The following is a 72,089-nucleotide window of genomic DNA, read 5'->3' as shown; positions in this document are numbered from 1 at the left end:
GGGAAAATACTACCTCTGATACCTATAGAAACATAACTCCATTGGTATGGCACCAGTCTTGGGCTAGTTATACCTGCCATTCATGGTTAATTAACTAAGGCACAGCATAATGCTGCTGTTAACTTCCAATTACAGACACTGTTCATGTCAAAAGACCACAGGTTGGGTGTCTCTATTGTATTGTATGGTAAAGTGCAGATGTGCTCCAATATAGTAGCAGAAACCCACAGTAATACAAGATGCAAGAAACAGTTGCTCTGTAAATATCTATTTAGAGTATATACTATATATGAAGAGTATCTTTCACAACCCCAAGAAACACTCATATAAAAGAAAACTAATTCTCTATTAAACTCCAAATTATCATAAATAATTTCTTTACAAACTGAATGAAAATTAATAAGACTTTTTCTACTCCTTAAACACATTGGAACTGAGGAAAAAAACGTGTAAAAACCAAAATGATTTTCAGAAGCTAAAATGTGTTAATGACAATTTTTAGAAACAACTACTTTCTTTTTATTGAAATAACTTGCTCCACTAAGAGATTTCAATTGAAAACAAACTTTTTTTTTAATGTTTAACTAAATTTAGTGTTTTGTTTTTCAGTCTGTTCCCTTTAATTAAACTACACACTGCAGAAGAAAATATAGACTACTTTCTGAATATTAATTATAGTTCCCTTGAAGTCTCCTAGGTCATTAAAATATGATTAGCTAAAGACTTTTCTTAGGTGGAATGAGTAATACATATCAAATATACAGACCCATTTCAAAAGTTTACGATGATTGCCTTATTGGGATTCAGATATTGAGAAAAATCCATCTGTGTTGGTTCAGTGACATAGGTGAACAGTTCAATTCCCGAAGATGCGCAGCATGACAAACACAATTCACAACACCTGGACTATCAAGTTAGCCACCTCATGCTGAAGGGTCTGCAAACTACTAAGTAGCACACAGATATTCCTGCTGAGTATATTACCTAAAGTCTCCTCTTCCTTAATTATTTTTATCAGATTACTGTAAATTACCCCTGTGCTGTGGCTTATTAAAAAATGAATCTTGTTTCCATGGCAATAAATTTGTTTTACCAACTTGTAATAAATGGATATACTAAAACATTTGCAAAAATGGATTTCCATTTCAGTTTAGATGTAAGCAAGCATCAGATAAATCTGTCCGTGAAGAAATGGGTTATGCAACATTACATCACTTACTTAGTATTGCCAAATTCTTCTTTTGGGGGTTAGCCATAGTTCCAATTAGAAAAAAAATCTGTAATCATCATTATCAATCTGTATGTCATTTTAAGGGACATATTTTTATAGTTATACTCAATTAACACCATCAGAAAATGGGGAAATGTTATATTACCCACTATCTGGGGAAATCTTCCATCCAGAAATGGTCTGAAACCATCTTGCCTTCATGGAAATCAGACCACAGCAACACCTCCAACAGCTCAACTTACATGATGGCATATTCTGAACTATTTTGTAAAATCCTCATTCTTGACTTTGTATCAAATGGTAAGAGGAGAAAAAAAATAAACATTGCAGCCCCTCCTAATCCATCTCTTTTGGTCCAGCAAGTTGCGATGAAAAATGTTTTCCAGGTCACGTATGTGTTCCAAGAGCTGTAAAGTTAATCACAGCAGCCGTGGGATGAGATGGCACATCCCTGACTGTCAAGCCTAAAATTCAGGTATCAACACCAACCACAACTGTAGTGTCAGCACTGTGCTGACCACAAGACACTAGACAAGTAACTATCACAGTTGGGTCTTGTATTTACTCTTCCTATAAACCACTTATGGACTGATTAACTGGATCTAGACTGTGCCTCAAAGCCAGTATACTACTTACGAGTACAGTACTAACGCACCTACACACACACACACCTTGGCGCGTCCTGAAGCTCTTCATGTAGTGGAAGGAGAATGATCCTGATCTGCTCTGTAAAGCCCAGAGGATGGGTACCACCTAAGGAACTAGGCAAAATGTAACAAAACCCTCCAAATTTACTTCAGACTGGCAGCTCAATGAATTATACTACGCATTATAATAGCACAAGTGGCTAAATATCCAGAAAGTTCTTAAAATCAAACCCTTTGAACTCCCTTCTTTCCAGATTAACACTACATGCGTGATAAGAGTCTGCCCAAGAGTCCAGATAGATAAAGCATGGATAATCCTCTAGGCTGCCATAGGTATTCCTGATGAGAGTAGTCTGGGTAGATGGGAGAAGTGCAGCTCTATTTTATTCAAAGACAGCATTAAAGTGGACTGTATAATCAGAGCAGATACAGGCAGTGAGCTCCACACAATTGACAAAAAAAAAAAAAAAAAAAAAAAGAAAGAAAAAGAGGAGTTGAAAATACCTATCTGCACATACTTATCTCTCAAGTAAATGCGGGATGAATAAGGAGCTCCTGTCCAAGATCAAACATCAAAAGGAAGTCTACAAGAGATGGAAGCAGGGTAGTGTAACCCAGGAGAAATATAGAGATGCTGTCTGAGCATGCAGGGATCGGGTTAGGAAAGCCAAAGCCCACATGGAGCTGAATCGGACTACAGACATGAAGGGCATCTATGGATACATCATCAGAGAAAACACAGGCCCACTGCTGAATGAAGCAGGGCACCTGGTGACAAAGGACATGGAAAAGGCTGAGGTACTCAATGCCTTCTTCGCATCAGCCTGTACCAGTGAGATAGACCTTCACGAATTACAGGCTCCTGGGACCTGTGGGAAAGTCTGGAGCAAGGAATATTTACCCTCAGGGAAACAGTATCCGGCTAGTGTATATTTAAACAAACGGTACATGGGCAGGGCTGTGGGACCTGATGGGATGAGTTGGCTGATGTCATTGTGAGGCCACTCTCAGTTATGTTGTAAAGGTCATGACGAGGACTGGGAGAAAGCAAATGTCACTGCTAACTCCAAGAAAGCCAAAAACAGAATCCAGGGAACCACCAGCCAGCCAGCCTCACCTCCATCCCTGTAAAGGTGATGCAGCAAGTAGCATGTCTGGAAACAGCTTCCAGTATTAAGTACAGGAAAGTGATTGTGAGTAGTCAGCATGGATTTACAAAGGGGAAATCATGTTTAACCAATCTGATAACCTTCTTTGATGATGGAACTGGATCAGTGGAATAGGGGAGAGCAGTAGATATTGTTTATCTTGATTTTAGCAAAACTTTCAGCACAAATTCCCATAACATCCTCACAGACAAACTGATAGAGTACAAACCAGATAAATGGACAGTGAGTGAGAAGGACTGAAAGCCCGCTGAACTGCTGGGCTCAAAGGGCCAGATCAATGGCATGCGGTCCAGCTGGAAGCCAGTCACTAGTGGTGTACACTAGGCATCAAGATGGCATCCACTACTGTTTAACCTCTTTATAATGACCTGGACGATTGGGCAGAGGGCACCCCAGCAAGTTTGCAGATGATACAAAACTGGGAAGAGTAGTTGATGCACCAGATGGGTGTGCTGCCATTCAGAGGGACCTCAACAGGTTGGAGAAATGGGCTGACAGGAACCTCACATAGTTCAACAAAGAGAAGTGCAAAGTCCTGGGGACTGGATAACCAGCACCTGAGGAGGAATAACTCTATGCACTCCTACAGGCTGGTGCTGACTGGCTGGAAAGCAACCTTTCCAGAAAGAAAAGGAGAAAAGAAAGGACCTGGGGGTCCTGGTGGACACTGAGCTGAACATGAGCCAGCAATATGCCCTTCCAGAAAAGACAGTCAACAGCATCCATCCTTTGCTGCATTAACAGGAGTATTGCCAGCAGGTTGAGGAAGGTGATCCTTCCTCTCTGATCAGCCCTTGGGAGACACATCTTAAGTGCTGCATCCAGGTCTGGGTTCCCCAGTACAAAAGAGACATGGACTTACTGGAGTAAGTGTCGCAAAGGGCCAACACAGATGATTAAGGCACTCATGCATCTTTCATGTGAGGAAAGGCTGAGAGAGCTGGGACTCTTCAGCCTGGAGAAGCAAAGTCTCAAGCGATTCTTATCAATGTGTATAAATACCTGATGGAAAGAATAAAGATGACAGAGCCAGACTCTTCTCAGTGGTGCCTAGCAGAAGCAGCAGCAATGGGTACAAATTGAAATACAAAAAATTCCAGTTAAAAATTAAAAAAAAAAAACCCACAACCCTAAAATAACTGTATTTGTTTTTAAACTGTGAGGTGGTCAAGCACAAGAAGGCAGATGTGCAGTCTTTTTCCTTTTAAGATATTCAAAACCTGACAAGAAACAGTCTTAAGTAACTGTAGTAACTAGATGATCTCTAGATGTTCCTTCCAATCTCAGTGACTGTTTGATGGAATTCATCTAACCATTTCATAAACACAGAGAGACAACTCTCTCACTGCAAGCCATCAGATGCTTAATTCTTTTTTTTTCCACCCAAAAGTGGCACAATTCTGACACAGTGTTTGGATTTGTCATAATGTCATAAATAAGATGTTACAATGGGCACATATTTGAATATCTATTTTTAAGCAGTTCTATCATGACCATTTTCTGTGGAAAATTAAACAATTCATTCTGTTAGAGAAAATTTAAGAAAATCAACATTTTTTATGGATGCAGCTGAATAACAGATGATCATATATAAAGCAGATATTAGCAGTCAATAGAGTAAATTGTAATTCATCTCACACTTCTGCCATAGCTATTTTGAACAGCTATTGAGCTAGATAGAGATCATACCTAGTTGCTAATCATTATGTCACTCTAGGTCGAATCCCCCCGCACGAGCGTGTGCACACACACACAGGCAAACATTGCAATGTGATTTAAGTTTCAAGTAATTACAGCCTGAAACAGTTTGAGAAACAGCAACTACATACAGGTAATTAAGTCTTCAACAGAGTATCATTATCAGTTATTAGATGCCTGCAAAATGCAGGTGGTTAGTGCAGGTGTCCTGGGCTGCAGAAAGCAGAATGCAAACGCAGCAGGCAGATCAACAGATAGGCAGGCACAGACATATAGCACACACACTTATACATGCAAGAAGTATATATATAATCTCTCTCCCTTCAGGTTGAAAACACGAGGAATGAGGAATGAGAAATCCACCTATACACAAAATAACTCTCAGAACTACTGGTTACAATTCATGAAAGTATACCTTCTTTTTACCTTTTTTTAATATCTTCTTATACCTTTAATCATTCTATTAACTGCAAAGAACATCTAATTAAGTCCATTGATATAACTTACCCTTTTCAATGCTGAAGAGAAGGAATAGTAAGTGATAGCAATAATAAAGAAGCACTAAAGTTCTGGTGTTATTATGCTGCATAGAAGGGCTGATAGCAAAATCAAATTTTTAATTTATTTTTAATTTTTAGAGTACATGAGGAAGTTAAAAGAAAATAATATAAAAAAAAATACTTGGCCAAAATCATAAAAGAAACTTAGAGAAACTTATCTCCAAAGTGATACATCATGACATATATCAGTAAACAAAACAAAAAAATACTACAGGATTGAAAAATTGTACTTTTTTTCAAAACTGCAAATGAAAGGTTTGGTTTTCTTCATTGTTAACAGTAATTATGGGCCAGACTCTGACAACTCTTGTCTCCATTCTTGCTTATGTTGAGTAGCATTTTATTCCAAAAATGGTCTCATTGAAAAAGTAACTTCTCTATTAAAAAAAAAAAAAAAAAAATCTTATCAAACTAAGGATGTCAATTAGCAATCAAGAATATCTTGATCTTTTTCTAAAGAAGCTCAATGTCCTATTTTCATCTTACTATGAAAATATCTACTCAAAAACCTCTGTCCATAAAAAGAAGAAACTCTGCTTCCCCAAGACCACTTAACAACGTGGCACATTTCTCCAGAGCTTGCAAAGCACACAAAAAAGGCTGCAATACTTTTTATTGATAAAATGTGATAAAGTGGGGTTTTCTCAAGCTATGCTCATATACTAGCTTTATTTTTCTCAGTAGCTGTCTAAAATACCAAGCATAAGAATGGAAAAGATATATACTTACAATTGAGTCTTGACATTATAGCAAGACAAAAACAATTAGCCGGTGAACTTTGCTAGCTGGGCTCTGCAGGTATTTGTGTTGATGTTGCCCAGTGTCATTCAAGCCTTGGTTAACATAAAAATGTCATCTGTGTTGGCTTCTTTTTCTGGCAAGGACTGTAATTTGTCTTGACTTCAGTTGTACAATAAAATCTGATCCAACTTCTATGCAAGTTTTTATTGAATCAGATAGCAAACGGCAGACAATAAATGTTCCACTCTAAAGTCCTGACATAAGGATGTTGTGTGTCAAATCAAGGGATGGAAGGATACAGGACTGGTAGGAAGAAATTCTGTGCTAGTGAAGTTGATGTACTTTGCCACTGATTTCCCCGGGGTCAGGATTTCATTCGCAGACAAGGAACAGAACAGAATGGCACAGTGATTTACACAGACAACGCTAGGAGGAGTGGTAAATGAAGAAGAGGTATGAGAAGAGTACTCAGGATTAACAGAGAAATCTAAATTACAAACAATGGTGGCTAACATGAACAAATGTGAAAAGGAAGGAAGCTAGTGCTTATGATTTTAGACGTGCAATCAAAGCCCTATTTTAAAAGGATTAAGGCAGTAGGAGGAAGCAAATACAGAAGACGTTATCAGTGTTGAAGCATAACACTGAACTTCAGTTTCTTTACTGTAAATGCTGTAGTTGAGTTTAAGCCATTTAAGCAAGAACAAGGAAAATGCTATCTTTATCTTACTGACAACTTCATAAAATGGGTTTCTTTAAAGAAATGTCTGACACTAACAGTAACCTTTAACAATGTCCATGGGAACTGCAGTTGGACAACTGTAAGTCTATGTAAAAATATATGTGTGTGTGTGCAAGCTTATGTTTTTATAAAACACATATATACCATTTCTGTTCTTTATATAACCTATTGTTTAAACACCTACAAAATACACATTTAAAATAGGGAATACATTATAGAAACTTGTCAAAAGAAGTATAAGGCTGTTATTTCAACACTGGGCTACTTAACATGGAAGGGCTCTTGCAACAGAAATAGAGGCAGATAAAGAGCCATCTGATAGACAGATGTCCTCAAGTGAGAATTAGCGATGTCCATATAAACAGAAGTACATTTAAGTGATAACATAGGCAACCCCCCGCCCCAAAAAACACTAATGACAGTGCCAACAGATTCTTGATAGACCGAGGAAGCTAAAAACTACACAGAAAGTGTTACATACGCTATTACTAAACACAGCTCAAAATCACTGACAAAACTGAAGAGGCTGAGCTATATACTAGAAACAGTGAGTTACTGGTAATGACAGTGCTGCTCACAGCAGACAATCAACATAAAAATCTGACTGCCAGTGCACCTGCAAGTGTGAAGTATGACTTTCTCAGAGACTGCTAAAATGTCTTCCTTAAATAATCTTTACAAGTCTGCACAGCATGTCCTCCTCAGTTTACAGTCTTTGCTGCATCCTAACTTTCTGTAAATGCTTCCTGTATGTGCTTCCGTCTGCTTAAATCTGACTTTTTATGAAAGCAGATGTAAAAAATTTTATGAATTTTTCTATCAACAAATCTAAACAGAAAGGTATTTTTTCAGCTTGCTCACATGGTAACAAACCCAACTACCCCATGAGCTGGTTGGAAGCCAATGATCCCAGAACCAGGGATTTGGTACAGTTGGCCATTTAGAAGATAGCAATCAAAGCTTTAAAAGCAAGGAGTCAGTTATGGTCTGGCTCCCTCATCCTTATTAACTGGACTAAAAGGAAGCGGGGAGCTGGAAGTTCCTGTGTTCTGGATGCCTGACTGAAGGGAAGGTGAAGGGACAGGCGGTGCTTCCCAAATTCCCCAAACTAGCTAGTTAGTGGGTTGAAAAATTCTTTGTTGGTTGAGTCACATTAAACTCGCCAATAAATGTTAATTCTTTTAACAGATTAAACTTGTCAACAAATCTGGATAGTCTGACATTGCTCGTACACAACATGCAGTCTGATAGGAGCAAAAATTGTGCTTACTTCAGAGAGCAGCTGTACGACTTCCTTGTTTACAGTGCTACTGCAGCATGCCAGATTAATCCAAACCTCCATTTCTGTATCTATAATTTTGCAAGAAGACTTCTGGGTAGACAGGTATTTATGTGCCTGATTTGCAGGCTCCTGCAATGCACATATAAGCTCTTCTGTCTACAGGGGTTTCAGCAAGATTTATGTAGGTAGTAACCACACAGATTTAGGAGTCTGCCTGCACACCTTGCAGAGTATAATCAATGCCTAGCATATATTTAGACACCATATTGGTCATACAGATAAGTGGGGAAAAGTCTATTATTTCAGAAAGTTTGATCCTGAATGTCAACATTTAAAGCAGCAATATCACAGAATATTCACACAGCTGCAGAACTTTCATTATTATTAAAATACATCTCCATGAATATTATTATTATTAAACATTCATACAAACCATTAACTTTGTGTGATCCTTGCAAGGGATCGTAAAAGGACAAGGTCTTTTCCTGGAAGATTTTAAAATCCAAATTAGGCAAAGATGAGTTAGAGTATGCATAAAACAGACAAAAAAGAGGGATTTAGAAAAGAAGATTAATACGAACTGTGCATATTTTAGGGACAAAAATTTATTAATATAATTCACTGCACAGAGCATCTTAAGGTAAGACATGCGAGATGACACGGGAGGGGAAAATCATGAATGTAACTAAGCAGGAAGAAGTGGATTGGTAACCAAAAAAGGAGTCTCAGAGAAAACTATTTTAAAAGGGAGTAACATAAATACCAAGAGTAAATATATACTCTGAAGAAACAAATACAGTCAGAGCAACAGAAAAAGCAAGACAGCCTAAAAAGTTCAAACAAAATTTACAAGCAGTTAAAGCTCTCAGAATTTCCAGTGCCTCTTCTCCTCTACAACAAGCTGTAGTTCGAAGGCTGTTTTGTTGGGTTTTTTTTTCCCCCCATAGATATTATCCTAAATTTACTCTTCCCAAAAGGAGCAAACAGCACCATGTTTATCATATGATATTACAGAGACACTTGTTTCATTCAAAAACCACCTCCTCAGACAGTGCCTGTACCACATTGCTTTTTGCTGACTTCAGTTTCAGTGGAAATATCATTGCATGCTTGCTTTAGGCTTGACAATTTCACCCAGGCATCTGACTTGAGCCAGAGGTCTGGGAAAAGATACAGGACTGGAAGAACCTTCACCTGTACTGTACAAAGTTTTTCTTGTGTCAAGTTTGGGGAGGAAAAATAAAAGCAGCCATCCAGTATGATCACTAAAAGGGAATATTTTGAACAAGAATATTTGTTGTGCTTCCTTCACTCTTCAGAAAAATATAGGAGATATTAGATATACTTCTCTAGCCTGCTTCAGTGAAGCAAAGGGTACTCAAAAATCATGTGTCACAAAAGGATAGAGGATGTCAGGATTTGAGTGAGCATCTAGTGTAGAGGGTAAAGGCCTTGTAAATCTCTTCATCTTGGAAATCTCTTCAATTTTGGCCAATGTAAACTGTTGGATCTCTGTCTGGTTTACCACAGTACATAATTATAAATTAACTACCAAGGCTGCTCACAATGAGAATGTGGTCTAGTAGAATAGTCATTGGAATAGTCCTGGAAGAGCAGAGATGATGACACAAATGCACACAAGTTCAAGTTTGTTGTAATGAATTGCATTTCTACTTCAGTTCACGAATGTGCCCTTACAGATTAACTCCTAAAGAGGAGGGGAAATAGCTGAATGACTCTCAGGTTAGCATCAATATTTTCTAAATAATATGAAAGGCATTTTGGTTCCTTTTTCATCACAATTAATGATCATTTTTGCAAGTTTCCAATCAATATAAGAGACAAACACTTTAAAACATGTGTGTGGAACAGAATTCAAGTGAAATTACATTGCCATACCTAAAGCAGCTATTCAGACCATATTCCTGCAGAATATGCTGCAATGTGATGCACAGGTATCAGATGGAAAAAGAGGACTGCAAAACCCCCAGTGGCAGAGGTGTGTGTGGGGGGGTGTTTGGTGTTTTGGGGTTTTTTCTTCCCCCTTTTCTTTCTTTTTCTTCCTTTCTGGCCAGTGAGGCAAGAAAGATGGGAACAGCCCCAGGCAAAAAATGGCAAAATGAGAGAAGCAGCAGAGCATTCCTACTTTCTCAAGCAAGGCTGAAGCTACATTCTTCGATGTATGTTCTTTCTAATCTAATAATGATTTCACCTACCACCCAAAAAACCTGTGGAACACACTTTTACGATAACCGCCTAAAAAACCTTCATATCATTCATTTTGATGTTGTTTTTAAGCAACTTTCACTGTTTAGCAGGGCTATTAGTATTAGAGACATCAGTGTGGTCCAAGGTTTTCTACAACTTTTCTTTAGGTAAGGTAAAGCACAATTTCAGATATCCTTTAGAACTTAGCACATTTCTTAAAGCTCACTGGAGCATGTGCTTGCTTTCACTTTTAGCTGTCCTTCATGTATGTTTATATTGTTCAGCCCCGCCCAATATATTTTAATTTGAAGGCTAAATGTTATGTTCTGTACTAGATACCACCAGATGGATAATAAAGAGCTTAATTCATACAAATTCAGGTTTTCTTGAGGATCACAGTGAACCTGCTGATTGACTGTGTGAAGGATAAGCCTTTCTCAAGTGTGAACAGCTAAGGACAACCTCATTGCTCTGCGCAGCACATTAAGCTGAGGTGTCCAGATGAAATCACATACCCCTATAAAGAGAAAGTGCCCCAAACTGATCAGTCTTGTCTCTCAGCCATCTCAATTTCTAAACCTGACATTTGTTATATATTGTCAGCAAGGGGCCATTCCTAAGTGGTGCTTTCATGGGCACAGAGAGTTCAGAAGACTGGCGAAGAGAAGAGTCCTATGGACCTCAGGTGCTAAGACACCATTCTGAATCCAACTCTGGGCACTAGTGATGGGGGGAAAAAGAGAAAGGCTGTTACAAGCAGCACATCTAATACACTAATCAAGAAAGGAAACAAGCAATATACATGTGTTTTTTCTGGTACATGGCAAAAGTACTTGATGACAAGTTGATTCCTGTTCAGTCACAGTGGAAGAAGTATAGCTGGTTGATTTAAGGTACCAAAAAAGATTACGCTAAAGTTTATCAGTTCTCCTTTCAAAAGGAGGCTGCCTTTTCAGCAAAGATAATAAGTATTTTTGGTAGTAATGGACCTTGATTTTTCCTAGATTCCCAGAATATATAATTCCCCAAATTTGGACCTCAAGCAAATCAGCTATGTATGTAACCTCTTAAATTAGTGTTCTATGTTTACAAAGGTTTATACATACAAATATGCACCAAAATATGAAGACTTCTAAACCTTTGCACTTTAAAACATTTTACTTGCCATTGAGTTTGCATAGAGTCCACATATCATGTTCAAACACCAGGAATCAGTGATTTCTAGGTGGATTTCTCAGACTATGGACTTGTCCCCATCCTTTGCTAGACAAAGAAACACTGTCTCACAAGGCCTTCTGAAACATACTTGTCATTTCATTGAACTGAGAATGAACAGGCTGATCAATCAGGGCACGGGATAACTGCATTTGCACTTATTTGCCCTGTAGAATACTAGAGAATTAGAGTAACTATTCCCTAGTCACCAGCTGGATTAGATCTTTGAGGAAGTGGTTTATCTAATGTATTCTAAGGTATGCATATTACATCTTGACATGCAGCAAAAATGTTGGTTTTTAATTTTAGAAACAAAAATAATTAATATGTAAACAATCTACTTCCAATTAAACAAGACAAGATGTACATTACTGTAAACCAGTTAGATTTTTCTCCTACTAATGACTCATAAATCACAGTGCATTTGTTCCTCTCTCTGAATATATATTTATTAGCACCACATGTAGGTGGAACATTATGCCAAGTCTATAGTTGCAGAGAAGCATACTAAGAGGTACAATAACTTCTTACAAGTGAATATGCTTTCAGTATATTTTTAGCATGTTACATATTCTTAATTACACAGAAGAAATTTTATACAGGTAGCCCAGACCTCCCAGTTGCAAAAACCCAAAACTAGTTGGGGAGGTGGGGTGTGGTAGAGTATTAATTAAGAACTCAAGAAAATAGTTTAGACACTACATTATTTCAATTAGTTACATTAAACAGTATAAAGAATATTTTTGGAAGGAAGGTTTGGAATATTCTTTTAAGTTGTTTGTAATTATAAAAATAACCAAATAGCAGATGTGCATAAAATGGGGCAATTTGATTAGCATATAGTGGACAACCCTCAAAGTCCAGAATAATGTAGGCATGTAACACAAAGTCCTATCCTATTAACCACAGGAATTATAGCTCCTAACACCAAAAAGGACTTTGAGATTAATCCTGACTGACCTTCTGCAAAGGATCAAAGAACCTCATCCCCAAATTTTTACATTAACTATCTAGTCTCTAACCACTAATTCTCCAAGACCTTTCATAAACTGTGATTTTTTTTTTTTTTTTACATCTGTAAGTTTTTATTTATTCAGATAATACCTTTTGCTCATAATACACACACAGGTGATCTAAATTCAAAGTTCTAAATTTAGCCTTTCATTTATATAACCTGCACAGCATGTCATTATTTTATTTTTTTCCTCCCCTTAATCTTTTCCTTTTTAAGTAGTAATGTATTACCAGCAAGCCAACAATCTGTAGCGGTCATTGGCATAAGAATTTATTAGTCAGTAAATTTATTTCAAAGTATCTATAATGTATAAAAAAGTAAAATGAAAAACAATCCTGAATATTTACACCATGCTACAGTATATATCCCTGGTGGATCTTCACCTGGAATGCATATTCCACAGTACTTAGCTGTGCTTCCTGCTATAAAATGTGTGCCTCTCACAGTTCTTGATACTTGTATCTTAAAAACCCTAGGCACACAGAGAAAAAGCTATGTCTTACATCCAGCAGTGCCCTGTGATTCTTTCAAGCTTTCTACAACCCACAGGATTTAAACATATCTCCCTGTGTCTTGCTGAATGCCAGAAAGCCCTGAGCTGTCACCAGCAGCCACTAGAAGACACTGGCTCTGGCTCCTGAGGCAGAACAGAAATGTTCCTCATTCAGCTACCTCACTGTCTCCCCTGTTTCTCCCCCTTTCTTCTGAAAAAGCAGTAAAATGTTTCAGGCTTTGTGTCAGCTGTACCTACTATGAAGCCTGCCAGAAAGCTCACTCACAGGAAAAATTGTCTCCTGGAACACTGCCATTAGAGGACACCTCCAGTAATACTCATCCCATCCAACTGCCTCATGGTGAAGAATGTTAGTTCTCATGGCAAATATTCCCTTTGAGATTTTTTTCCTTTGAGAAGGTCCTTGCAGACTTCATCTTTCATTCCAAAGTTTTTCAGCCTCATGCTTATTCAAGGAATGCCTGGCCAATCTTTTAGTTAAAACAAAGATTGCTTCCCTTCGTTAGGAAAGGCTGTTGGCTGAGGACTGAAGTGCGAGAAAATTCCACCACACCTCCCCTCACCTTGAAGAAGCCTGGAGCAGAGGACACCGAGAAGCAAAGGGGCCTACTTATGACAATTAGGCAAGCAAAGGGAAGGCAAATGGAAAGGATTAATAAGTAACCCTAAAGCACAGTTGCTTTGCATGTGTTGTGTAATGTTTGAGAGGCATTTCTATTAAAAGGAGAGTAGAAAATTTTTGTGTTTACAGTAATATACAGTTCTAATGCCTGTCTAAATATAGCTGGGATAAATGGTAACAGCAATCTTTGTTAATAGTTTCCAGAGTTGCAATACAAAGGCTAGAGAAAGAAGAACAAGACATTTTGGAAAAAGAAAAGCTCTGGCTTTAACGTAAGAATTTCTTGTCAAGTAGGAGATATAGTAGTAGCCCATACGGTGCTGTGCTTTAGACTTGTGACCAGAACAGTGTCGGTAACACACCAATGTTTTAGCTTATTACCAAGCAGTACTTGCACAGCATCAAGGCCTTCTGTTTCTCACTCTATGCCCCCCCGACTCCCCAAATGGGCTGAAGGTGGGCAAGAGCCTGGGAGAGGACACAGCTGGGACAGCTGGCTGAATTGACCAAAGAGATGTGCTTCACACCACATAACATCATGCTCAGCAATAACTGTGAGGGAGATTTTCCAAAGCAGCCATTGCTCAGAGACTAGCTGGGGATCCGTGTGCTGGTGATGAGCGATTACTTTTGCATGACTTGTTTTTTTTTTTTTTGGTTTTGGGGTTCCCCCCCCCCTCTATTTTTTTTTCTCCACACTGCCTCTCCCCCCTTCACTTATTAAACTGTCTTTATGTTGACTCACGAGTTTTTCTTGTTGCTCTTCCAGTTCTCTCCCCCATACCACTGCACGGGAGCGAGCAAGTGGCTGGTGGGTGCTTAGTTGCTGGCTGGGGTCAACCCACCACACCAGCAAAGCTGCTGAAGTTGGCTAGAATGGCTAGCACAGTGAAGAGATGAGGTGAGAAAATAAGGAGAAAAGCAACATGAAGCACAGCTAACGAGAAGAGATATGAGGCAGAGGTAGTGAGACCAGTGTGCAGGGGGAAAAGTTGTGTGAAGCATGGCTAAAGGGATGAGAAGCAGAGCAATGAGTAGCACAGAACAGCGAGCAGTGGGGCTGGCAGCATGAGAAGCAGCAAAATCAGAACCAGGTGAGATCAATAGACCAACTCAGCTTAAATGCAGCCTTACCCCCCATCAAGACTTCAAAAACCTTGAACAGTGAATGCCAATTATTACAGGAGAAAAAAAGCAACTAGCTGACCTAGCAGTTGCTTCCTCTGAAGAAAACACAGTAAAATATTATTGGTATAGTTATGCTTCTAGAATTAAGTACCAGTACCATGCTTACTCACCTTGTTTGAGTTTTCTTGTTTCCCTTTAATAAAAATGTGTTTGTTAGCTGTTTGATTTACCTTTCATAGCTGCTTGATATCCTTCACTGCAGAATGCATTTTTCACTGCAATTTACATCCTGTATCAATCTCTGTATTAAAAATATGCATGACTCAAACACCTAAATGAGATAATTTTGTGTAGTTCTTTAATGATGAAGACCAGATACTACAGCAATTACCAATTTGAAAATGTTTTCTGTGACTGATCTCCAACCTCATCTATTTTGGTATACCATAAAAGTGACCTTTCTACAAAAGTTACCTTTCTATCAACATCCCCCCCCTTCCCTGTCATGTTGCTAAGTTGCAACACTAAGTCACTAACACATAAGTGCGTTTCACATTATGACTTAAATTACATGTGGTGTTATTTTATACCAATGACATGTCCACCTAATACAAAGAAACTGCATTTTCTTATACAATGATAAAATTAAGAAATTTCACAGTACACTAAAAGAATCATTGCCATTCATAGCTTAAGGAAAAGAAGCACTTTGCAGCAAAGCAGCAAAAATTGTAAAACATGAGGAAAAGACATCGGACAATTTCCTCCTAGATTTGTTGCAAGACACCCAAACTCAGAGGGTTTGGTCTGGTAACATTCGAGTATCTCATGCAATGTATCTATTTATGTGGATGACTACAGAAGGTCATGCTATCTGAAATGACTGTCACACCAAACAGGCAAAAAAGCAGTCTCTTCTGATTCAAGCTTGAGAGGCACCTTAGTATAAAAGACCAAAGTATCAAATTTGTGGCCTGGAAGAACAGACATTAGCCAGAATTTAATAACATCCTTAGGAGCTAACAAGGATTTTTCTATCCAAGCTCCTCAAAAAAGAGAAAGCTCTGTGTGTGTAACTTGATCACAAAGTGATTCAGCTCAAGATTTGTTCACAATGTGGGCAAAAGAAGGGCAATATTAACAGAAGGCCATGCTTATTTAATTGCCCCAGCAATCTGGTACCTAAGGCAATTGCCTATTTTGCTTATGTCAGTCCTGGAAACTGTGATAGTTATGCAAAAGGCAAAAAATCTTTGGATATATCTAGCAAAGCTTTTCTAGCAGACCTACGTCTGCCAAGACCATATGACTGCTAGATGGAAAATCCCATTTAGAATGCTGAGTGTAATTCTGTCACACATGTTAATCTTTCTTGAATTTATATTGACATAGATGAATTAAAGAAACTTGGCTTGATTAACCATACCAAAGACCAAGAGGGAACACAACCATTCCCTGCAAATAAATCAGGATGCAAATACCAGGAAGAAATAGATAATTCAGCTAAACAAAGAGGCTGGCAGAAGAACAAGCTCTGAATATATCAAGCTGGTGACTAGAAGAAAGCTCCCAATCATTGATGGTGTGAGAGTCTGAAACAGCTTCTCAATAGGGGCAATGGGACAGAGGCCAATTAGTGCCAACAAGCCTGGTCATTTGTTGAATTACAGGACATGGCTCCCTATGCACTGTGCACTTGACAGGTCAGGCCCATCTTGTTCCCTGGTCATACAGGACAGATTAAGCCTATCTCTGAGATAGTCCAGCTTTTTTCTTCTCTGGTGTGCTGGTTTTGGCTGGGATAGAGCTAATTTTCTTTATAGCACCTGCTATGGTGCTATGCTTTGGATTTGTGACCAAAACAGTGTTGATACTACAGGGATGTTTTCGTTACTGCTCAGCAGTGCTTACAGAGAGTTAAGGCCTTTTCTGCTTCTCACCCCACCCCACCAGTGAGTAGGCTGGGGGTGCACAAGAAGCTGGGAGGGGACACAGCTGGGACAGCTGACCCCAACTGACCAAAGGGATATTCCATGCCATATGACGTCATGCTCAGCATATAAAGCTGGGGGAAGAAGAAGGAAGGGGGGGGACACGTTTGGAGTGGTGTTTGTCTTACCCAGTAACCATTACACGTGATGGAGCCCTGCTTTCCTGGAGATGGCTGAACACCTGCCTGCCCATGGGAAGCAGTGGATAAATTCCTTATTTTGCTCTGCTTGCACACACAGCTTTTGCTTTCCCTATTAAACTGTCTTTATCAACCCACTTTACCCTTCCAATTGTCTCCCCCATCTCACTGCAGGAGGACTGAGCAAGTGGCTATGTGGTGCTTAGCTGCCTGCTGGGGTAAACCCAGAATATCTAGTCAGTGACTGAATCTTTATTATATATTCCTGAGTACTGTACTATAAGGCTGGCTTTGGAAGGAAGAGAATAAAAAAACAAAACCCAGCAAGAAAACAACTAAGCATGCCTCCCACTAACCATTCCACAATGCTTTAGCTTCCACCACCATCATAAAGAAATATTTGAGATCTAGTGTTACAGCAGCATCTCACTGGCTTGCCGCTGCACAGGTTCCCATTCCACTCAGTTAAAGCTCCTCTTATTTGCTGTGCAGAACGATGCCCTGGACTACTTGCACCATCAAGGAAACTACCAGGAAGCTGTAGGGAATCCAGCAGCAGAGCCTCGTTGTTCAAGAGAAACTTCCAAAGGGTGCCAACAAGCTTAATAAATAGCAGCATTCACCGGCTCCCCCTTTGAAGACCCCGGAAGGGAAAGTGCCCAGAAAAGGCCAAGGTGTTCTTCCCTATCACAGCTATTTTAGCTGTGTGGATTTACCTTTTGTGACTATTTACTGAATAAAAGACCATCTCCCTGGTGCCTCAGGTAAAAACAATCTATGCATTCTCCTTCCATCCCGAGCTGTTGCTCTAGCTGGCTTAGAACACGTGTGGTCTGCATAATACGATGAAACAGGTTTTAATTCAGGAGACCAACAGAAAGAGGAAACATAATTTTTCATTGATATTACAAACCCTGAACAGAAAGTAATAGCCTAAACTACCTACTTGCAGTGTTTTAGTCTGTATTTCTTCTGAGCACAACTTGAAAAATGGTTCTGTTTATTTTATCTTATCACGTTAGCCTGGTATTACTTTTTGCTCATAACCATTCAGACATGTTTGGCATTTTACATATGCTATTTTGGAAAAGATTCTAATCTGTTAAATAAGTTTTAAGCTTATCTGACAAGGCATTTTTCTTTCATACTGCTATCTGCAGATGGTATGATGAAAGATAAAAAAAGACAGCACCTCTTCCTTCCTTACAAGCAGCTCGCAATCCACTAATCTTAGCAGTTACAAGGAAGGATGTCAGAGACCTGGCATAAAGGTTTTTGGACTCTAAATTGCCAATTTTCTATTAACGCTCTTAGGTAATTTTATTTTACAGTTATATTATAAGTATACTGAGGTATGAGCAGGTGAACTGTAAATTCCAATTAGTCTTTTAGAAGAGGGAGGCTCTTCCTTTAACGAAGGAGGGGGAAAAAGGCAACCCCTCCCCCCCCAAAACCTAGGGATATTGTGACCAGCTCAGGCAGCAGGCAGCCCCAACAGTTCTAGCAATTAGGCTTGTCAAAATCCCCTCTCAGAAACTCCTGCTGCTCTCGCAGCAGCAAGTGCCAGCAGGCAGCTATGTTCCCTGAGACTGCGAACGTAAACCCAGCAAAAGACAACTTGGTAGTTCTTTGGGGGAGGTGAAGGAAGCCAGACAGGCATACTCCCTAATAAACTTCTGTGAACTGAGAGCTGCAGGGAGCTTAAGCTTTTATGTTTTTATTTGCATAATGACCAGCATAAGTTCTCATTTCACAAAAGGAAATGGACTTTCCTGCCTGGAGCCACCACAGTCTGCATCAATCACCCCATCACTTAAGCAGCCCAGCCTGCTTAAAATCATCATCCCTTCAAAAAAAGAAATGTCTTGTCAGGAGCTCAGGAAAACTCAGCAGTAGAGCAGATAGACTTGCTATAAGTTATCTAGAGATGTGCTGAGGTGTGAATCAAATTGGTGAGGTTATTTAGGAATTAGATGTTAAAACATTAAAAGCTCACCCGAGTTCTATTTATCCAGCACCTTATTTAACTGTCCCAAAGCACAACTGGCTTAAGGCAAGCATCTCCAACTAAATTAAGAATATGGACACAGAAATAGATGTAGCAGCATATTAACCTAGAACATCAGCTTGTCACCATACTCTGAACTCAGTACCAATACAAGATAGCGGATTTTTTTCTTTAAATTGCGATTCTCTGTGTTCACCAAGAAGCAAGAACACACCTATGTAATTCAAGCCTACGTATACATGCACTAAGACACAACTAAGACAGTCTAATTATTCTTCCTTTCCACTCCCAGCCCAAGATTCACTGCTTTGTTCAGTGCAGAGGGTGAAGCAAGTTTTGTGCATGGGCCACAGTTGCTGCAAAACCATTCCTTTTCACATTTTTTTGCAAAATTAAGCCCTCAGGGCCATGATATGCTTCATTCCTATTCTAGAAAGAAAATGGAATTTCTTTGCCAATTTTTGCTTTGCAATCAGAAATATATCATGGCAAATTCACTGCTTCAGTACAGTCCTTTCTTTACAGAGCTCTATAGTCAAGTATGATAGATTATTCAGATTTCTATGTCTTATATTAATGCCACTGACATTCATTAGTTCATGGCAATAATTATGTGAACCACCACATGATTCCAAGAAGCTGATGGAAAACAGGAAGATATTCTAAGAAAATACACGACACTGTTTGGACACATGGTGAACAATGCACCCAATGTATTGATAAGGAAATGATTTTCAAATATTAATTTATAGACTTAAAAAACCCGGCCATTGTGTTTCAATTACATTCATGAATTATTTTAGGTTGCTTTTTGGGGGAGTGTTCATAGATTTGTTCTGTGAAAATATCATGCTTCAGGTAGATCTGCGAACACTGGGAGGAGTAGTAGTGCAAGTATATATTGCAGGAACATGCTGCCAAAATGAGATGTTAAGCTGCATTCAAGGCTTATCCTCTTAACAACTGTAAAAGAGTATCCAGAAGTCATCCTCAGGTAGGAGTGGGGCTGCTTTAATTTGCTCCATCAATGCCTAATATAAATGATTCAAACCTGGGTGTCATTTTCCCTTTCCCATGGGAGGAAACACAGATTAGAAAAGGAAAAATCTATCCACTAATAAAAGGATCACCTCTTCTGAGAAAGTATCACTAGAGCTATGCTCTGGTCAGAGGAGTTTCCCCTTGGTATTAGTGGGTGATGAAACTGCCAGCCAGACTTTAGGAGATGACACAGAGCCTCCAGGCTCATTCTGAGAGACAGACAAAAGAGGACAAGGAAAAGACTGAAGCTCCACTAGGTTCAGGCTTGCAGGATGAAACAGTCACCAAACTTTTAGAGTTTCAGAAAATATAACAGAATGCCTAGATCCTGGTCTGAGTCTTAAAGTGTATCACAACTATGAATTGTGAACAATAGAAATTATCTTCATTTTGTCCCCAAAAGGGCTGATTTTGCTCTAACTTGCAGATTAAGGCTGTCACCAAACTATAGTCACAAATTCTACTGGTTGAGACAACAGTGGCAGCACATAAGCTTGTCGTGTTCCGGTGTCTGCTGGCAGAGAAGGAAAAAAACCCTAAAGTTTTCAACGCTTTTCTGCCTGTTATGTTCTCTATCCTCTGTGTACACTGGTACCAAAATGAATTATTCCCCCTCACCCTTCCATTCCTCAAGCTCCTTTAATTCTGCTTTCTGTAATTAGAATTTGACAGACAGAATTAAAACAGACGCAGTATAGTGGACTCTCAAAACAAGCATCATGGGTGTCTATCTCATAACCATCATCCTTCTTGCATACGGCATTATCCCACATAATGTCTGATAAAGGTACCAGTTTACTCTTTTTGCAGTTTAAGCATTATGATTTTCAACATACTAAACGTGACTGAAATCACTAGGGTTTTTTTGGAGAGGTGGAGGGCGCATTGCTTTTTTTTCTTTTAAATCTACCATCTTCAATTGATACGGTTCTACTAACCTTGGGGAGGGTGGGGGCATTAACTGTTCCCCCTGGCATTGGGATCAACTGTTGCTAAGTTTTCTATTTGACATCAGTCACAGAAAATCTTGATTTATTTCTCATTAATCACGTTAGCAAAAACCAACAAATGGCTGTCTTATATATCCTTGGAATGGAGGAGAAGAACAGTACTCAACAACATGGAATGTACTACAGAATGCATCAGCTCTAATGTACGGCATAAATACATGAGATAGCAATGAAACGCTGCAACCCAGGGGGTCCTTTAAACTGTAGGGAGAGTGTAAAGGTTGTGGCCAAACAAAACAACTTAGCTATAGTAAAGACTAGGTATTCCTTTAAGGATGGGAAAGGAGCTCACAGTCACTTCAAGATGGAGGGCTTGCAGCCAAGTCTGCTTAATGTTTAATCAGCAAACACAAATCAGAAATTCTGAACTGTCAGAATAGGCCAAGTATGTACAGCAAAGTACTAGCCTTAGCAAAACACCCTGTGCTCAAGTTGCAAGAAAATGAATGCTTTTTCTTCTGGAAACTGCAGGTAATTAATCAGAGAGTCATTCCACCTTGCTTGCACTATTCATGGCACTTACAGAGATGATCAGCCTACGAAAACTAGTTCTCAACTAAAGTGTATTTAAGCTTCTAAAGAAGCTTTCTGGATATTCAAGAGCAAGTCCTGTGCCTCTCCTTTGATTTCAGAATGTATATATTCAGATGGATGCTACAAAATGAAGTTCGGGTGCACATCTTCCCAGAAGTCAGTGAGGAAGAACATTATTTTCTGTTTATAAGCTGGAAGTAATTTCTCTGGGAGGAGGGAGGGAAGTTACTTAAAGGGAGCCTGCCACTTAAAAGGAGAGTAAATACATTAGTTCTAAGAAAAGAAATTCACTATCATTGCAATTCATGCTCCACTGCAGTATCTAAACATCACAAAGGATAATAATATAAGATCATGCTGTAGAACCAATACGATCACAGTTTTTAAGTACAACAGATTTGCCCACCAGGAAGCATCCATCAAAGCAGCTTTAATGATCTAAATGTCACTGTAGAGCAAAGAAACTCTAGGAATGTTCTTGTATTATGCCTGGAACAGTTGCATCTATACCTGCAATATTTAGAAAGGAATACGAAGAGGGGATAGGTTCAGCCAAACAGAAAGCAGCAGTGCTTTATAATGAAATTTGAGTATTATTTGCTCAGCAGGTTCCCTTGCTTGTTTCATTTTTGTTTTTTTTAAAAGAAGATGTACTTGTTGCTGCCAAACAACAAATTTTCACAGTAAATCCTGAATGCTGACTCTCTTTTCCTCTTTGCGAGGATCTATAAGTGACGCATGTCACCATGTGCTACCAACACTGCATAGTTCAAGTAAGGTGATTTTACCTCATTTTAGCCTCCAATATCCATTAATAGGAATGGAGATATCAAGTGGGTTGTTTAACACTGAATTCTTTTTGGAAGTAGTAGAAATGACGGTTGGACTTGATGATCTTAGAGGTCTTTTCCAACCTCAATGATTCTATGATTCTAACATGCAGAATGTAACAAAGCTGGGTATCAGAAATAAAATGTATGTAGAAATTAACAACAGGGAAGTTCTGTGGCTTAAATATAATAATATATAATAAAAATTTTATTGTATTATAATATATAACATGCAAGCACATATAAAATTATATAATATCTATAATAATAATATATTACTAACATGAACCATTTCTTTTAAATTGTTGCAATCAACCAGATCATTGCCTCATTGCCCCTTTAGATCTTGCCATACATTCCTAACAGTATTGTTTTCCCATACAACCAACCCAGAGCTCTGAACTGATATCTATTTAGCACTACAAATGAGTCCCCCCCAACTTACTAGCTCAAAAATTCAATTTACTTCATTTACTTTATAGCTAGGCATCAGTATGGAAAAAACAGGAAATGTTTCTTCATCTTTTAAAAATACTATAAATTACAGACATTCAGATACAACAGATAAATATCTAGCTTTTTCCCCTGTAAACTTGTTCTGCAATAGTTTGCTGAAGCTGGAGGAAACCACGAATAATATTCCAAAGTCAATCATCAAAAGTACAATAAAGAAATTGAAAACAGTTAAGCAGAAACCATTATGTTCTAATCCATGAAAGAATTTCCTTTTTCTTAAATTTAAGATGAAGTAGAGACCAAAAACTTGAGTTCACTTAAATTTTCTGTTAAATTAATTCAATTCTCTTTCCCTAAATATTCTTAAATTGAAATTCAGTAGAAAAATATATATGTATAGCATCCAGCTATGAAAATAGTCGTCCTACATTTGAAATACAGGTTTTGAGCATATATTCTGTGCAGCTATTCAGAACAAGTCTTGCGATTGCCAAAATTCCAAGATAAAACTGATGCCACATAGGTTGTTTTAAATCTTGCATTTTTTGTGGTCAAAAATACTTTTCCTATTCAAAACTGCAAAAAGAAGAAAATTGTCATGATTTTAAAGGAATTTAAAGGTAACTTATCTTGTTGATTACAATTCTGCCATCCTGCAAGAAAATTTAAGATCAAGAGCCTAAATTTAGACAGTGTTCCAAGTCCTTAACAGAACTATGACAAAGGTAGTGAAGAAATTGGGATGATCACTGTTTATGTTTTACTAAAAAGGCTACATTTATTAAGTTTAAAATTTCATACACCATCTAAATCCATTATCCTATTATGAAGCATGGAATACATTCATATGATTTTATCTCATGCCAAAATGTTAGATAATTCCATTAAGCGCCTCTACCACCTGTAATCCACATTGAAATTTAACATCAGCAAACTAGAACTATATTAATTTCTAAGATGGACATATATTAAGATTTCTGACATTCTGTGGGTTGTTGGGTTCTTTTGGGAGGGTGGGGAGGGGGCAGCTTCTCTGAGAAATTCTATGTCAGTCATGACTGATGTGAGATAATCCTGGACACCAGTCTTAGGAAAGGGGCTTGAGTTTCACATACTTAAACATGAATGTAGTTCATGCTGTTTTTTTTTTTCTTTCTTTCTTTATTCTAAGGCAAATCTCCACTTTAGCTGGTTTTCTTCCAGCAAAAAGTGTGAAAGAAATAATTCTGAGACTGGAATGCATAAAAATGACATTAATTTCTCTACATTTCTTCTCAATAGTTGGAAAAAAAAAATACACACCGGGGAATTCCATCAATTTAACTCTCTTAAATCAGTATAAGTGAATTTTATTGATTTAGCTTAATTCTCTAACAAGCTAAATTAAGGCACTCTAATTCAGTAGAATCAGAGTTGTACCAATTCAACAAAGTCAATTTAGAAGGAGATTTAGTAAAAGTCAATGCAATTTGTGTATGCATGTAGAAAAAGTATATGGGAAAGCATATGCTGGGTAGCATTAGGAAATGACATCACATATTCCCTTTCCAGCATGGAATGCAGCACTCATTCCAGAAATTCAAAAGTTCAAATAGGAAGTTCCATGAAGTAATCACTATGAATTAATCTTTTACCATATTGTTACAATTCATAAAATGCAAGTGTGTGTGTGAAGGGGAATCATTTAGTGCATTAACAACAGAAATAAATACTTTTGACTGTGAAATACAGATTGCTAATATCACTAAGGTTTGAATACTAAGTATCAAAATATCATGTTTAGCATGAAAAAAAAATAGAAAAACTAAGTGGCATGTGTATAATGAAGTACCAAAATGAATAAGAAATCAGCAGCATTAGAAACTACAGAAATCAGGTTTTGGATTCCCCCCCCTGCCCCCCCCCCCCCCTTTAAATGTTACTCACAAGACACAGGTTTTGTTATTACTTCCTCTAGTAAAAGTAAATAACTGAATGCAGTTCCTGTTAGAGAAATTAACTGATTCCTAGCATCTAAAGTATTGCTTGACATTGCTTAAAGGTTGCTTTGCACTTCCTTCCATTGTTTTCCATGGAACACTTGCAGGGTGAGGTGCCTGTCTTTGAAGTAATGGTAGCAGGATCCACCCTGATTTGGCTAAAAGGGAAATTAAAATGTGCATTTCTACCATTCCAGTTAAGTATCTTGGCAGCACTTCATTTTTTCCAATAAATATGAAAAAAAAAAATTAAAAAGTTATACAACCCTGGTCTATCCTCCCCCATAAAAATCCAAATGCACCCCCTCACAGCGGAAATTAATTCGAATAATTTTGCTATTTCCCTGCTCAGCTAAAAAGAAAACAAATGAAATATGTGCTAATTTCGGTGTGATTCTATTTTAAATGCCCCAGATATACTTTCCTTCATCTTTTTTTGCTTTAGCCATAGAAAGAACTGTCCAGTTTCCGTTTATATCAGTGGACAAACATGTTCGAGTAAGTGCTTATTAGTCTATGTATTGTCCATCCTTCAAAATATGCTTTAGAAGTTTGGAGGAAAGACCTGATGGTTTGTATTTTTCCTAAGTTTTTCTATTGTTTTCTATGAAACGCACTCGCACAATCATCTCCTCCTCACTGAAGGAAAGAGTAAGAGATTCTGTCTTTCCAGGAAAGCTTTATACAGAATTTAAGTCCAGATCTTCAGTGTTTTAATACAGATTAAATTTATTAGCCTACTATAATGATAAAGAAAATGGAGTTTGAACATAATGAAAAAATGCACAAGTTTTCAGAACAACTTGGCTGATACTGTATTTCAAAAGAACAGGTCGTGCACCTACAAACTTTCAGAGTAGTGCTGTGTTTCAGGTATGTACGCAAACAACTGTGACTGTTGATTCACAAAATATTTCTGCAGTTTCAAATTCTTTCAAAACTTTATTGAAGTGTTTAGGAATAGGCATGCATCTGCACATTTCCAGCATCTTCTAGGAAAGTTCTGATTGTGTAATTCATACCAGAGATATACAAGTTAAGAGAAGTGAGAACACACTTTTTTAAAGCCCTAAAAATTTATTAGCATTTTCTGGGATGTTTGACAAGCATTAAAGAAGAATTTGACTGTAAAAATAATTTAAGAAACCTACATACAGAAATGTGCTTATCACAATGCTCACCAGCAAGTCATTTAAATTCAATGATGCTGTTTAAATTCTAATAATTTAAAAGCTCCAAGTCCCCGTATTTCACTTATACCCCTGCAGTATCCAACTTCCTACAAAGAAAAAGGACAGCATTTTTCATCAGACAGAAAACTGACACTGCATGACAGATCATATGCCACAAATAGTAGTGGGACTTCTTTGAAATTACTGACTTGCTGAATAATTAGAATATGCTTAAGCATTTTGTTCGCCTGGGATATGCAGAAAATTGCATTAACCGTATTAAGCTTACATAAAGCCTCTAAAAATATAGGATTTATCTTGACACTTCTGTGATTAACAGTCTTAAATAGAAGGAAATTATAACTCAGATGTGCCCCGCACATTGCCAAAACATTTCAGAGAAGGTATTCCCCAACATAAACAATTTATAAAATGCTCTCTGACCATATCATTGCTTTCAGGTTATGACAGGGTTGAATGATTTACCTTCTTGGTTTGTTTGGGGGAGGGACGGGAGGATTTTATTACAAGCAGTGCTCTTCTGCCAGAGATGTATTTGCTTTCCTTTATTACTGCATACAGAAGAGAAGCCTCCTATAGTCCCGCTTATAGTAAGCAGAACATAGATCACTACAAATTCAAAATGGGTTTCACATGACTGGATGTCCAATCCTCCAAACTCTTGCTTGTGAAAGTAACCCAATAATTTTGAAAATATTATAGGATAAGGCCTACAGTAACGCATTCATTAATGAACAACTGCATCATATCAAACATTCCCCAATTGTATGCAGGCAGAGGAATCTCCAAGACAGTTCAGAGCATAATTCCCTGAAGTAAGTGTAACTATCACATTTCATGTAATTTTCCTATCCCCATTTTCAAAGTTTTTTTAGCTTTAAGTAACTGACAACACCCCCCAAACGCCAGAAGAATTTCGCTGGGTAAAACACCTTTGCCACTCATTTTTCCAATCTGAGATTTATCTGATTTATTCAGCATTAAGTAACTGAAACTTTCACAGAAAAAGCTTTTATTTATATCTTTCTGTGACAACATGCTGCTGTTCGGAATTTTCATTATAGTAGTGCATACTATATTTACTAGTATCATTATTACATATGTTAAAAAAGGAAAAACAGCATAGGGTCAGATTTTAAAAACATTTAAGCGTTTAGTGATGCAATAGGTTTTTAGTAATATTTTGAGAAAAGCCTACAAGTTTAACCTACCATTGACTTCAGTAAAAGCCAAGTTCTGAGGTATTTTCAAAAATTTAAGTATTTAGTTAAATCATCACAGGCTTGAATATTTCTAAAAATCTCACCCTTAATAATTTTTATTTTCCTTTCCACAACAAGAGTTAGCATTGTCAGGGATTTTAAGATTTAACCTACCAAGTCATGAAGTTATATAGGAGACCTCTACTTCAGATACTTGAATTTAACAGTATTCATATAGACATTTCTCAATGCCCATATTTTTCCTATCCCATATCTCGCGTGTTTTCTTTTGTCAGGTAGGTGCATGCTTTGGACGGTGAGTTCATTTGTTCTTCTATTAGATCTCTCTTTCTTCAGTGAACCCCAGAGCTTTAAAGTTCCCTATTCTAGAAAAGGAGGAAGTCTGCATTTTAAAAACAAGAAAAGAAGGTTCAGTGCAATGTGCCTTGTCACATAATAGACTTGCTATATTCATTTAATCTGTGCCTCATGCTGCATTCTGCAATTCTTCTCTAAAGTATTCTTTCTTTTCTCTATATATTAACCTAACAAATGGGCATCATTACTGTAGAAGTGTCTCAGCAAGGACAAAACACACTTTTTCAAAGAGACATTTGTATAGTGATACTCTCTGCGTAGCTTCCTGATCACTGAAAAGCCGCCTAACCAGTATCCACTGTCACAGAACAGTGAGAGACTGCCATCATTCAGTCTGATTTTTCAACCCCTGTCCTCCAAACCCCAAAAATCAATGCCCCCCCCAACACCACCACTACCACCACAAAAACCCACATCCAAACCCAGAAAACAAACAAAAAAATATTGAAACTTAAGGGTATTATCCAATTTATCCACTTTTAAATCTTCACAATTTATTTTATGTATTGGAAATCAGCGGATGAAAGGACATCAAATAAAGCTCAAATGCTTTTTTTAATGCTTTCTGCCACCTAAGTGATGCTCAGCATGATTTGTTTAAAAGTCTTTGAAAAAAACTATCCTTTTCTCTGCCTGTTATTTTCTTTCATTTTTTTATTTATGAAAAGGATATTTCTTCTTAAAAAGTGATCATGCTTTGCAAGAAGTGCTTTGTACATAATGCATTTTGCTCAGCTCCAGCAGTATGGAGAGCACTGTAAAAATTTATTGACAACATCTTCCAGGTCATCCTGACTCTTTGAGATAATGTATAGATCTAGAAGTTGTATGTGCTCCCACTGTGTATATCAGAATCCAGAAACGTCCACAAAAATTTGGCAGCCATTAATGTAAACTGGTAATTACACGCACAATTATCTGATATCCTTGCACAAACACAGGGCTTTGGGCGTGCAAGCATTTTCTGTCCAGCACACTGATTATATCACTGTCTGAAACAATGTTATTTTCCTTATCACGTTCTCTCCATTCAGCAAGCAACAGACAGACCATCCAACTTAAGGCACAGGTGAGCAACAAAACAAAATATTTATCATAAACCCAGTAAAACACACTTTTCCATTCAGCATTTACTCAATATTTTAGTTTGAAAGAAGATGCAAGATGGCAGCTTAGGAGTTTGTAAAGTGTCTTTATGAAATTATTAGCTGTCCAGTCTACAAGAACTTTGCAGCTGAAGAATATTGTGATGGTAGGAATCAGATCAAATCAAAACTTTGCGTTAAGCTGTGTCAATACTTCCTTTGTGACCCTGCCAATGCTTGCCGAATGTAAGCTTTTATTTAAAAAGATAATTACATCTGCTAATCCCTCTGGCACAATAGTTTGTAACATATTCTGTATATGACCTTACATTGCCTTGATTTTCTCGGTCTACAAATAGGTACTTTGAACCTAGAGATGATACAGATTTCCGTTAGCTCAGCAAGTTGCCAACTACTTTGGTATCAACTGTTGCCCAGACAGTGACTTTGGAACACATCAGCTTCCATCTTCTACCATTCCCTCTTATACATGAGCCTCCCATACTTCAGAAGCAACCTGATTATTTTCATAACGGGAGGAAACACATCAACAATACAGACTGAAACCAAAAGTGACAGGAATGAGCGGTCCCATTCCATAAAGCCTTTAGGAGACTATTCAAGCTGAACTTGAGAGCTGAGAGCGTACACATGGCCAAGGGAGTTTTGTTTGGTTTTATAACAGATGATATCAGCAAGCAAATCTGTTGATATGGAGGGCTTTTCGGTGGGGTTCTTGGGGGTTTTTTGAGGGGTGTTTGTGTGTGTGTGTGGGGGGGGTGTTTGTTTTTTCTTTTTTTTTCTTTTACACCTCCTGCATCATTTCACAACAGCAGATAAAAAACCCCAACCAAACTATATTAAAGATGGTTATTTAGAAGACAACTATGTAATACCGCTAATAAAAAAAAAAAGTTTGTCTTATAAAGTATCTCAAGTCCAACTATCTGCCCTTAGCGTAAATATTAAGAAGTATCAAACTTAAACAAGAAGTTATTACAAAGGAATCTTGGAGCATGACGGAGGATATCTTTTGCAAAAAAGTTGTTGACAAACTAGAGCAAGATCATAGTAAAAAGAATAACTGAAGGACTGAAGAACACGCTTTAGAGTCTTTCAGGAGCTCAATCTATTTAACATGTCAGAAAGATTAAAAAGATAATTTGTTTACAAGTGGGAAATACCTCCAAGGGAACAGAAGTTTGACAGCAGAGAGTTGGTACAAAAGAGTTATGTTAAGACCCAACAACTGAAAAGTGAAACTAGACAAGCCTATTTAATCAAAAATGCAAAGCAGATATTTTGATATTGAAGAGGATCAGGGATACATGAACATCAGCTAATAATTTTACTCACATGGAGGATCAGCAGATCATTTTTAGACTTCTGAGGCTTCGCTCTGGTAAATCCTCAAATGCAAAAAGAGCAGACCAAGCTAAAAAGTACATCTATTGCTGTGATCTGATCTATAGCTATACTGTTCTCTACCTTTATACTTCATAGTAATGACATCTGGAGAACCATCTCACTGCACATTTCGGAACAGCATAGCTGTTATGCATGATAATGCATTTGGTTAATAACAGGTTACATAGCACTACATAAACAACATAACTCAGTCAATTCAAGGACAGCTACTCAAGCTAGAAATGTAACTTCCATGGAAAAGTAAAAATAATTGGAATTCTCATACTCTACAACAGTATATTACTTAGTATGGTTAAAATAAAAAAAAATATTTGCAGGGGTTAGAAAAATAAGCCACTAAGTAAAACTGAAAAGTTAATGGAATATGCCAATGTACATATAAATATGTAGATACACATATATACATACACAAATACACACACAGAGTTATGTGTATATAAAATATAAAATTAGTCCCTTTCACACTTGTGCCTAAAACAGCGCATGTAACCCCATCCTGCATCAACCCAGAAACCAGATTCTCAGAGCTGGATGCAGAGAAAGGGCAGCTTCCGAAAAGTCGAACACTCATCTCCTACTCAAAAGTGTTATACGATGTTGGGAGAAATACAAATTCCACATACTGAATTAATTACTTTGAGATGCAATACCCTTTGCATTACTAATGAACGCCTGGAATTACTAGCTCCACTAATGGAATACCATAATGCAAGCTTAACATCACAAAAGCAATCAATTTATATGGATCAAAATGAACATTTTACTGCAACAGGTTAAGACATATCAAAAGCCTTGTCGGCAGCCATGACCACACTTCCACTTACTCTAAATACTGCTCTCCTTCCCCCAACACGCAGGGATATGCCATCTTAGTGCCCTCTCTCTGGTGCGGGCTTTCCTTTGGTAGCATGAACGCAAAGGAGCAATGCCCTTACTCCTCTGACAACGGCTTTTAATAGACTGACAGGCGGAAGATGCTGCTACCCTTTCCTCTGCCTCACAGGAGGATAAAATAGGACTCAGATTTTAAAGTAAAATTATTCATTTGTGCTGGCTTTACCTGACAAGGTGCTGGCAGCAGCTGCGGGGGTCTGCAGGGGCGGCTCCTGTGAGGAGGGGCCGGGGCTGCCCCGTGCCGGACACAGTCGGTTCCAGCTGGCTCCAGCAGCCCCACCGCAGGGCACGGCTGAGCCCCTCAGCCACGGGCGGGCGCCTCGTCCCAGACTGGAGTTATAGGTAGAAAGAGCTAAAGCAGTATGTAGCGATATACATTAAATGAAGGCTAGGTCCTACTAGTGTGCTATGCACCATGAGAAAGTGAGATAACCAAACGTATCCCTAAATTAAAAATTCTTCACCATTCATTGCTGGTTTGCTTTCAGTTAGCGATGCTGATCAACAGAATGGATGTAAGGACATTTATCAGCTAAGAGCAAGTCTGAGCTGCAAAGTCCTGATCAGATTCAGAGCTTTCTACAGTGCCCCTATGGTAGGCTTATGTTCTCAGACTAAAGGAAGGGATGATTTTGACATATATCTTAACTTTCCTGTTCTATGCAGCTAATAGCTCTTGTTGTACACCAAAGCTAGACAGACACTGGAGATACATAACCTAGTGAAAAACCCATAAAGTTTTTGCAACACCGAGGAGACAGGCATACTGCTGTACTTACAAGGTTTGGCTGACATGGTCTGAGAGGTGTTTAGATAGAAATGACAATTTTGATATTCAGATGGAATTACTGAAAAGGAATTGTAAAAGAGAATCTAGGGAAACAAAGTATTAAAATATGTTGTTGCATACCAGTGGGGCAAAATTAAAGCAATCAATGGATTTGGGAACTCGGCATAAACAAGTAACACAAACATAAGGCTTAGCCAATTACCTTCACAGACTGTTAAGTGAAGGAGGAGAATATGAGCTGCTGGAAAAAGTACTGCATCTAAAGGTAAGCAAAGCCATTTCCAATAAAGGCAGGCTCAGCTCAGCTCCAGCTGGCCCCACCAAAACATGGCTCCCTGGCTCCAGCACAGACTCCACAGTCTCTGGCTAATAAACACACAGCTTTGAAGCCCAGCCATTCCATGGGCATATTTAAAAGTAGAAAGATGCAAACTCTGGATGGGATTCCAGAGAAACACAACTGGCTGATCTGCACAAGTGCAAATTCATACCTATATATAAATACAGTCTCCCTTTATAATGTCTTTCACCACTTCCTAGGCCATTTAAATGAAAGCATTAAACAAACTAAATTAAAACATTTTTTTCCTTGCACTTCTCAGATAACATCCCATATAATCAGAAGAATAGCCCATGGAAGAACTTATCACCTACTCCTTGAAATGCCTTTGTTAGGAAGGAGAAATTTAATCCCATCATAACTAACATTTTATTTGGGTCATTGAATTTCTCCTGTATACGATGCTATATGCTATGGTGTTTCTTCACAGTAATGCTTTATAGAGAAATATAGTAATTATATCCACTCGCGTTCAGATATGCTAGTTCAAACACAGAATGTCTGTTACTAATTTTGCAATGTATTTAGTCCCTGAAGTTGGTGGAAGTAGTGGGGTTAATATTGATTTCAAACTTCCCACAAAGCTTATTTCAGGAAAACATCACAAGCATGCAAATTAACCACTTGCTTCTAAATTTTCAATTTTTTTGCAGCAAGTTCACTATTCAAGTCCTACTGACATCACTGGGACTTCACTGAGAGAATTAGCCATTGCTGGCATTATCCATTTTCCTGCAATGGCAGCAACAACACTTGTGGAAAACTGTGTGTGACTAAACAAGACATCACTGAAGAAGAGAAAGCTGTGTTGCTGCTGTGCAGTATACAACCCCAAAAAATTGTCCTAGCAGGCTTTAAAGCATTACAGGGCTCAAGGTAGAAGAGTTGATTAATCTTGATAAACAACTAGTATGGAGGAGAAATTCATCACTATGAGAGAGAACAGTTTACAAGACTACAAGTAGACATGCTGAGAGTTACAGTGGATTAAGAGAGCGGGTCTCAGGTCTGCAGAAAGGCAGAAGTTGATATGGGGGAATAATAGATGCAAGGATAAACAGATGAGACCTAAATATTACATAATTATTATTAAAAAAAAAAAATCCAGAAAGCCCAATAATAGAATAATCAACAGGGAACAAAGCAGTTGTCTAAAGTGAAATATTCTATCCATAAATCATGACAGCTTCCCTTGAACTAAGTTGATTTACAACACAGACCTAACAAAAAAAAAAAAAAAAATCTGGAAAGCAAAACAATCATACAACTAAAAACAAGCCACAGGTTTACTAGAAACACAAAAGACTTCTGAGAATCTTTAAATAGCTCCAAGGAGAGCTTCGGTCTTCTCAAATAGAATTCTTAAGAGTGAAAATGAAAACAAATCAACCCTGAAACTTTAGCAAATGGTTTTGAAAAAAGCAGTTTCTAGATTTTGTAGTTTTTCCCTGTTTCAGTTTATGACAGGAAGATTACTTTTTAAGTAAAAGATGAATCAACACTTAGATATGCTTTGGAGACCATTTAAGTCAGTAACTGGGATGAAAGTTTCACATATAGCCATATATTAAAAGACTAAATATGTCAAAAATAAATTCCACCCTAAATATATTGGCTATATGGAATTCTACTTTTAGTCATTTCGCGAAGGCATCTCATACTTGCTATGTCATTAAAAAACAGGAATAAAATAAGAGATCTTAATTTTTTTAATGGAAAATATTTAAGCATCTGATTAGTCACTGAGGGAAAAAACCACAGACAAGTTTGCTGAAAAGATTTTAAGACCTTCCCGATGGGGATGGTGGTGGAATAAATTTAATTTAATGACTTTTCACAAGACTAAACTTTGAGTACAACTTTATGATGTGTCCAAAGTGTACTTCTACAGTAATTAATTTTTTCATCTAATAGCATCTGCCACAGTCCCTGTTTAAGTACTTGAGAGGCACAAAATCTTCAACTATGTGGAGAATAACTACATCCAGCTCTAATAATTCTTCTTGGATTTCAAACAACCAGTTTCTGTCTTCTTCCCCTTAAAAGAAGGCTGCTTAAAAGAACAGGTGAATAGAGAGAACAAATTTTTATGCATCTGAAAAGTATATTCTGTTTACATGTACGCTATCCAATAGCTTTTTTATTTCTGTTCTCTCCCAAAACTCAGTTCCATTATCAAACATATTGCATGCATGTTAGTTCACTCATAGCTTCCGTCCAAGGGAACTCACTCTTCCCCGCCCCCCCCCCCCCCCCCCCCCGAAAAAATCTAGGTAAGGTATAGAGCATAGTTCAATTGTGAGACCCAGCCACCAGAAGGGTACCATTTAGACTTGGTTCCTACAACATCTACACAGCTCTACACTATTGTTCCAGCAGGTTTCACACGCCCAAACTGTTTGGGGCATATGTGGAACCTAGAGGAGATTAACACACTGGACCCATAATTATTTATAATTGCTTCTACTCACAAACCCTTTTTGAAAAAGTAAGGTAGACATTTGATTTGAAAAACTATTTTGGATTTTTGGCTGTTAGAATTTTATATGTTTTTCTTAATAAGCACAATAGCAGTAACAGTGTGAGATAAAATAATATCCTGGTTGCTATTACTCATTTCACACATCATTTAATACTTACATATATTCCAAAAAGTAAAATTATATTACATCTGAAACAAGAACAGTTAGTGTAGGAGGAATAAGCCTAATTATTTACCAAGTAGGGAAGTATGAAAACAAATAGATTTGCAGTATAGATGTGGAATAAAGGATCAGAAAGGGCTACCTTCCCCCCCCCCAACCCCAAAATGACAAACCTAACATTAATTTGTCTTCTTTATGACCTCAGAAACATAATTGTTTCAAATGCAACATTAAGGAGTTAAGCCCAGTAATATAAATATACAGGTAAACCTCAATTTTCTACTATTTCTAAACCAGACAAATTCATTAAAAAAAAAGCATTTTCTGGAAGAAGGATTTGGCACAATATGAACCTATATTTCCCCTGGGTTCCCAACATCAAAAATACAATATTTTTCTGTGTGGTTTCAAGGATGAGCTCTGTTCAGCTTGCGGGTAGCCTCTACTTCACACTGAAGGAGAAAAAGATTTATCCCATTTCTTCTCCATCATGCTCTCCACTAGCAAAACTGGAGAGAGTTGATTATCCCTCAGTATCATTTTCTCCTTTGAAATTGAAAAGGAAGAACACAATAAAAAAAAGACAACTGTGATATATTAATCAAAGGAAGGGGAAAAATTGGTATTTAGGGAGAAGAAAACAACTACGAATAAAACCAACAGAGCCATAACGAGCTAGACATTAAAAAAAGCAATTGAAAGATCAACAGATAGACATTACTGTAACATAAATATACATTTATATAGTGGACTTTCACACACACAGTCTGACAATCCAGCTGTACTGATGGCAAGAATATCTTTTTTCCCTCTGCCAGTATAGTCCAGACTGACAACGTTAAGTAAGATCAGCAAGTAATAGCTGCAGAAAAGTTGGCATCCTTACACTTTGGAATGCAACAAGTGTAATCTAGTGTTTCTGAAATCCAAAACACCACTATACCAGCCACTAGGAAGAAAATTAACTCTATCCCAGCTGAAACCAGGGCATCTAGGGAAGCATATTTAAAAACAGAAGAACAACAGAGGGCAAACCCACCTGGACATCAGTTAGCATGTTTCTTTATCTCACTCCCTGCCAAAGTAGAGTTTTATGATTTGATCACAAGTATCAATTTATTCATCCTTTACTTGGATTGAATATTTTTTTTTTGTCAAAATTAACTTGTGTAAAAAGTATCAATAAATCATTTTCCTAAAATTCAAGATCATACCATTTTCTTGTTTGAAATCCAAATATTTCTATTTGGAAATGACAACAAGGCACCCTGTGAAAGTTCCAATTTCCGTGCCTTATGTTATATGACCAAATCTTTTCAGCTACTTTCAGGTCTGCTGATGCATAAAAGGCTGAAGTAGGGCACAGGATTTGTACAGGTACTCTTACAAGGATGCCCAGACAGACATGATGGACCAGAAAGGTGTTTTCTTCCTTTACAGAAGGGTTTTATGCTAGGCATAGAACGGTATCCAATATCTCTTCATGAAAATATTGCTCGTAGCTTACTTTTTTAAAAAAAAATGCTTAACGAGTAGCTCAAATTTCCTCCTACTGATATTTATGGGCACCATGAACTCCAACTGGCATAGTATTGGGTTCATTAGTAGGTTGAAACAATTTTCAAATCATGTACTTCATAAAAGACCAATGTATCCAGACTGCTTATTTAGACTTGATGGGCATATCGGGTTTCTGAAGAGCAACTGTACCATCAGATGTGTGAAGCATTCCCAGCCTTTCTCTCTCTAGTGATAAAAAAAATTGAGTTTTCCTGGCTTTATATCTGGAGATTATAATTTTTTCCTGCATGAGAGCATTACAGAAACCTATTTGTCTAAGCCCCCCCTAGGGAAAACCAGCTAGCCACAAATGGTGGTTTAAAGGATTACATAACAGTACTCGCTATAGGCTATTTAATAGCTATAATACCCACAATGAAATCTTCTGACTTTCAGACTGCCTTTATTTAAAGACAGAGATTTTTACCCCTTTGGAAACCACTGCATTATTCAGCAATATGAAACACAACTTCTGCAAGCACTGGGTAGCTTTGTTCTCTTTCTCTAAGACTTTGTGGCTTGCTGAATTAATTGTGAAGAACCATCACCAGAAGCAATTAAAAAAAAAAAAAAAAACAAAAATAAAACCCATGGTTTTGCCTTTTCAACATTAAATTAATTACATGTAAACATATACCCAAGATTCATGCAGAGAAATCTCAACAGATTTCTACATAAATACCAATTAGGGTTCCACTCTGTGGATTTTATATAAATGAGCCACTTTTTTTTGTGTTTGTCTATTAGGGCCTGAAATGGGCATGTTAACATCACTCTAGATTTTATACTTAGAAATATTTCTTTTTGACCCTTTCTTTACACAGCGTTACCTCAAATTCAGAAGCAAGTTAGAGAAGTAGAAATGCTGTTTCCTACTTAAGCAAAGATGACCATCTATATTGGTATCTGAAACCTTAAAAGGTTCCAGAGACTGATTCTTAAAGACTGCAGGTTTTCATTTTAATATCCCAAAACATGGACCCATTTAGAGACCTATTATATGAACACCCTTCCCTCTCTAAACCTTTATTACCTTTCTCCATTGTCAATCACTTCTACACAAAATGTGGACTCCTGAATTCAGCAATGATGAGGTTAAAAACATGGACACACTTACTGTCTTGAAACACATTCAGCCACTACCATTGTGGGATGGAAATGCTGCAGTCTGCAACTTAGCTAAATTTCAAGGATCAGGATGAAAAAACAACTTCATGGAAAAAAAAAAGGATTCATATGTAAAGAAAAATCCATAAACTGTTATTGGATATGAAGAACCACTTAAGAAATACAACCCATTTGCATCTGAAGAAATAAGTTTAGTGTTTTTGTTTATTATATAGCTATAAAACCCCATCATATAATCAAACCTTTTCACCTCTGTGTAAATAGAGCTTTTATTTTCAATATTTTGTCTATATAATAAATATTACATTATGATGTTATATGTAATAATGTACACAATGTATATATGTTAGCTACGTGCAATGTAATATTTAATTTATTACTTTGTGAATTTTGCAGACTAAGATAAAACTGAGAATTAGTGATTGGCATGCACACTTTTCTTTCCAGGCAACATTTTCTTTTCCCCTATTTTCCACTATTTTTCCCTTTTTCACTCATCTCAGTCTGAGGATGTCAAGTTCTTAGATGGACTGGGACAAGTCGCAAGACCCATTGTTTTCTTTTTTTCTTAAACCCAGAAAATTTGTGAATGCATGGGGTTTTTACAGCCTTGCTTTTGTCCAAAAAACAAGAATGTGAAATTTTACACACCTGTTATTGACTAGTGACTCCAAGGACTATATATCATTCTCAGAAGAGATATGTTTGGAGTACCCTGCCTTAAACCATGTTTTTCTTAAATGCAATTTTAGTTAGACAAAAATTTTTTTTTTATAAATCACTTCATTTTACTTTAAGCTGTTGTAAGTTTTGGTTACTGTATAAATCCACAAGTAAATGACATCTGCAAAATTATATACTGCAATTCTTGTTTATACTGTAGCTAACTGCAGAACCATGAATGAAACTTTATTTTAAATACTGAATATAATACATTCAGGGGTTGGTAGAAAATTTCAAATCTATTTTAGACTTTAATTGCATTGCCTTCTAACACCAAGTTGAATCCTAAACTAGCTGGACATTTGGTTGTAATATTGTGAGCAAGTTTCCCTTTTTTAATTCATTTACAAATAACCCAGAGACATAATCTTTATAATTAAGTCTTCTAGCTGAACATCATTGCTATTTAAAGAGAAGAGAGTCATACCCTCATTAAGACCCTGCCTGCCGAAATGTATGGGGGCTTGGGAATACAAGCCTCTGCCCAGAGCCATTCACATCCAAGTCAGGAGCAGGCTCCTGTTTCAAGCACAGAAGCCTCTCAGCAACCTTTCTGTTACTAAACATGCCAATTTCAAACTGGATCATAAGTCATCTGCAGGTTTCTGAGAATGTTTAATACCTACATTGTCAACTGCAAAAGTTACCTTTATTGTGTTAAACAGCACTTTGCAAGGAAGCTATAGGAGCATGGCAGTTTGCTTTCTCCTTCAGATTTTTTTTTTTTTTTTAATGGTAAGCACTTAAAATTAAAAGTTGTTGCCTTTGGCATTAAAAGCACTGTGCTGCCAATGTTTCCACCATCTCACCAGCTTTTAGTTTCAATGGTATTTTCTGATAGGATAATAACTAGCAGCTCCTATCTGGTATTTCCTTTCATGATAGCAAATCTCATTTTCTCTTTATTATCAGGAGGCCTTTCAGGCAACTTTTACCAATGTCATTTTTCCAATATACACGTATTATTTCTTCCTTCATTTCTGCTCATATTTCTTCAGACAGACAACTCCAGATTCTGACAAAAGTTATGCCTGATATAAGCTCCAGTTAAACAGGAATTTTTCTATTGGCTATAATATCCTATTCTACTATAAGTGAAAACATTTAATTGTACAATTACTGACCTCATTCATCATTATGAGAAGAGAACCCTTATACCTTATCCTTCTCAGCAAGTCGTTAAGGATATGCTGGCTAAGACTTACATCATTCTCTTCCGTTAGTATGTATCATTTCATTAACTGTATGTGTGCTGATGACAAAAAACTGGGGGAAGTGGCTGATACACCAAAAGGTCATGCTGCCATCCAGAGGGACCTGGACAGGCTGGAGAAATGGGCTGACAGGAACCACATGAAGTTCAACAAAGGGAAGTGTGGAGTCCTGCACCTGGGGAGGAACAGCCCGTGCACTGGTATGTGCTAAGGGATACCCAGCTGGAAAGCAGCTTGGCAGAAAAGGACTGGGGTCCTGGTGGACACCCAAGTTGAATATGAGCAGCAAAGAAGGCTGATGGTGTCGTGGGCTGCATGAATAGGAGTGTTGCCAACAGGTCAAGGGAGGTGATCCTTCCCCTCTACTCAGCACTGGTGAGGCCACACCTGGAGTACTGTGTCAAGTTCTGGGCTCCTCAGTACAGGAGGGACATGGACATACTGGAGAGAGTCCACCAAAAGGCAATGAAGGTGATGGAATGGAGCATCTCACCTATGAGCAAAGACTGAGAAAGCTGGGACTGTTCAGCCTGGAGAAGAGAAGGCTCTGGGGGGATCTTATCAATGTATGTAAATACCTGAAGGGAGGGCACAAAGAGGACAGAGCCAGGCTCTTTTCAGTGGTGCCCAGTGCCAGGATCAGAAGCAACAGGCATGAACTGAAACACAGGAGGTTCTGAACATCAGGAGACACTTTGTTACTGTGAAGGTGACTGAGCACTGGCACAGGTTGCGCAGAGAGGTTGTGGAGTCTCCCGTCTTGGAGACTGTCTGGACTGTTCAGACTGTCCTTCGAAAGATGTCTGGACATGATTCTGGGCAACCAGGTCTATGTGGCCCTGCTTGAGCAGGAAGGGGTTGGACCAGATGACTCCAGAGTTCCCTTCCAACCTCAACCATTCTGTGATTCTGCAATTTTGTTTGGAGATAGGAGATCAATGAACTCTTCTGTCTAGCTTTTGAGGGCAAATGCGTTACTCCAGAAGGATTTAGTACTATGGATGTTTATTAATTACAAGTGATTAGAAACTATCAGCTTACTAAAAAGCCTCACCAACCAATAAATTAGCTTATCAGCATTATTGTATTTGTTTCTGCTCCAAATAGCTATCAACTTTCACTAGATACTACCCTGAACTTTCCCCACTATTATAAATGTAAAAAAAATAAATAGTACTAACATCACTCATTAGGCTCTCCATAACCTTCAGTTGCATATGGCAATAAAATAGATTCTGAATTATATATTTAATTGGGTTTCTTTAGCGTAAAGATGGATAGTCAAATGACAAGGAAGCATCTTCATTTGGTCATATTTCTGACTGGTGCACTTGTTCTTTTAATAGTTTTGAACAGAATCAAGTTGTAAAGTAGTTAAACAAGAATATTTATCCACTGCAGACTTAGGTTTTAGTCTTACAAGTGTTTTTCACCCAACCCTTATTTTTACCTATTAACAACTTCACTATATGCTTATTTGACCCCAGGCACACTGACTTTCAGCTATATGTATGAACTAAAGTCTATTCTGTCCTTTAGTTTAGCCCAGAACCTGTCTTCAGATACAAAAGAGATGTGGTGAATGAACTAGCACTGTGCTTACAACACTTTCCAAAGGCAAGACATTTTCTCACAGTTGACTCAGCTGCATAGGAACAAATCCCAGAGCACCGCAGCACAGAGCAGCAGGGCTTTGCTCCCCCAGGCACACGTGTACATTGGTTCAGGGACAGAAACACACAGAAGACCTTGCTGTGGGAATACTTATACTCAGGTTAGGCTAACTGGAACACTCTGATCCCAGTACTAATTAGCTCAAATGAGTCTGCAATGGAGATATCCCTATATAGATGCTCACACAACCAATGCCTTCCCATGCACTTTTTATATTTCCTCTCTGGGTCTAATGGGTATTGAATGGACGATGGTCACGAAACTAATTCTGACTGCAGAGAATGAAACATTATGGAACATAAATATATGAATGGAATTGCATTAGGGAATAGAGTTTAAATGGAAAAAATAATGATAAAAATATTAGCTTTTCACCTCTGGCTACCAAGGAGGACAGAATACGTGAGCAAAGGAAGATGAAAATTCACTACAAAGAACAGAGGGGCCAGGAAGCACCTGCCTGGTGCAGTGGAAGGACCAACATAGGCAGTACATAAAAAATGTTTTTCTGTCCTAAGATATAACAAGAATATCCTAGTGAAACTGCTACTAGAAAATGTCTGTTACCTATGTAGCCTTTTAGGGTTGAAACCCTCTTGCTGTTCTTTGAGCCATATTAGATGATTTAAAGTGCAAAGAAAAAAGCACTGAAGTTACCAAATCAGTCTTGTATCAGAGTTTGTCTCTTCCCTTTGAAAAAAAGTGAAAAAGGAAACTGACTTAGTAGTACAATCCATAGGAGACATTATGGACACTGGTATTCTTTGAGAGGCATCCTACTTCGCTCTATAGTTTTGCTCTCTATCCATCACATCAATTGGAGAGATATGACTCCTGGCATTTATCTACAGAACGTTGTGTCATACCCATATGGCAGTCAGCTGCAAGCACAATCTCCTTTCATCATCTCATTTCTGTACAGACCAAAACCTGTACAGGCTCTCTGCTCAACAAGAAATGCATTCAGTCACATGGCTTGGAGCTGTCAACCAGAAGTCTCGGGTGTGCTAAACAAACAAGACCTCCACTAAATCTCACTCTACAGAAAAGCAATTTTTGTGGAAAATGAACTTGCTTATGCTGGGCAAGCATGTAAAGTTTCCATTATAAAAACAAAAATCTGGCACTGTCTGACACCAATTATTTTATTGGTAGCTTGCATTTACCTTTACCTTATCTTAGAATTTCTTCTTCTGATAAAAACATGCAATTCTCCACCTTTCATTTCAAACTCTAACATGATGCTGTGTTCTCCATTCACATCTGGCTTGTAGGTCCCTTGTGTCCTGGTTTCAGCCGGGATAGAGTTAATTTCCTTCCTAGTAGCTGGTACAGTGCTGTGTTTTGGATTTAGGATGAGAACAAAGTTGATAACACACCCATGTTTTAGTTGTTGCTAGGCAGTGCTTACACTAGCCAAGGACTTTTCAGCTCCCCATGCTCTACCGACTGAGAAGGCTGGAGGTGCACAAGAAGCTGGGAGGGGGCACAGCCAGGACAGCTGACCCAAACTGGCCCAAGGGATATTCCATACCGTGTGACGTCATGCTCAGTACATAAACTGGGGAAAGCTGGCCGGGGGGGGGGGCGCTGCTCGGGGCCCCCCGAGCTGGGCTGGGCATTGGTCAGTGGGTGGTGAGCAATTACACTGCATCACTTGCTTTGTGTAGTATTATTACATTATTATTATTATCACATTATTATTATTATTATTGCTATTATTATTTTATTTCAATTATTAAACTGTTTTTATCTCAACCCACGAGTTTTTCTCACTTCTACTCTTCCAGTTCTCTCCCCCATCCCACGGCGGGGGGGGAAGGGAGGAGTGAGCGAGCAGCTGTGTGGTACTCAGTTGCTGACTGAGGTTAAACCACAACACCTTGTGAAAAAAAAAAAAAATTAAGCGTGTCATATTCAGTTTTCAGTGCTATTTGTTTTCTGCTTGCTTACTCATCTACCATGTACTGTCCCTGCTGATGTTGCAGCTTTAGAGGTACTATAGCAGTATGTTTTGCAATTACAGAGTAAGTTTTGTGATGTCTTTTCTGAAGCCCTGTTTCTATGAACCTCATGTCACCACTCCAGGTCTCCTCAGTCTCATGTTTCTGTTTTCCTTACTACTGGATTTTTCCTTCACTGTTTCCTTAGATGAGCCTGATTCAATACTGCAATCTAACAGTTCTGTGCCAGCATCTCCCTTATTTTTATACTAATCATTTCAATTAAGTCACTTAACAAAGGATTTTATTTTTAAAAGATAGGAGTAGAAGACAGTGGTTTAATCGTGTTAAAAAAAAAGATAAAACATATTCTGCTTGAAAGTATTTGCCTTAATTCCTCTCATTCATTTGTTTGCAATGAATTTCTTCAAATGAGTACTGTTTTCTTTTTTACTTTCTATTTTCTTTCTTCCATTTTGGAAGATGGAATTTCATGTAATGCAGCTTAACTACTAAAATGCATATATATAAAGTAACACTAATTCTCTTCAGATGGGCATCCTTCGGCAAACCAGATACTAATTTTAGGTGATGGTACTCACACGAACATCTGCTGCTGAACTCTTGATAACAATTATTCTCAACACCATATACTATTCCTATGAAAAGCTGAGAAAAGTATAATAATTCTTGAGTGAAAGCTTTACTTGAGATAGCAAGTATAATTACCTATATCTAGTCTGATTCCAGTTAAAATTGTCTACATAGTACAAAAAGAGCCATAGGGCTACTGGGACTTCTATCAGATAGAAATAGTTTCTTTTCATCTGTCTTATAGAGGCTACACTAAAGTTTTTACTTTAAATGTGACAAACACAAAGCAATTGCACAATCTCCCGTCAGTCAATAAAATGTTAGTTTACCCAGTGAGGGTGTTATGAGGAAGAGAACAAAATTGCAGATAAGACTCCACAGTAACCTGAAAAGCCTGTTTAGATTTCACAAATTATGAGCCAACTACAACAGCACATAATTGAGATTACTTGGTCAATGCCAAAAATGTTCTGCAGGATAACTCAGTAGATGGCATTATTCTCACAGAAATTAAATTGAAACACTATGAAGGTGTCAGAAAACTCAAAATTGTTGGAGGTGTGATCCTTCAGATTCTGTAGGCAACCAACAACCTGCTCCAAGATAAGCCTTGCTGACTTTAGCAGTCTCACTGATCTAAATGGGACTTGTTCAATGCAGTTATTTGGGTGCATTATCAGGTTGAGTAGAAGGCCCACATTTCCAATCACTTGTCACCACTACCAATCTACCATTTTATCTGAGAGAAATATTTTAACCGTGAAGTGAAAAATGTATCAAACAAGAAATACTTGCTTTTTGCACACATGTAAGTTCTACATAGTAACGCTCTTATAACTTAAATGTATGCTGTATTTATTATATTCATAGTTCCATCCAAAAGTAAGAATAATATTACAGGATAATATCAAAGTATCATAGTCAGATGGATGCATCATTCTGACCAAAACTGAAAAATCTTTATTCCTCACACACATATCAACATCCAAAGGTTACAGTCTGCTAAAATAGTTCATACTTTTTAAAAGTCATCTGACGGGTTGATGCAATCTATGTAGACATCTACAGAAATTTTGAAAAAGATAGTCTTAACATACTATGGAGTGAGATGCTGTAATGAGATAATATACTTCAATGCAAATGGTAGAAATTTAAACAAAGCAACCATGAAGATGTTAATCCAAAACACAGATCCAAGCTTAGATTTCTTCTGTGCTAATTTACTACTGCAATCTAATTACTGTATCTTTAAGTACATTCTGTACCCCTTATTATAGCACCAATACTGAAAGAAAAAAAAAAACAAAACAGTTGTTTATTCTGAAGATATGAACACCTGCTTTAAAATTAGTCTCACAAGTCTCACTCACCCAGAATAGCATTGCCTTCAATTAGTGCATATAGTCAAGGGTGAGTCATTGTAAGAGTTATTATAAGCACTCCAGTAGCTAATAGAGAAATGAGACTAATTCTCCATTTTGAAGGACAGATTTTACTTCCATAGCACTCAGGTGCAGAAACAGATTGCTATTCGATGAACACAGTTAAACAAGTTAGGAATGAGAGCATATCCCAAAGATAGGGAAAGCACTGCCATGGTTTCACACCATAATACTAAGTCTTTGAAAAGATTGTGCGGTCATTCTGAGCCTACTGAGGGAGGGAGTTGGATGTTGCCACTGAAGAATAGGACCACTGTACCAGACAAACAGGTATTATTGTTCTAATATAATGGAGATGTGAATTGAATAAAAGCCTTCTTACCACATTGCACTGTTTTAAAGATTGTGCTAGTTCCCTCTGCTTCCTGATATTATTAGTTGGACACGTCACAGAACCTGATCTTGATAGACCTTGGCCAAATTAAGGGAGGCTACTACCACTATTACTAATGGAAACAGAAATGCCTTAGGCAAAGTTCTGCATTAGTGAAGTTAATGGAAGTTTTGTCACTGTATTCAACTGGACAAGGATTTCACCGTCAGAATTAAAGCCAAAAGTAAGAGGTCTTACTCCAAAAGCACAGTGATTACAATGAATATCCTTGTTATATACTTGATATCAGAGCATCGGTGAAGCCGTTCTTCAAATTTCAAATTTTCAATGACTGCAAAAACATTTTCTCCCAAATATTTTAGGGATTCAGGGATTTTTTTTTTTTTTTTAAATGACACCTGACAATTCCTGATGGAAAAAAAAAATACACTCATTTTTACATCACTAATTTTTCTCCTCCTTCAACTATCACTATGTGCATCCAGCTGGAATATGTGCTCAGGAAGGTGTGCAAGTGAGGCAGGAAAAACAAGTATGTTGAGCAGTCTGATTTACTGCAGAACTCCAATGTACTTTTTCAGGAAAGAATTGAAAGAACAGAAGTGCAGATACAGTCTTAACTGCCCTGTTTATCAAAGGACAGGCATTGTTTAGAGCCCATACAAATAAATGGGCAGGAAATAAAAGGAAAATGTAGTTACCCCTAAAGTGGCAGTACCCAACAAACCTGACTTGTTTTTCACTCATCCCTAAAGCAGGACTGGATTCCTGGGAAGAAACTCCCCAATACAAAAAGGAATTTAGAAATTTCAGACCTGGAATGAGAAATACTGCCTGATGCTTCTCAGAGGGCAACATGGTTTCTTCCACCTGACCTCAATTCAGCTGGCTGTGAGATTTGCAAGGGGTAAGCATTTTAAATCTGCAAATACATCTCCACTTTGTCCTTCTGCTGATTATTTCTCTAAGGGAAAAATGTGACCACTGTTAGGGTAAGCATTAAAGCCAATGTTAATAGTTTAATTTCAGCACTGTTCAGGATCCAGAGGCAGTTACAGATTTGAGCGTTATCACCAACTGAGCAATTCTATTAACCTTTATATCCAGACTTTTGCATAAAGTAATACTGACACAGCAGAGGGGACAATAAGAGAAGTGAAATCTGTAGAACAGTAGCATTAAAGGCATATTCAGAAAAATTTTCTTAGAGCTTAGCTCAAGTAAATGTCACCAAGAAAAGTGCATTTTAGCATCATATCCACTTTGTTCTACTTTCCTGTGCTTGTGGATTTTGCTTTGGTTCCCCTCCTCCTCCCGCAGCAGCTATCCTTTAAAAAGGAAGGTCTCCACTTCACTAGAGATTTAAAAATACAAAGAAACATGGATGTTTTACTAAGGCATATTTTGCATATTTTTCTGCAAAGATTTTTTTAACAAGCTGTTTAGTTTCATCAGTAGTGGACAAATCTCACAACTAAAGCTTTCAAAGCCTCCTATCTCACACTCAAGTCTAAAGGAAACTGAATGACAATAGCCAAAAAATTCATCTGTAAAACTTTACCCAAAAGTAAACTTCTGACTACTTTGCAGTGAGCAAGGAGCAAATTTCAGGATGTGTTTTCCACACTTAAACAAATAAAAAACCTAAATGTGGCATAGAGAGGAGGAGAAATTAGCAATTCTTTGCTAATTACTGCATGGAAAATCTAAGCACTTTACACTCTGCTATCATGTTTATCCTGAGAAAGAAATCAACCTTATTTCTTATGCACATTGCAAAAGGCAACTTCAGTCTAATATGTATTTATATAGAGAGATTTGTTCTTTATTCCTTTATATGCTGTAGCACTGTTGTGGGTTAACTCCAGCAGGCAGCTGAGCCCCACCCTGCCACTCGCTCACTCCCCTGCAGTAGGACTAAGCAGAGAATGGGAAGGGTAACAGTGAGAAAATTCACAAGTTGAGATAAAAACAATTTTATAGGGAAAGCAAAAGCTGTGCACACAAGCAAAGCAAAATAAGGCATTCATTCACTACTTCCTATTGACAGGCAGGTGTTTAGCCTGACCAACAGCAGGGCTTCATCATGTGTAATTGTTGCTTGGGAAGACAAACGCCGTAACTCTGAACGTATCGCCCTCCTCTTTTCTGCCAGCTTTTATTGCTGAGCACGACATCATACGGTATCTGATATCCCTTGGTCAGTTGGGGTCAGCTGTCCTGGCTGTGTCCCCTCCCAAATTCTTGTGCACCCCCAGCCTACTCGCTGGTGGGGCGGTGTGAGAAGCAGAAAAGGCCTTAACTCTGTGTGAGCACTATTCATGGTGTTTACATCCCTGTGTTAACAACACTGTTTTGGTCACCAATCCAAAACATGGCACCATTGCAGCCGCTATGAAAAAAATTAGCTCTATCCCAGCCAAGACCAGTGCAACCACCCTTCCTATTGCAGGGAATTTTAAAATTTCCACTAAAGTAGTTTCAGAGTAGTTAATAAAACTCTCAGTATTGACAGAGGAACCATCTGAAAGGTTAAGGGATAGATCCTGGCACTTTAATTGATTAGTAATTCATTTTGCTTTCACTGTAGCCATTAGCAACAAACATCCTTCAGGGGACTAGCAGGCTGTTCCAGTCTTACTGCTGTGGGGTTGCCTTTGGATGACTCAGGGACGGGGGAGATCAAAGGCAGATCATCTCAGTCCCTCAGCCCAACTCGCTACAAAATTACACTGCTGTCTCCCTGGCTGCACACAATTATTTGGCTCTTAATTCTTTGCTGACCATAGTAATATGACTGAAAAAGGAGGGGGGAATATTTTGTTAGACCTGTAAGAAGAACAGATACTGTTAATAGTTCCCTTCTCAGTGGCTACAAATACAGTATGCAGGAGAGGAAGGAAACATAGAAAGGGATTGTTTTCACCTGTTGTCCTGTCTGGCAAGTTTCAGCTCATTCTTTCTTTACATAATGTTTTTGCCCCTCAAAAGCAAAAGAATAAGAAAACCCTGGCTACACACGTAACTACACACTTAAGAGAACAAGCACACACTTCTAGGATTATTTCATTTAGAGAAATACAGGAATTATTTTTTTATATTTGATGCAATACAGTTGGGAGACAGCAATTTGTTTACAAGGTGAAATGCATATAATGTGTATTGTGATCAACAGTGGTAACAAGTTCATTGTAGAATTAACTATCTGTGACACGAGAAATAAAAATGCATCATAAAGGATGGTATGACAGCAGGGGCTTTGAAAGTACAGGCACAAAGAACCAGGGCTGTAAACAACCCACCGATGACAAATTACCGGTGATTAAAGGAATGCATCCTTGAGAGCTAGAGCTTGTTTGGGGTGTAAGAAGGGAACAAAGTGACAACCAAGGGAGAAAAACAGTATTAATTCATTCAGGATGATCAGAAACAAGAGACCTGAATTAGTTCAACTGAAAAGGGGGCTCTTGTTATCCAACCCGTGATGGAAAACACCTAAGATTAGTACAGTAACTGTAGGCCTCCTCCTTACACCCCCAGGCAGCACAGACACCCACTGCTGGGGAGGGATTGCTGCTTATCCATGCTGAGCTACTGATACATATATCCACGTGATAGCTTACCCAAATCAGGAAAAGCAATGACAGCCATTAGGAAAAGGCATAGGACTGAGCATTAATATGTAGTTGTAATTTATATATGTACATATGCATACTTGAACTAGCAATATGGGAGTTAGTTAATTCCTAGTTAAAGGAATTGCGTGGATTGGCAATTCTCTGTCGTCCACATATACCTTTTGGGTTGACCATTGCATTGTAACCTAGTCGGGATCTCAGAGGCAACAAAGTGGTAACACTTTTCTCTTGTATTTCACAAATACTCGCTATCCTAAAGCAATGTACTCATTAGCTAGCAATCCCTCCAAAAAGGACAGCTGGGGGACAGTCCTGCTGCCCCAAAGCCATTCAACCAAGCATCAGCATCCAGATAAATAGCTTCACATGTACTTGTTAAAATTTCCTAATATAAATAACGCTATGCAAGGAACTGCTATTGGCTTAATTTACTGAGAGGAGCAGTCTGGTACTAAAGAGAGATCACTGCATCCTGAGCGACACAGCACCAGGCCATTATTAACTGAAAGGGGAAAAGTGGATTTCTATGGCCTATGCCATGGATTACTAAATAAACAGACAGAAGTCAAAGTAGAAACACCACCAGAGAAAACTCATATGCATTCACACTAAGGCCTGTAAGTTTATTTAAGCTATGATTTTGTACAACACCTGGCAGTGTTGTACCTCCCATCCTATTACATACACACAGTGAACAATAGAGTGGGGGGGTGGGGAATAGAGTTTGTCATCTTGAGTTGCTTGACCAAAGCCTTAAATCTCACGATAACTGATTTCCTGGATTTTCCACACTCCTTCACAATTATTTTTGCTCCTCCTCTCAAGTGTATATAAACTGCCAATGTTTTCAGCAAGAGCTTTGAATGAGCATGTGGGACAGAAGTACTTTCAACATCTCTAAAGCTCAGATCCCAGAAGTATCACAGTATTTTTGTGTTGACAGCTATGTTCAAACTCCCTCTCAACTTCTATATATCTGTAAGAACATGTTTAAAAACTAGTTGATTTTTTGTTGTTGTTGCACAGTTTTCTATCTGACCCCATTTTTCTCTTTGAATTTGTTTGGTATGAGACAAGGCTTTTAATAAAGTCTCTTTCATAAAGAGCACCTGAAATTGATTTTAAATAGACTTAGTCACCAAATTTTAATAAAACACATAAAAGAATTACAATTGTTAAATGCAAAATACTTAAAATGTCATTTTGTGAGGAAATATAAAAGACAGTGGAATGAAAAGACTGAACTAACAGAATTGCCCCCCTAGCAGAAGATCTGATTCCTGCAGAGTTTAATATTTATGAAAGGAGTCTAATACATTAATAGAGCAATGTAAGGTATTGATAGAAATATCCTCAGTGCGTTCATCAAGTATTGATACAGCACTTTATTACAGGCAAAACATACAGAAGCCCTTAAATGTGTTTTTTGTTTCTTTGCACTTATTTCCACATTTGTGATTATGTTTTCAAAAGACAGCAGTAGAAATTTAAGTTAGAAAAATAAATAGTAAAAAGTATAAAACCACAGTAAAAACACAGCCTTTTTGACAGGATTTCCTCCAACTTCTACTTCATCCCTTCTTTTTATTGCTTTAAGATCAGTAACCTTGTCTTCTACACCTACTCTAATGCCTCTCCATGTTCACTATGAAAACTCATATTGGATTTCCACCTTTTTTTCTTAACACTGCTCATCACAACATCTTAAGGCTTTTTTTTTTTTTTTTCTTTTTTTTTAAACTGAATCTCAGAAGCCCAATTCTATGTGGCCACATATTTCTTTGACCCCATCAGTTGCCTCTGAAGCGATACCCCTTATTATTCTCTTGCCTTCCCTCAGTTTGCTTGGTTTCTCCTACAAAACGTAACTTCAGTTACTGACCGGTGGATCACTTACCTCCCTCTCTGCTTTCTAAACTGTCTCCTATCCAAATGAATGATTTGGTAAGGTCCCCAATATTATGGACAAATGTTAGTGATAGGCACTCCAAAGTAGAGAAAATCTTATGAGACAGGGATTAACATGCTTGCTCAAATATGGCTCTAAAGCTCAAAGCATCTGACAAATCCACCGTATGCCTTTTTGGTCTCATCTAGTCATAACTTAAAAGGTTAAACTAATAAAACAAGTTTTAAGAACAGCAAAGTAGCTGAAGAATATTTTCTAGGTTTAGCATATCACCAGTGGGATTTTGGTTGTTCTAATCTCTCTCATTTGTACTGTTTTATTGTGTAATGCAAAGATGCAACCCTTGATACCACGACAGGTTGTAGCCAGGATATCCCTCATAAGTTATTCCAATCTACACAAAGAAAAATGGAGCTAGAAATCAGGAAAAAGTTTATCCTTTTAATTATGCAGAACCGTACCACAAATAAAATCAGCTTAACAGATTCAAATCCAATTGTACTCTGTGATTTGTAGATCTTATTGTAGTTGGAGTTGCTTCAAAATACCTAATTGACACCGAGGACTGGGGGTTTTGGGGCATGTGGTTTTCGAGGTGGGTTTTTTGCAAGTGAAATCACTGTGGCCCTGCCATGCTTTTCAAATCTTTAACACTGGCTCTGTCTTGAAGTCGCAGAGCAGTAGCATGAATTGAGTGAATTATCACAGCTACATACCTCCTGCAAGTAACCATTACAGAAAAGGTTTCCCTTTTCCCTCTTTGTTTTCTTACTTCAAAGAAGTCACTGTCCATCATTTCACTTTGCTACAGTCAATTCTGAGAATCACACTGGGTAGAGTTTTACCATTTTCCCATTAAAGCACACCAATCTATATTTTGAATTTATTCCTCTACAGGAACACATTTATTCTTGGGGGCATTTCAAAACTATTTGGTCAGCTGAATGAAACTTAAGTTTCATATTTCTGCAGCTGTGATAGCAGGATAAACAGCTGGCACAGGAAATACCTGCTAAAAGATGATACCTTTCTGTTGGTTTTCAGTTTGCTTTATAGTCAAAAGCTTTTTGGTTTTTTGGCTGCTGCAAGAGAGAGGGGGAAGATACACAATCCCATAAAAAAAAAAGTCAGACAAAAAAGACGTTAAGATGACAAGTATCCAACTCTAAATTTTGTTTTTGAAGACTCCTTTGTTCAAATGAAAGTAAACAAACAAACCCACACAGATGGGACGTCAGTTCTGTTAATAATTTTCTGTTCGCACTTATTTTAGAGACTATTTCCAGAGTCCAACTGTAAGTGGTCAAGTTACCACAGCATAGTTATTTTCTATACAAAACATAAAAATCACTAATTCCCCTGTAAATAAATATTCATTAGCAGAAGTTATAGGTAAGAACTACAGCCTTGAAGTGAACAATCTATGAGCACTCCCATGATTAGTTATCACAGTTCCACTGACTAGTAACTTCTGAAACTATGATATCTTGCTTGCAACCATTTGACAGACTATCTGATTTGCGGTGTTGTCACATGAATGGACCCCCATTATAACAGATGAAAGGATATTACATTTTTAAGAGAATGAGTTCCTTGGTGAATAGAATTGTGTCATCAATCATGAATTTCTGCACAAGAGTTACATCTCCAAGATTTTTTGCTTTGGGTTTTTGGGTAAACAGTCTAGGAATAATTATGTGATGTTTTGGAATTTACCTGTGAAATCCTCATCCAGGAAGGATATAACCCTCCTGTTGAAAATGATTCACAGCAGTGTTTTCCAAGCTTTAGGGTAGTGTCTACTAGCAATTTCTAATAAGGATACTTTAATCAACACCACACAGCATAAACTGCAGACTTAAAAATATTAAATTAAAACAGCTCAGTGATCACATAATATGGACGTTTCACCAGTGACCTGGTGGTTCTGACTCCACTTATTTTAGGAGTTAATTCAGAATTACCTCATGGGTGTTGAGAAATAACTCACTCAATATTAGCTTTCAACAGAACATAGAATTTAAAAGCAAAGTAACTTTTGCACCTATAAATGCAGGATCTCAAGTAAAAGTTGATGTCCAACTTCATCAATTACTACACACATAATTTCTGGGATCTGTATTTGGAAGATGCTAAAAAGAACTGGATTGGTTTCAGAAACAAGCTGTAAGAATTATCAATAATTCGAAATAGCTAACCTTTGGTAAGACAACAAATAAAAATCTGTTTACTTTAGTGAAGACTTCATCCCAGTCCAAATTTACACAAGACTACTTTAATAGAATCATAGAATCATAGAATCATTAAGGTTGGAAAAGACCTCTAAGATCATCGAGTCCAACCGTCGACCCAACACCACCATGCCCACTAAACCATGTCCCTAAGCGCCTCATCTACACGTCTTTTAAATACTTCCAGGGATGGGGACTCAACCACTTCCCTGGGCAGCCTGTCCCAATGTTTAACCACTCTTTCAGGAAAGAAATTTTTCCTCACGTCCAATCTAAACCTCCCCTGGCGCAACTTGAGGCCATTTCCTCTCCTCCTACCACTAGTTACTTAGGAAAACAGACCAACACCCACCTCGCTACAACCTCCTTTCAGGTAGTTGTAGAGAGCGATGAGGTCTCCCCTCAGCCTCCTTTTCTGCAGGCTAAACAACCCCAGTTCCCTCAGCCGCTCCTCATAAGACTTGTTCTCCAGACCCTTCACCAGCTTTGTTGCCCTTCTCTGGACACGCTCCAGCACCTCAGTGTCCTTCTTGTAGTGAGGGGCCCAAAACTGAACACAGTATTCGAGGTGCGGCCTCACCAGTGCTGAGTACAGGGGCACGATCACTTCCCTACTCCTGCTGGCCACACTCTTTCTGAAACAGGCCAGGATGCCATTGGCCTTCTTGGCCACCTGGGCACACTGCCGGCTCACGTTCAGCCGGCTGTCGACCAACACCCCCAGGTCCTTTTCTGCTGGGCAGCTTTCCAGCCACTCTTCCCCAAGCCTGTAGCGCTGCATGGGGTTGTTGTGGCCAAAGTGCAGGACCCAGCACTTGGCCTTGTTGAACCTCATACAGTTGGCCTCGGCCCATCGATCCAGCCTGTCCAGGTCCCTCTGCAGAGCCTTCCTACCCTCGAGCAGATCAACACTCCCACCCAACTTGGTGTCGTCTGCAAACTTACTGAGGGTGCACTCAATCCCCTCATCCAGATCATTGATAAAGATATTGAACAAGACCGGCCCCAAAACTGAGCCCTGGGGAACACCGCTCATGACCGGCCGCCAACTGGATTGAACTGCATTCACCACAACTCTCTGGGCCCGGCCGTCCAGCCAGTTTTTGACCCAGCGCAGAGTACACCTGTCTAAGCCGTGAGCCGCCAGCTTCTCTAGGAGAATGCTGTGGGAGACAGTGTCAAAGGCCTTGCTGAAGTCCAGGTAGACCACATCCACAGCCTTTCCCTCGTCCACTAGGCGGGTCACCTGGTCACAGAAGGAGATCAGGTTGGTCAAGCAGGACCTGCCTCTCATGAACCCGTGCTGGCTAGGCCGGATCCCCTGGTTGTCCCACTCATGCCTTGTGAGCGCCCTCAAGATGAACCGCTCCATAATCTTCCCCGGCACCGAGGTCAGGCTGACAGGCCTGTAGTTCCCCGGATCCTCCTTCCGGCCCTTCTTGTGGATGGGCGTCACATTGGCAAGCCTCCAGTCATCCGGGACCTCCCCCGTTAACCAGGACTGCTGATAAATGATGGAGAGTGGCTTGGCCAGCTCCTCCGCCAGCTCCCTCAGCACTCTCGGGTGGATCCCATCTGGCTCCATAGACTTGTGAGCGTCCAGGTGGAGTAGCAGGTCATTGACTGCTTCCTCTTGGATTATGGGGATTTATCCTGCTGGTTGTCCCTCTCTTCCAGCACTAGAGGACCACATAATGTCGCAGATGAAGATATAATGAGATACAGCAGTAGAAAGCTGGAGAGGCAACATTCTAGAACCTTTTCTTTTTGTCTTTACAGGTTGTAATTAATACTTGGAGCTGTTTACCTGGAGTTTTGTGGATTCTCTGACACTGCAAGCCTAAGCAAAAACAGAATATCATTCAGAAACACATGTCCTACCTTCATGTTGTCACAGACCGGACAATCCAGAGACTCCCCTATGCTCTAGCACTTAGCAGACTACACTTAGTCTGTTTCTCTGCAAAATTTAAGAACTACATCATTTGAACTGGACAAGCAATTTTTTGAAGATGTGTTTATTTGTGAGTTTCCTGGTGCTTTTTGTCTCCAATAAATGGTATATGATCATACTGTTCCTAAACTTGTTTAGGTGTTTGCTGAATCTTATGTGTATTTCCTTTTAAAATACAGTACTAACCCCTGAAGTCCCAATCTGGGTAGGTAATATTCCCATTTAAACTTAGTCTTTCTTCGCAAGAAGGACAATGAAATCATGGACTTCTTTTTTTCAGAATCTGTATGAGAAAACAAGGGTGGGTTTGTTTTTCTCTTTAAGAGGCAGATTCAAAGGTGATTCAGTTAAGATGTTGGTCTTTAAAATGCTTTTAGAAAGTTGAGTTTTTTCCCCCCCATCTGGAGGAATAAAAAAGTTTATTAACATTTATCATAAATATTTCTTTCTTCCCCCTCTAAAATGAGAAAAGGTGTTCAAAGCAGCTAAATTCTAGTACTGTCATGTCAAAGCTTTTTGGACCACTCAAAATTGAAAACAGTAATAAAATCAAAGATCAAAATCTCTGAAATTAGTTCATTTATTCAAGGACTTGCATACTTTGCTGTTAAACATTCTAAATTATATTTAACTTTAAAATGCAGGCCTTAGGGGGGTTTGTTTTTACTAAATTCGGGGTTTTACAGAGAAGTTCAATAACTCAGTGTGGTTTTTGAGAGAACCAGATCTAATTTCACAAATCCAATTATTTTTGTCTATGTTTTGGAAATCATGGTCTCTGAAAATAGCCACTGCATACTCTTCTCAGTTGGTCAGCCACAGAACAGGAAACACTTTTTTGCATCTACATACACATTCTTTTCAGACTAGAAACATGGGGTTATTCCCATGGAAGACAGAATTCCCAGAGCAGGAGATATTTTCTTGTAAACAAATCTCTCTACTGCTGACACTGTTTGGTTACAAAGTCACTTAATGATGTTTGATATTCTCTTCCCTTGTCACCCATATTTCCCATGGCTCTGTTGTGTAGAACTACAACCCTTAGCAGCATGCTGTTTTTAAAAAAAAGGCTAAAACCCTCCACTCAAGTAGTCACACTCCCAACTGCAGCTGGAACAGAGTATTATTAAATTAATTCATTAAATCATTTCTCTTATGACTCCATATTATAAAAAATTTCTCTAGCATGGGTCCTCAAACCTGTTTGCCCATTCCTACGATACAAAGCAGTACTGTTATGGAAACTTTAAATTTCTGGAAGGAGAGGATACACAGCCTCCCAATATTGGCCCTTAATTTGGACTTCGTTTGAAGCACTGCCCTGTTCACAGTTCTTCCTGAAGGTCTTCACTAATGAGTGGAAACCACTCATCTCCCAGCCACAGAGCATGGATGAGCAGTCACGAGAAAGCAAATTCTTAATTTAATAAAACAGCCCACAAGAAAACAGGAAGTTCACAAATCAATTCTGTATTGTACTTACAAGCTGGAATGTCAATCAAGCCATCAGCAACATGCAAATTACTACTAAGATTATCCGACTTATCTATCAACCTAGTATCCTTGGCAATGGGCAAACCGCAGTATCTGAGGAATCACTGCTTTGCACCCAGTCCTCACCACTCAAAATCACACCAAACCAAAAACTTGCGGTGAACTTGCAAAACAGAAGATGACAGTGAGTTGTGTACAAAAGAAAAGCACTTTGACTGGAAATACAAACCTAATACATTTTCTTGAGGATTAGTTTGAGACTCTGTATTCAAGTGCAGTCTAGAAAAATTAGTATGTGCGAATGAAATTATAGGTGCCACCAGTACTAAAAGGGTCAGACTATCACAGAAGAGCTGGATGACTTCAAGAACTTGTGTGATACAAATCACAATTAAATGTAATGTTCTTGTAGGCTAACTCCAAATACCTCCTGTAACATAATCTTAGAATATACTGGGTATGGATAATATTTTAAGCAGAAATAAAGAAACACTAAGCCAGGAAACTACTAACAGAAATGCAAAAATTGTAGGTCTTGGAACACTGTGCAATATTCTGGTAATGCATTACTCAGGAATTATGAACTCAGACTGGAAAACAGTCTGGGAAGAGCTAGTAAGATCATCAGGGACACAGAAGGATTCAGACACATGAAAAAAGGTTAAAAGACCTCTTGATTAGCTTAGCAAATAGCAGGTGTTCAATAGCTTACATACAGAGAAACATGAAGGAAAGTAAGCTGTACAGATCTATAAAGGTGACATGGAAACCTTTGAGTGATACTTTTATCAATGTTTTATCTAGAAATTTCAAGGTAAACTGCTGGTTATTACCAGCTATTAAGGATTCTGAGATATACTGCCAAAGAAGTGAAAGGGAAAAGGAAATAATTTTAAAATGCAGCTTGTTATACATGCTTTTAAATGCTGATCCAATAACCTGTATCATATCAAATGAAATAACTTTAAAAAAAGCCTAGGAGCCCTAAATTTAATCTTTTGTCCCAAGCCTTGTTACCATTAGGCTGCCTTTTTGTAAGAGCTGCAAACAAATCCATTTGCCCTACCTTAGAGTGGAAGGCAAAAAACTAATCCCAATAAGATAATTGTAAATATCCCACAGCTTACTTCAGTGTTTTATCTCCCAGAAACATGAGGAGCTGAGAGTGGCATCTGTAACTGTCTAGCACCTAATTAAGCAGGCATAAGTCTGTTAGAACCTATGTGAGATGCTAATTTATTAGGAAATGAATAGAGGCAACTCCAGAGAGCTGTGGCCAGATATATCACTGGTTTACTGGACTAAAAATCTACATTAAGTGCCTTTTTCACTGGAATTAAACACACACATTGCAGTTTAAAAAAGGAAAAAAAAAGGGAGGGGGGGAAGGGAGGGGGGAAAAAGAAAAATAATAGGAAAAAAAAAAGAGGTTAAGCTGGAAAATAGCTGTCACTTAAAAAGCAAAGGCTGAATGTAAAGAGCAAAAAATAATAATAAAAAAACAAGTAAGACAAATTACAGCACATTTCTCTCCTCACATTTATAGATTTTAATCTGTTCTTTGCTTATTTGTTTTAGTTTTTTTTCTGTAAACTAATATGCGGTTTCTGCAAACATCTCAGACATGAAAGTGCTCATCAGCAGCAACAGTTTTCAAGAAGCTAGGGTTCTTCATTGAAATAAAACACAAGTCTAAGCATTTTTTTTCCCCCAAATACAAAAAACTTTCTTAAATAACTAGTTAGTTATCTACACAACACAACTCAGTGCGCAGTATACACCTTAGAATTTTCCAGATACCTTAATAAATTTCTACGCTAACACCACCTGAGAACTAAGTTAAATGAAGATGGTTTCAGAAGCAAAGTGGGTATCTGCTGGAGTTCAGTATGTTCTTGAAAAGGCAAAAAATCTCTCTTTTAGAGTTCATAGTTCATAAATGGCTTTTCCTGTCCATCTCAAGTCCCTTCTACGAAGGCAAGCTTGGAAAAAAACCCCAACAACCAAGCAATAGACAAAGATACTTCATTTGTTACTTGTAAGAGTTACAAAAAGTGAAAATCTCCTTCGTAACATTAACTACAGAGGTCTTGGAAGGCCTTCATAAGAACATACAGCAGAATAACACATTTCCCAGGACAGGAATGCAGTCGCTGTAGGAAAATAAACACCGCAGGTGTGCGTTTACATGATAATTGGATTAATGGATGTGAATAAAAGGAAGCCCACAAGCTGGTTGAACTCTTGCAATTAAAAAAATATCACTGTTTAAGCATAAACTTAGCTGAATGGTAGTAATGACATGACAAACTTTTAACTGAGCTTCTGTCCTTCCTATACATACCAAATCTCCTTCCAGGTTATTTTCATTTAGGAAGTAGTATTTTCAACACACTAAACTGTCACAGTCTTTTCTAGAGGGAATAAAGAAGAATGGCTTTGGCTGGCATACCAAAACTGTGCAGGTCAAGACTACTAAGGCCTTCGAGCATGTTGTAGGAAAAATACTGTCTTATTCACAACAGCTGTAAGTAACTTTCAGAAACCTACATTCAGTTCATATGCACAACTTCAAAATTTAAGCACCACTGTAACAGATACACAAACTTACAGTAGCTGAAATCCATATGCATCAGTCAGTAGAGTTAAGGGTTTGGAATTCAATTTGCAAGTATGTTCTAACCTGACAGCATGCTGGTTGAGTGGATATATTCAACAGATCATTATGATTTACATCAAATATAACATGAAATATGCCGAGTAAGTATTTAAAAAAAAAAAAAAAAAATCTGCAGTTGCCTCCGAGTCATCCTTCTATAGAGCAGTAAGAGATAAGACAAAGCACCCTAGCAGATCAAAAAGATGTGACAAACACTTACATGAACCTCTTAGAGTTGCTCAAGAATTAAAACTGAAAAGCATGTGCCTTCTGCAAATGAACTGCTTAACAAAATACAAAATCCAGCCCCAAACACCTGGCAATGGAACAGTTAAAGGATTTGAAACAAGCATGCCAAAGACATAGGACTGTTGGTCCTGCCAACTCTTGTTAGAGATAATAGAAAAAGGAAGGTGGTCAGAGAAAACCTATAAAAATAAATGCTTCCACTGATATGCAGTGATGTTTCGATACAGGAACTAAATTCCCAGACAATTCTTTTAAGTACCCATTTCTCCTTTCCTGTCCTCATAAGCCTTTCCCCTTCACAACAGGTGAATGTAGTGTTAATTTCTCACATTAGCTATGCAGCACTAGTCTTTGTTTTACCCTGCCTTGTACCCCTTGGATTTCTTTCTGTGGAGTCCTCTTATCCTTTACTTTTAACACAATAGATTCTGTTGCTCTCCATGCTAGATCCCAGGGATCCTTCACAGAGTGTTTCAGAGCACCGCAGGGGAGGAGGGGGAAACAGAACCGAAAGAACTGTGACTGCTAGAGCTCCCTTTCCAACTTGCTTGATTCATCCACGTGGCACACAGCACAGAACGATACCATCTCTCATATTAGTGTCTGACATTTTATGGTTACCTTTAGCTCACCCAGAAAGCCACCAAGAGTAAAGATGTTTTTCCTCTTTATTAATACAGCATACTTTACAGGGAAGAACGCCGATACAACTATCACTGCCACAACTCCCCACTGTGACCTTGGACACTCTTCCTGACAAAAACCTACCACGATTATTAGCTTCGTCACTCCTGCTTCTAGACCTGTCTGTAATATTCAATGTGATTTCAAAATATAAAAGCAAGCATGGTTCTTAGACAAGAAGAAAAGATTATCTGAAGTTTTTAATGTCCTTTCACTATATTAAGAGACTAGGTGCCTTTGTTTCTCATTTTCACCAGGTGTAAGCTGAGCCTAACTATAATCTTTACTTTGATACTTAATATACATTCACACAAATGCAGATGTGCTTCCAAAAGACTTAAGGATTTGCCATAACTATGTCTCATTACAATTTACTGTCTTACTACTGTACAGTTAACACTAGTCCAGCTGAAACGAAACATAAATTTTACAGATTATTGGTAAAATACCACAAAAAGAAAAAAAAAGCTGACAAATACTAACAGGTAAGTGTGGAAAATAGTGAAGCCAGTTCTCATTGTACAATTAGGTTTATATAAGACTTAAACTTCTGAATTTATTCAGCAGAAGAATGTATGAACTCCAAACAGCACAGATAAGATTTACTTGCCAATTGATATAATCTCAAGTTTTGCAAGTTGTAAAATGTTAAACGATGCAAGAATAAATAGAAATATTGAGAAAATTTAGGAGAAATGTTAGGATTGTCATGATAAAATTTCTATTGGTTATTCCTTCCAAGATAATTAAATATAAAAAACAATCATTTTATGAACTAACTCAAAATGAGTTCAGGGGAAAATAATCATATACAATGTAATCTGCCTGTTTATTCAGTTCTTTGCTCAGTGACAAAAAGAAAACATTTTATGAACTTCTAGTTTCCTTCATTTATTACAGTTTTATTTTAAAGAAGAAAATACTTATTAGCTGCTTTTTTACACTTAAAGGGAAAGTTACCTCACCCATGTGAATGACTGCAGCAGTGAACCTATGTACCAAAAAACACATTGATTTCCTTCTTTTTAATTCTGGTTCAAGGAAAAGCAAAATCAAGATTCATCATTCTTTGAGGAAGAAAATGATCTAATTTTATCATCAGTTGACATTTAACTTTTAACTTAATAAATCTTAATATTAAAAGTCAATACTGGGCTCATTAAAGAGATTCTGCAATTCTGGATGATGATTCCACTCTTCTTGTATTTCTTTCCATGAAATACACATTGCCCTTAACACATAGGCTTCCTGTACCTAACCTAAGCACCAATTCAACATGCTATTAAATGCATGTCTAATATTTAAGCATGTGGATTAAGCACTTCTTATGTAAAATGCTGTCATGTGTACTCATTTACTGAATCATGGCCCTAGTTTTGTTTCTTTTTGGAGGCAGTGGTAGTTTGCAACATGTGATTTATAGTTGCTAGACAGTAAGACCATATGTACATAATGCAGTAACAGTAATGAATGATAAAACGGTTAAAAGTTTTTGAAAGAAAAATTGATCTTGCGTGATCTTCAAATTGTTACTGCATTGGTGATTACTCTCATAAGTATTTACAAGACTTTGTAGCAAAAGTGAATCATCACAGACCCTGTGTCAATATTTTATATTCACTGCAAAAGCCTCTAGGTTGTGGAGCTGTGAATATCACTGGCAATTTGCCTGTGTTTTAACCCTGCTGATTAAAGCAATTAGAACTGAATTTTGCTGGCTCACCAGGTTTTCATGTTTGCTGATGCATCCCCTAAGCCTAAAGGGAGCACTGGTAGCACTTTGGGCATAATGCTTTAACCCTTATTCACGCACATGACGGGAATTACTTGCACCACGGATTATGATTATTTATATGCAATAAGGACTGAATCTACAACACTTTCTCAGGTGTTCCATACAGAGATTGGAGATAGAGGTTCTTTTCCCGGACTGGAATTTTTCGGATTCTTTTAAATGACAGTTATGTAGAGAGAAAGAAAACTAAAAATTCTGTAAGGAAGGGAGTGAAATCTTGGCTATTGCTTAACAGTAAGATTATCATTAAGAAAGGATGTTAGATTTCCCAGTTTGTTTAAAATAGATAGTATATTTAATTGCCCAGACAAGGCTATCAATAAGAGGTAATCAATCTATAACTTAATGAAATTCCTCTTGTAGGATTAACTCCCTTCATTTATACTACCATGTTTGAATTTGTTGTGCTTAAGAAATAATTAGACAGTAGGAACCAGAAGTTCAATCATTGCTAATGAGTTTATTGGTTAGTAATAAACACTAACAGTAACATACACCTCAATCTAGTGTTCCAAGTTTGGCATTTTATCTAACTCTTTCCTAAATCCATAGCTCTGCAGATGAATTCTTCCTTTCCATTCCCCTTGCTTACATTTACAGAAGCTAAAGAGACTGTATGCACTTCATGGATTCTATACTGACAAACACCACCTGGCTATGTGGGTTAAAGAAAAGGAAGAGAAGAGATGAAGAAGCAGCAGCAGAAATACCTTCCCCTTCTTTTGAGACTAAAAAGAATCTTTAAGCATGACCACAATGCATAAAAACACTATCCTCTGGTCCTCCTTGAGTATGTAACACAGAAACAGAACCTGCTGGGAGGAAGAGCTATGAATCTCATAGCCTCTCCTTCCACAGCACTACAGTTACAGGGATCCAAAGGAGGATAACAGTTGCTCAACTACTCTCTCTTTTTAGGAAAGAGGAACACTACACCAGCAGAATAACTTCTTACCAGGATCCAAAGAGATAGATGTATACAGATGTGTATTTGGATAGATATAAAAAAGCCTGTCAATTGTCTTGCTCATTTGGCACACCTCAAGGGCACAGGCAGAATGACTCATTGGCACCAAGCGGAAGTCTGCCCTCCCAGCTTCATGCTGCATCAAATTCCCACCTTCCTGCGTCACCTTCTCTGGTTATTGGAAAGCCAGTTTGGAATGCCTCTCCTTTTGGCAAAAGCTTTTCACCCGTGTCTTTGTCTTCACCGTTTTCCTGTATGCCGAGGCAATGAAAAATCTCTTCATCACTTCACGGGAACTTGAATGCGAGCTCTTGTTTAACAACGCTGTTCTCAACAGTCACAACAACGTCTGGGTTGTGCATTTGTTTTAAAGAAAATGTCATGAAAGAATGAGGTAGACCAGGTGATAATTTATGATTTTTTTTTTTTTTGCTTTTCTTACTTTAAATAGCAATAGAAGTAACAGAATTCTGTAGATACTGAATGAACAAAAATTAACAAGATAGGTATGTAAGATATATTGTCCTCTAGGAAGCTTGTATTTTTGCATCTGTGCCATAGAAACAGCTTTCTTTTCTATGTCATGACTTAGGCCATGAAGATGATTAAGGGCTTGGAGCATCTGTCATACAGGGAGAGGCTGAGAGAGCTAGGATTGCTTAGCATGAGAAAGAGAAGGTTCAAGGAGGATCTCAATGTATTTAAATACATCAGAGACCGACTCTTCTCATAGGTACCCAGTGAAAAGACAAGAGGTAACAAGCACAAACTGAAACAACAGAGAACTACATCTAAACATTTTAAAAAAACAAAAATGAAACAAAATAAAAACTCCACACCTTTTGCTGTGACAGTGACCGAATGCTGTAACAGGTTGCCCAGAGAAGTTGTGGAGTCACCATCCTTAGAGAGATTCAAAACCCAACTAGACATAGTTCTGGACAACCAGCTCTAGCTTACCCTGCTTTGGAGCAGGAGCAGGGATTAGACTAGGTGAACTCCAGAGATCCCTGCCAACCTCAGCCATCTCATGACCTGGCAAAAAGTATTTGAAGATGCTTCAGGAGTAGCAACTTATAAATGAAAAGCAAACTAAAGAAATTTAGTTGCAGAAGGCCGGTATAATATCTTACCTGTCTATATTCTTCGGTCAAAAATGTGTTCAGTACAGTCCTAAACATCCTTTATAAATATTTCATAATAGAATATGTTATTACTCTGTTCATTATCAGAACATAGTTGGGAGAAAGAGCTGGCTGATTATAGTCACTTTTTCGGTGTGAATTTTGAAATTATACATCCACCAATGTCTATGTAAAAAAACAGAAATACTGTATTGCAATGAAGAAAAGGTTTTTAAAAGACGTGTAGATGAGGCGCTTAGGGACATGGTTTAGTGGGCATGGTGGTGTTGGGTTGACGGTTGGACTCGATGATCTTAGAGGTCTTTTCCAACCTCAATGATTCTATGATTCTATGATTCTAAGAAAACAATAAGTTTGCTTTCTTTTGATAATCCAAGAAGTTATTTGAAAAGGTCTAGCCAGTTCAATGGGAAAAGTAAGGCACAATGAAATTACATTTCTACTCTTGTTTGTACATGGAAAAAATAAAAATGTCACTTTCGCTAAGTTAAAAATGGTCTCTCATATTGTAAAAATGTTATCAAAGCAGAAGAATAAAAAAAAGGTCAAGTTCATGACTGGATGCTTCACTGCATCTGTTTCCACATGGACTTGCCATTTTATTGAAAATATCAAGCACATAGATCAAAGTTCCATAGCAGTGAATTACTAGACCTGATAAGAAAAACCCATCCTAAAAAGTTTGAAGGTTGTCGCAGCACAGGTTAATTGTTTCATTGCCCACGAAAAAGGGCAAAAATATCCCAAACATTTTCTTCTCAAAAAGCATTATTAACAGCACTGAACAAAAGTCACTGTGTGACTTGAAAGCCACACAGGGATGTGGAGAAATACCCAGAAAAACAATAATAAAATGGAGCAGTGTCAAATACAACAGTTTTTTATAAGTATCAACCCTTTGGCTTGGGAAGTTTAATTAGTGTATTCAGATCTCATTAGATTTTGCTTCTTTGGCTTTTTTCTGGCAGTATGGCCTGAAGTCAGTTCAAATTAAGTACTCTGAGTGCCCCACGAGATTGGGCTCATAATTATTTCTCACCTTAATATCAGCTGGTTCAGCTCAAAACAACCAAAACATGAGAAAGAGAAGAACACATTTTAAACCACATTTTAAGCCACCGAGGCGAAGGGCTCCGGAGCGGAGGATCGCGACGGGGGACCCTTCCTGAAGCGGCAAAACCGCAGCCAAACCCGCGAAAAGCAAAAGCGCAGGGAGCGAGAGGGAGCCCCAGCCCCGCCATTCCCCGAGCCGGAGGAGGGCGTTCCTGATGAGCGGCAGCTCTGACTCAGCGTGGGCGGGGACAGGAGGGGCGGCGGCCAAACCCCCTCACTTAGAAGAGCAGCCCCAGGGAGCGCGAGCGACCCGGAGCGCGGCGAACAGGGCGTGGTGCGTCAGAAGGGCGTGGCGCGGCACGGCAGTTTGCGCGGCAGTTGACGCGGGCAGGGCGTGCAGGGAAGGCGAGCGGGCGAGGCGCAGCCCCGCTCCCGGCTCCAGAGGCCAACTCAATTGGTAATCGTCGGCTTCCGAGAAGAGGACCGGCTATGGTTTCCACTCGGCCGAAAGCCGTCGCCAGAAGGAATGTGGCGACCCAGACGGAGCTCACACGCAAGCATACAGCTGTCCAGGTCTCTGGCTGCAGGGAGTGCCTGAGCCTGTCAGCTGTACCGGAGGGCAGCAGAGACACCACCTGTGTGCGGTGTGACCAGGTGGATGATCTGCTCGGCCTGGTGGCAGAGCTGAAGGAGGAGGTGGAAAGGTTGAGGAGTATCCAGGAGTGCGAGAGGGAGATAGATTGGTGGAGCTGCACCCTACCGTCCCTGAGGCAGAGGCAGCAGATGGAGGCTCCGCGAGAAGCAGAGGATCCCCTGCCTTCTTGCCACCAGGTAGAAAGAGGGGACCTAAGCAACGGGGGGGGGATGGAAACGGGTCCCTGCTCGGGGTGCCAGGCAAACCCTCACCCGGCCTCCCTCACCTTCCCGGTTGCCTTTACACAACAGATATGGGGCCCTGGAACTTGAGGGCCAGGCAAACGAGGGTGTAGACAAAGGTCCATCCGGGGGGTCGCCTAGGGTGAGGCAGTCAGCCCCACGCATTACGACTGCCGCTGCTAAGAAAAAAAGGAGGGTAATTATCATAGGCGATTCCCTTCTGAGGGGAACAGAGGGCCTGATATGCCGACCGGACCCGTCCCACAGGGAAGTCTGCTGCCTCCCTGGGGCCCGGGTCAGAGACATCACTAGGAAGCTCCCTGGTTTGGTACAGTCTTCCGACTACTACCCGCTGCTGGTTATACAGGCTGGCAGTGATGAGGTTGCAGAGAGAAGTCCTGCAGCGATCAAAAGGGACTTCAGGGCACTGGGGCGACTGGTTCAAGGATCGGGAGCACAGGTAGTGTTTTCCTCTATCCCTACAGTGGCAGGGAAGGATACTAAAAGGAGCAGGAAAACACACCTGATCAACACGTGGCTCAGGGGCTGGTGCCATCAGTAGAATTTTGGTTTTTTTGATCATGGGGAGGTTTACATGGCACCGGGCCTGGTGGTGACAGACGGAGTCCAGCTGTCTCACAAGGGAAAAAGGATCATGGCTCATGAATTGGCAGGGCTCATTGAGAGGGCTTTAAACTAAGTTCGAAGGGGGAAGGGGATAAAACCAGGCTCACTAGAGATGAGCCTAGGGGTGGCGTGCCAATGCCGGGGGCGAAATCGATAGCCCAGCTCAAGTGCATATACACCAATGCACGCAGCATGGGCGGCAAGCAGGAGGAGCTGGAAGCCATTGTGCAGCGGGAGAGATATGACTTAGTTGCCATCACAGAAACATGGTGGGGGACTCTCATGACTGGAGTGCTGCAATGGATGGCTATAGACTCTTCAGAAGGGACAGGCGAGGAAGGAGAGGCGGTGGGGTGGCCCTGTATGTTAGGGAGTGTTTTGATTGTATAGAGCTCAACGATTGTGATGATGGTACGGTTGAGTGCCTATGGGTAAGGATGAGGGGGAAGGCCAACGAGGCAGATATCCTGCTGGGAGTCTGTTATAGACCACCCAACCAGGATGAAGGGGCGGATGAAGCGTTCTATAAGCGGCTGGCAGAAGTCTCTCAATCGCTAGCCCTTGTTCTCGTGGGGGACTTCAACTTCCCGGACGTCTGCTGGCAATACAACACGGCAGAGAGGAAGCAGTCTAGGAGGTTCCTGGAGTGTGTGGAAGACAACTTCCTGACACAGCTGGTAAGTGAGCCTACCAGGGGAGGTGCCTCGCTCGATCTGCTGTTTACAGAGAAGGACTGGTGGGAGATGTGGTGGTCGGAGGCCGTCTTGGGCTTAGCGACCATGAAATGATAGAATTCTCGCTTCTTGGTGAAGTAAGGAGGGGGGGCAGCAAAACCACAACCATGGACTTCCGGAGGGTGGACTTTGGCCTGTTCAGGACGTTGGTTGAGAGAGTCCCGTGGGAGACGGTCCTGAAGGGCAAAGGGGTCCAGGAAGGCTGGACGATCTTCAAGAAGGAAGTCTTAAAGGCGCAGGAGCAGGCTGTCCCTGTACGCGGTAAGAAGAATGGGCGGGGAAGACGACCGGCCTGGCTGAACGGGGAGCTCTTGCTGGGACTCAGGAAAAAAAGGAGAGCTTGTGGAAGAAGGGGCAGGCGACTCAAGAAGAGTACAGGGATCTCGTTAGGTCATGCAGAGAAGAACTGAGAAAGGCAAAAGCCCAGCTAGAACGCAATCTGGCCGCTGTCATTAAAGACAACAAAAAAAGTTTTTACAAATATATTAATGACAAGAAGAGAGCCAAGGAGAATCTCCATCCTTTATTGGATGTGGGGGGGAACATTGTCACTGAGGATGAGGAAAAGGCTGAGGTACTCAATGCCTTCTTTGCCTCAGTCTTTAACAGGCAGACCAGTTATCCTCAGGGTACTCGGCCCGCCGAGCTGGAAGACGGGGACGGCGAGCAGGATGAACCCCCCGTAATCCAAGAGGAAGCAGTCAATGACCTGCTATGCCACCTGGACACTCACAAGTCTATGGGGCCAGATGGGATCCACCCGAGAGTGCTGAGGGAGCTGGCGGAGGAGCTGGCCAAGCCACTCTCCATCATTTATCAGCAGTCCTGGTTAACGGGGGAGGTCCCGGATGACTGGAGGCTTGCCAATGTGACGCCCATCCACAAGAAGGGCCGGAAGGAGGATCCGGGGAACTACAGGCCTGTCAGCCTGACCTCGGTGCCGGGGAAGATTATGGAGCGGTTCATCTTGAGGGCACTCACAAGGCATGTGCGGGACAACCAGGGGATCCGGCCTAGCCAGCACGGATTCATGAAAGGCAGGTCCTGCTTGACCAACCTGATCTCCTTCTATGACCAGGTGACCCGCCTAGTGGATGAGGGAAAGGCTGTGGATGTGGTCTACCTGGACTTCAGCAAGGCCTTTGACACCGTCTCCCACAGCATTCTCCTCGAGAAGCTGGCGGCTCACGGCTTAGACAGGTGTACTCTGCGCTGGGTCAAAAACTGGCTGGACAGCCGGGCCCAGAGAGTTGTGGTGAATGGAGTTCAATCCAGTTGGCGGCCGGTCACGAGCGGTGTTCCCCAGGGCTCAGTACTGGGGCCAGTCTTGTTTAATATCTTTATTGATGATCTGGATGAGGGGATCGAGTGCACCCTCAGTAAGTTTGCAGACGACACCAAGTTGGGTGGGAGTGTTGATCTGCTTGAGGGTAGGAAGGCTCTGCAGAGGGACGTGGACAGGCTGGATCGATGGGCCCAGGCCAACTGTATGAGTTTCAACAAGGCCAAGTGCCGGGTCCTGCACTTCAGCCACAACAACCCCATGCAGCGCTACAGGCTTGGGGAAGAGTGGCTGGAAAGCTGCCCAGCAGAAAAGGGCCTGGGGGTGCTGGTTGACAGCCGGCTGAACATGAGCCGGCAGTGTGCCCAGGCGGCCAAGAAGGCCAATGGCATCCTGGCCTGTATCAGAAATAGTGTGGCCAGCAGGAGTAGGGAAGTGATCGTGCCCCTGTACTCGGCACTGGTGAGGCTGCACCTCGAATACTGTGTTCAGTTTTGGGCCCCTCACTACAAGAAGGACATGGAGGTGCTGGAGCGTGTCCAGAGAAGGGCAACAAAGCTGGTGAAGGGTCTGGAGAACAAGTCTTATGAGGAGCGGCTGAGGGAACTGGGGTTGTTTAGCCTGGAGAAAAGGAGGCTGAGGGGGGAGACCTCATCGCTCTCTACAACTACCTGAAAGGAGGTTGTAGCGAGGTGGGTGTTGGTCTTTTCTCCGAAGTAACAAGTGATAGGATGAGAGGAAATGGCCTCAAGTTGTGGCAGGGGAGGTTTAGATTGGATGTAAGGAAAAATTTCTTTACTGAAAGAGTGGTTAAACATTGGGACAGGCTGCCCAGGGAAGTGGTTGAGTCCCCATCCCTGGAGGTATTTAAAAGACGCGTAGATGAGGCGCTTAGGGACATGTTTTAGTGGGCATGGTGGTGTTGGGTTGACGGTTGGACTCGATGATCTTAGAGGTCTTTTCCAACGTCAATGATTCTGTGATTCTAAACAGTCTCATCTGAATGCATTAAAAGTTGTTTATGGGCACGCCTAAAGTGTCAGGCATCTGGCTCAGAACTTATAGATAACATATGCTTGCTATGAGTCATATCAGAAGCATAATTTGAGATACATCAGAAAAATTATAATGTAGTTTGTCTGGGGCTTTAGCGTATACTAAGACTCAGATTACGCAAATATTTAAAAATAAGAAATTTTTTTAAGAGTTGTGCTTTACTTCTGCATTGTTTTTTGTTTGGGGGGGGGAGTGTTTTGTTTTGGTTTTTTTATAATAAACTGCAGCAAGTTATCATACAGTACAAACTTTAGTAATGACTAAATGTGTATGAAGGAAGTTTAAATTATGCATTTCTGTGTCCTAGATCACTAGATCTTATAAGTAGTGCTTTGTACATACCTTACCCGTTTGGTACATGAATGATGTTACAGAATTTCTATTAGTTTTAGTTGTGTATGGTTCTGCTTAAGCCACTATAAATTTTAACACATTTTCTATTATTTTTTTCTTTTGAAAAGTAGATACCTAATACAAAATGCTTGGTATACTACCAAGATGAAACAGGAATAAAAGACATTAACCCTGAGTGTTTCAGGATGGGAGATAATAAACTTTTATTTTGCTTGGTGAAAACCAACAAAAAGCCTCAAAAGACTATTCCACTCCAAGCTATTCTAAATGGAATGGCATGGGATTTGTCCCTTGGGAACAAAAAGACCAAAACACAGAAGTAATGGCTTATCTCCCCTTAGACAGGATGCGTTAACCACAGCAAAATACAAAGGTGAAGTTCAATTCATCTGCTAAGATGTCTCTAAAACAGATATATCTACATCAGATACAGTGCTAGGAAAAGGAGTAGAAGAACTTTAGTGTATTAGATGTTGACATTTAACCTCTGCAAGGACATAGTAGTAAAATTTAGTGCATTGTTTTTGAAAACACTGCTGCTGCTTGTTGCTCTTTCTCAGGATAGCATGGATAGCCATGCTACATCATTACACATGGGCACGGAACTGTGCTCAGTGTCCACAGAAGAGCATCTAAAGATTAGCAGCAAGATCATCCCACCTCCTTCATCAGCTGGGACAAACTGTTGAGAATACCCTGATTTGCTAAATTTTAATCTGATAACCTGAATAAAAATATGTCAGCTATAATTGTTTTACAGGAAGACGACAGGTTTGGGTTTTTTTTTTAATACCCAATAGTCTGAGTTTCTCATAATGGGGACAAAAACATGGAATCAAGACTAAAGTTCTTTCTCCAAGAGCAGAATACACTTTAAGTTGCAGAAAACTTGTCAACAGAATTACAGATTCATCACATGCCCGCATCAGTCACAGAAGTGCACACCTTGATGACAGAAGTTTACATTGCTTAATTATTTAAGGTAGGATAAGAAAGGCCTAATACTGAGAGATTAGGTCCCACTAAATTCATCAGGAATCTAAGACAGAACAGCTTACAGGATCAACTCTTTCTGTTGATGAGTACATCTGAAGAAAAGCCTGTTCAAACCACAATAAAGGAGTCAGGAGAACAACTATTTAGGTAGCAATGATATTTTATCTGTTTTAACCAAGCAGTTTCACCACACTTCACATAAATTGCAAGTGTCAATGACAATATAATTGGTCATCTTTGCATTTTCTCCAGCTGAGATGGGTGACCACAAGAGAAGGATGCACTACTACATGAGTTTGGGTGATTACTGGACACCTATTATTTTTGGCCCATAAGGTTTCAGCAGTACAGTACAAAGAGTTAACAAATCATACAGTTTTGCTAAAGCTGCTGAGCTGGAGAGCTGCTGATAAACAATTAACAGAACCTTTATTTAATGAGAGCTACAAAAATGGAAAGAAAAAAAATACACACATCTTTGCATCACAAGGCTGTAAGCAAGCTTAGGCCATGCAATCCAAAAGCTTTGTTGGAGAATTAACAAAAGACAAGGTCAGAGCACTAACTGGAGTTTCTCTTGTGCATGCACGTGGGCACATACACACGCATAATTAAAAGAACAATGCTACTTACTGAAAATAAGGTGAGTGTTTCCTCGAGACCCTCTTACACTAGCTTGAGGGGAAAAAAGTGGATAAAATGCTGCAACAGTTTTGCAAATACAAATAATGGTTTTGTCTCTCGCTATACAATTTCTACTATATACAAGGCTGCAGAAAACTTTATTTCCTTTTTCTTGCAAGGTGAGGGAGGGAGAAGGGAAATCCTTCATCATTATTTCTTCTTTTCATAAAGAAACAATGAACAAAATCTCAAAAATCTTGTTAACCACGTAAGCCAAAAGGATACCAACACCACCTTCTGAGGCAAACCCCTCTACACACCCCCCAAAAAAACACCCAAACACAACACAATTTATCCCAAGTTTACTAGTGTCTGTCAAAAACTATGATATATTTCTGACATTGCAGAGACTAAGGTATGTACAGAAAATT

The sequence above is a fragment of the Aptenodytes patagonicus genome, chromosome 2, assembly GCF_965638725.1.
Source record: "Aptenodytes patagonicus chromosome 2, bAptPat1.pri.cur, whole genome shotgun sequence".
Lineage (NCBI taxonomy): Eukaryota > Metazoa > Chordata > Aves > Sphenisciformes > Spheniscidae > Aptenodytes > Aptenodytes patagonicus.
This window is presented reverse-complemented; position numbering follows the sequence as displayed.